A 72,089-nucleotide genomic window follows, 5' to 3' on the forward strand; every position below is an offset into this window, starting at 1 on the left:
TTCCAGTATGACCTTCATAAAGGAGTCTTCTAAAAGGTTGTCCTATTAACAGGTCGAAGTCCCATGTATCTAAGATATAGAAGTTCAAATAAACCATGGAGCCTTCTACCGTAAGAGGTAGGACATTAATAATTCCAAGACTGGGGACTAATCGTCCTGAAGATTCCTTTATGACCTTTGTTGTGGGGGTTAAGACAAGATTTTTAAATAGTTTAAGTGCAAAAGATTTAGACATGATGTTGATCCCCACAACAGGATTATAGAGAGCATTAAATCGATCAGAATTATAAGCACAGCGTATAGTTATAGAGGGTGTGTCCAAACGGATCACATCAGAGGAAAGCTCTGATTCCTCCAACCATTCGCTACTCATTACTGAGATAAGCTCTCTCAATTGATATTCACTTGGTAAATAAATGCTAAACTGGCTGTTTTGGGGTTTGTCAATAGAATGGTAGTTTGAAATATTTCCAAAATCGGCAAAAAGATCGGATTCTATATCCAGCATGAAGTCCGGTGGTGGAATTTCTTCCTCTTGTGGCTCAGAACTTGGGATAGCTAAAGTAGATGAAGAATTTGGCAAAGTGTCTACTTCGGCTTCGTAAGTTTCATCATGAAGGGTATTATCCATCTCAGCTTCTAGGATTCTATCTAGGATCACTCTAGCTTTATCGGCAGGGATGCGAAAGAAAGAACCTCTAGACATTGTGTGTAGCATTTGCTTGTGATTTTTATGAAGACCTCGAAAAAAGTGAAATAAAAGAACAGGGTCTTCAAGATTAAGGTTTGGACCAGATTCTAAAAGATCAGAAAAACGTTTCTAGGATTTTCCCAAAGTTTCATTATCTTTTTGTTTAAAAGATAGGACTTCGAGTCTAAGGTCGGCTATACGGTCAAGGGAATAGAAATCTAGACAAAAGTTAGCTCGTAAAACTCCCCATTCACCTTGTTGTTGACTTACCTTCTGACTGTACCATTGTCTAGCTTTTCCCTTTAAGGAAAAAGGAAAAAGCTTCCAACGTAAAGTTTTATCAGAAATGCCTTCAATGCGAAGACAATCACATGTTTGCTCAAAGTCTCTAATATGAAGGTAAGGTTTTTCGTCTTCCTTTCCCGAAAAAGATAGGTTTTGAATCATGGCAATCAACCTAGAACTTAACTTATACTGGTATGTTTGGATAGGCTGTGATGATTCCCATGGTAAAAGGTCAGTTGCTAAGGGGATTGCAGATTCATGGATCGATTTAGAATTTTGGTTTTCCATAAGGTATGAGTAAAGAAAATAAATAAAGAATATAAAAGATAAGAAAAGATAAAAGTATAGATACAAGCTAGTAGTAAGACTCAGGTTATCTCAGCAACCGTCTTTCTCTCCGGCAACGGCGCCAGAAATGCTTGTTGATATTTGGGAACGCAATAAGGAATTGATCCGCAAGCGCACGGATATCGGTGAGCACTTCACCCGGGAAATTATCCAGAGTATCGTATTTATTTTTTTACCACTAGGAGAAAGAGTGCATCTGACTAACCGGTCTATTACTACTAACCTTTAGGCACAAAGAATGTCTTTCGATGTGAGTGATAAATAGAGAAGACTGCAACCGTAGTCTCCTTCTAACCTTGGTAAGGATGATCTACTATTCTAATGGGGAGGCTAACGGAATCTAGACAACACAAAGGATGTTCGACCCGCACCTATAAACCCTATCCTTCCTGCTAACGAGATGTGATCTACAAAGGTAACTCAGAATTGTCACGTTCCTCACTACTACCACGGTCCAGCTAGTCAGGGAATATCTATGAGTACCCCAGCCTAAACACCACGTTTACGCCAGCAATGATTACTCTAAACTCTACGCGAAGAGATTAAAGTAAACTCATAAACCATAAGAACAATAAAACAAGAACTTACTAGAATTTAGAAGTCGAAATACTGAAGAATCCTAGGAGCAAGCTTCGGGTTAGGAGAACTTGATCCCGCAGGTACAAGCTTGGAGTAGACACCGACAGGCCGGGCTTCCTCCAATCTACACCTCCACTCTATCTCTCTCAATCTAGTAGAAATTAGAAGATCTATTTCTACCTTACATTGGTTGCTAAGCCTAAAAAGAAATATTAAATAGAGAAGAGGTTTTCCTTCGAAGGCACCCCTCAGTCTCTATGATAATTTCTTCATGTCTTCTCCAGGGGCCAGGGGGATCTCCTTATATAGTCCTCCCCTTCTATGCGTTTTTGGGTCGATAGGCGAGGTGGTACTATGTTTTTCTTGATCCAATAGGTCGGTGGAATATCTCGAGCGAAGAGAGTCCTGATTGGCATCCAGAGGGGGGCGGGCGCCCTGGGTCTGGCCCCTTTCGGCCTCCGTCTTCTTCCCGTGGCTTCTGGAGTCTTCTAGATGGTGGAAAATCGCGCGGTGCGTTGATATCTCTATGTAATCCCGACATGTGGGCCTTTCTTCCTTATTTCCTGATAACCCCCTGCAGAAACAGATAAACAACAAAACTCGTGGAATTCTGTCAGATCAAACCCTAATTCTAGGTGTTGGTTGCATATTGGTCCTTTCTCTTGTTTCTTTGATAATTAAAATTGATACTTAAGAACCGTCAACATCTAGTCATCACCCATAGCTGGGTACAGGCAGAGGATGCAATAACCATAGTACATTTGACCATCTGCAAGACAACATGGGAGTAGAACCCTAAGTACGAGAATGTACTCAGCTAGACTTACCCGTCATAAACTCAAAAATAAAGACTCTTCAAGGATCATGAAGGCTATATAGTGGGGGTAGCTGACGACTTTTGCATAAAAGCACTATTCTATTAACATATCCTAAAGGAATCCTTCTTCTTTTAATTAGCTCAATGTTGAAAGTATCATTACCTATTATCTAGGTTTGCACCTGCACTATGGCAATCAAATGTAATAATATGCTGGTACCTCATCATAGCATTCATGCAATTATTCATCATATAACCCAAGTGTTCCATAGTCCTTACTACGAGGACGAAGCTCATGTCAAGTGCTCACTGTCCAGGAGCGATGGTGATTCGAATCGATTTCTAACCAGCTGGCGAGTTATTCCCCACACAAACCACAATCACTGATCAAGTGAGCTACAGATCACCGTATTGCACTATCCAGGACCAATTCGCGGGTTCGACAGGCACCGCCCGTACCCGAGGACCGTTCCGGCGACCGAGGTATCCAAGGTATACCAAGGTTGCGCGTCGCGCCCTCGTCGTTCTCCTCAACCATCACCAATACAGCGCATACATCGGGCCGATTCCCGGCCCGGATAGTGCTCAGGCTTCACGGTCGGAACGACTTATCCTTCCAGCTAAATGTGGGGCATGCGTTCAACATGACAAGAGGGCCGTCAACGATCGGTCCTTAATCGACACAGGCAGGGGCACTATAGTCAACCCACCATAAGACCTTGCCCGGTCTCAAATTCCATTCCACACTTGGTCATTCTCTACCAAAGCAATCACTGCTTAATCAAACCGGTATCCACCTATATCTCGCAGGTGACAGGAAATCACCCGACTTCTACCGGACTAAGCAGGCTAAGCATAGACTCCGTGCCTATCTACATAGGACAAGGTAGATAAACGAGTAGGGATAACAAGGAGTACATATGCATCAACGGTATCAAGCAATTCCTATCACTTAAATGCAACATAGTAGAACAAGCATAATATATTATTTAAGTTAGCGAGAATAGGGCGGCTTAGAATGCTCCGGGGCTTGCCTTTCTCGAATGTGCTCGGCTTATGATCCGGGCACTCCTGTAGCTCCTCTCCGGGTTCTGACACTCCCAGAGGTTCCTGCTCTTGTGCTTCCTCCTGCTCCTCGGGTCCCACCTCGTTCTCCTACGAGGCTGTATGATGCATGTGTGCTCATGAGTGGAGTGCGAGATGCCCGGGGTGCAATGCTCATGCGAGATAAAACCAGATGACTATGACATGGTGCATAGATGGTTTAGATGGTCATCTACAAGGTAGTCAACATCATCCAAGAGCATGTAAACTCACTAAGCATCTAATTCACTCTTTTCTTCAAACTATCCCCAAGTATAACCAGCAACTCTCAAGATGCTTTAAAGATACACCAAACCCCTTTCCTTCGATGTAACCCATATATAATAATTCATAGTTTCTTTATTTATTTTTAGACCCCTTAAATATAGTATGCATTTCTGTTCATCAATAAATTCCACAAAAATTACAGGAGACTACCAGTCAAGCATAAAGTCCACCATAAATTTTTCATAATTTTTGTACACTTATTTTGAGCTACAAAAATCACAAGATTAATTAATAAAGGCAAGTACAATTACTCTACTGTGGTACAAGTGTCAAATAGCAGATTTCATATTTTTATAATTTTCTTAATATCATAAGAAACACCCACAAAAATTTCCAGATTAAATGCATGATCCAAATATTTATTAAAAATCATAAACCTCTGCCATGCAAGCTTTTAAATCACCACAAATTCATTCATATACCAAATAATGTGTAGCAAAATTTTCCCACTGACTAAACATACATGCAGAGCCAGCAAAACAAGTTTCACATTTTTCTGAGTCATATTTTAATTACTATGCATTTTCCAAATCCAGCAAAAATATGGATTAATTATTTCTGTCCAGAAAAAGTGTTCAAACATGACATGCAATTACATCAAACTGTAGATCTGAGAACAGAGAGCACACCAAAATTTGTTTCACCAATTTTGGAACCATACAACTCAAGATATAGATTTTTCAAGATTTAAATCGATTTCTGGAAAATCTTTATTTAAGAAAACTGATGAAAAACGCTAGACTCACCCAGATCCACACCCGAAGAGGCACTGACAGGTGGGATCCAGGGGCCGTGACCCCATAGGTCAGCCATGCAGAGCTCTGGCCAACTCCGGCCGGCTGGCTCTCGCCGACGGCGAGGTTTCCGGTGGCACAGAGGGCACCTACGGCTTCGTCTCATCAAGGCGAACACGTTGAGCTAGATCTCCTCGACGGAGGAGGTCACTAGCGGCAGCTATGGCGCACGGCGGAGCTCGGTGGCGCTGCTCACCGGCGTCCGGCCGTCTCCGGCCGATAGAGCGCGAACGGAGGGGCGCTTAGGGTTCGCGGGAGCACGGCGACCACGACACGCGAACAAACGAAGAGAAAAGAGGTCGGGAAGGGGGAGATTTGCGAGGACCGAGAGCTCGGCGGAGCTCCGGCCATGTCGCGGCAGTGAAATGTCACCTAATTCCTGGATGCGGTCGGTCGGGAGTGTGCTCACGAGGTTGCGCTCGTCGGGGCGGAGCTAGGGGTGGGTTTATCGGGCGCGGATGAACGGAGTGGAGCGCTGGACTTCGGCGCCAATGGCGCACGGCGGAGCGCCGCCGCGGCTGCTGCTGCGCAGGGAGGAAGAAGAGAGAGGGGGAGAGGCAGGCGACAGAATGGAGTGGAGGGTCTGGGGACGCGGGGCGGCGTCCCGACCAGGGGGAGGGGGTGGTCGGCCGCGGCGCGTCCAACGCCGGCGTACGGCCGCCACGTGGCCGTCACGGGATGGGGCGAGGCGGGCGCCGCGCGCGGGAGAGAGGGGAGGGGGAGGCAGGCCGGGCTGCTGGCTGGGCCGAAAGGGAGGCGGGTCGGCCCAGCAGCGCCTGTCCCCTTCTCCTTTTTTTTGAAATTATTTTCTCAAATTCTTTCTAAATTCATTTGGACCATTTAAAAGTCACTTTCACCCTTTTCTCCGAAAAGCAAAGTTGTTCCAAAACAAAAACCCTACAACTTTGTTTTAATAAGCAAGACCAAATTCCAAATAGAATTTGAATTACAGATTAAAACTAGTTCTAGGTTTTCAAATAAATTCATTTTGGGATTTTTGTATAAATTCCATTTCTCAAATTCTATGGCTCCAAAATTGCACAAAAATACTCTTAAATCTTTTTGCACACAAGTCAACCTAATTTGAATATTTCACAATTTTAGAAGCAAGCATCATATTTTAACACATTTAAATCACATAGAATAAAGCACATAAAATCACATTTTGGATGGATGACATACTCATGTGATGCTATGCTTGATGAGAATGCTTATGAATGTTTTGATAAGACTAAGTGCATGCTTAACACCTAGGGTGTTACAATGCCTAAGGCCTAGTATAATGGTGTTGTGGTTAGAGAGCTGTCTAGTGAGAGAATTAATCGAGGACTGGAGGTCTATGATAACTCTGTCTACCCTACGAATGTCCTCATCAATATCCATTATAGTCTTGCGACGCTTGGGAGGTGTCTCAAAAGCATTCAGAGCATGCTTCGGGGCTGCCTTTGGAGGGATGAAACGGACTTTGGCTGCCCTAACCCCTTCAAAGTAAGGCCTCTCCTCCTCCGTAGTGTAGCGAATACTGCTGATCTTGCCGCTCCGGTTGGTCTTGACTCCAACGACCCTCTCATTGGGTCTAGGTGGAAGGATCCTCGTGTCGGTTGGCACCTTGATGGTGGTCTTCGTCTTGGATGATGATCCCTTGAGGAGTAGGGGTTGTGGTGGTGCGGTGAGAACTGGTTGAGCATGATAGGATTGGGCGGAGCTGCGTTGGCGTAATGGCATGGCTTCTAGCTGTCGCTCTGTGTTGGCCGGGACGAGAGCACGGGCGTCGGGGTCTTCCTCAGACTTCATGTTGAGGTTGAAGGGGATGACTTCCCAATCATCGTGGAACTTCTCGGCCATTGGAGCAGCAAGGGACTAATCAAGCTCTAATTGAAGAAGAAGAGAAGTCTTGGTGGTTTGGTGTTTGAAAACTGATGTCAGGGGTCTGTTTATATAGGGGTAAAAAAGTGCCTCTAGGGGTTTGTTCTGGTTGCTCCCGTCGATGTGCGTACTAAACTTTCCATCTAAGGGATTATTCAGATTACCATAAGTGCATTTTCCATAACAGAGAAAATCGAGACCGAGGGGGAACACGAGCTGGGCGCCCGCCCACCTGATCTGGGTGCCCGCCCTCTCTCTGGCCCCTCTGTGGGCCCGCTTTCTCGAGCGTGTTTCTAGATGCAGAACTATTTAGGAAAATATATGTATGACCCAAAAACATTAGATTAAAAAGGTCGGGCTCTAATTCTCCATGGGAAGGTAAAAATGGACTACGTCTATTTCTTCTAATTCTTTGTTGGGCTCTAAAAATAATTTAAGACGTTGACCATTTACCTTGAATAACGTACCCTCATCATTTTGAAGTGTGATAGCTCCGTGAGATGATGAATTGATTACCTTGAATGGTCCTTCCCATTTGCTCTGGAGTTTTCCATGCCCGAAAAGCTTCACCCTGGAATTAAAAAGTAATACCTTATCTCCGGGTGTGAACTCCTTCTTCTTGATCCTCTTGTCATGCCACCTTTTGACTCTTTCTTTGTAGATCTTCGAATTGTGATATGCTTTCTCTCGCCATTCTTCCAATTCTGATAGTTCCATTCTTCTATGATCTCCAGCAACATCTAGGTCCATATTCCATCTCTTTATGGCCCAGTGTGCTTTGAACTCTAGTTCAACAGGTAGGTGGCAAGTCTTCACGTACACCAATTGGTATGGAGACATTCCAATTGGGGTCTTGTATGCTGTCCGGTATGCCCAGAGTGCATCGGGTAACTTGTCTTTCCACGCCGTTCCCATTTCATTTACTGTCTTCTGAAGAATATTCTTGATTTGCTTGTTGGAAGTCTCTGCTTGGCCACTTGTCTGAGGATGATAGGGGGTAGCGACGTTGTGACGGATTCCATGTTTTGATAAATATTGCTTGAAGCGTTTATCGATGAAGTGTGCTCCTCCATCACTTATCACTACTCTGGGAACTCCAAATCTTGGAAATATAATTTCTTCAAACATCCTCTTTGAACTGATATTGTCGGCATGCTTGCAAGGTAATGCCTCTACCCACTTGGAGACGTAGTCAACTGCCACCAAGATGTACTCACACTTCTCTAATGGAGGAAATGGACCCATGTAGTCTATCCCCCAGACATCAAAGAGCTCAATCTGAAGGTTGGTGGTGAGTGGCATTGCATCCCTTGTATTTATGTTTCCGTGCCTTTAACATGGCCCACATCTTCTGATATATTGCTTCGTGTCTTCATACATTGTAGGCCAGTAGAATCCACACTGCCAGATCTTTGAATGTGTACGGAATGCTCCATAATGACCTCCATATGGTGATGAATGACATCTGTCGATGATCTTCCATCCTTCCTCAGTGGTCACACATCTCCTAAGTAAGCCATCAGAGCATACTCGGAAGAGGTATGGCTCATCCCATATATGTGAACGACTTTCTTGAATAAGCTTCTTCTTGTTTGCTCCTGGCGGTACATACCCTGAAACCATAAAATTAACAATATCTGCATGCCAGGGGTCAGACCTGTTAATCCCGTAGAGCATGTCGTCCCGGAGTGAATCATTGATGGGGGTTTCCTGTGGACTCTTAAAATACATTCTAGACAAGTGATCAGCAACAGAATTTTCTACTCCCTTTTTATCTTTTATTTCTAAGTCAAATTTTTGGAGTAATAAGATCCATCTAATCAGGCGAGGTTTAGCATCTTTTTTAGTGAGCAAATATTTTAGTGCAGCATGATCAGTGTAAACAATTATTTTAGCTCTAACTAAATAAGATCTAAATTTATCAATGGCAAAGACAACAGCCAGAAGCTCTTTTTCAGTGGTTGCATAATTAAGTTGAGCTCCTGTCAAAGTTTTACTAGCATAAGCAATTGCATGATGCTTCTTATCTTTAGTTTGTCCCAAAACTGCCCCCACAGCATAATCACTAGCATCACACATAATTTCAAAAGGCAACGACCAATCAGGGGGTTGAATGATTGGTGCAGAGATGAGTGCTTTCTTTAATAAATTGAAAGATGTTAGACATGCATCATCAAATTCGGAAGGAACATCCTTGGCTAGCAAAAGAGTAAGTGGTCTAGCAATGAATGAAAAATCTTTTATGAATCTACGATAAAAACCAGCATGGCCAAGAAACCTTCGAATTCCTTTTATGTTCACAGGTGGAGGTAGTTGTTCAATTACTTCAATTTTAGCTCTGTCTACCTCAATACCTCTTTCAGACACTAGGTGTCCCAGCACTATTCCTTCCCTAACCATAAAATGACATTTTTCCCAAATAAGGACTAAGTGCTTTTCTTCACATCTTTGCAAAACCTTGTCTAAGTTTTCAAGACAACTATCAAAAGTTTTTCCATAAACAGAGAAATCATCCATGAAAACTTCCATAATCTCTTCAATCATATCAGAAAATATAGACATCATGCATCTTTGAAAAGAAGTTGGTGCATTACATAACCCAAAAGACATTCTACGGTAAGGATAAGTTCCATATGGGCATGTAAAAGTGGTTTTGCTTTGATCATCGGGATGGATCGGGATCTGATGATACCCTAAATATCCATCTAAGAAACAGAAGAACGAATGGTTCGCTAATCGCTCTAGCATCTCATCTATAAAAGGTAAAGGAAAATGGTCCTTTCTCGTGACTTTGTTTAGTTTTCTATAGTCTATGCACATCCGCCAACCGGTGACGGTGTGTTGCGGAATTAGCTCGTTCTTTTCATTCATAATAACAGTCATGCCTCCCTTTTTAGGCACAACTTGAACTGGGCTCACCCACTCACTATGCGGCACAGGATATATAATCCCTGCATGCAGCAACTTTATAACTTCCTTTTTAACCACCTCTCTCATAGTGTTGTTAAGTCTACGTTGGGGCTCTCGAGAAGGTGAAACAGAAGGATCTATTGGAATACGATGGGTACAAATCATAGGACTGATTCCTGTAAGATCTTGGAGTGAGTAGCTGAAAACTGAGTGATGTTTCTCAAGAATGGTCATTAATCGCAGAGTTTGCTCCTGAGTAAGTTTATCACTAATGATCACAGGAAATTCTGGATGATTGTTTAGGAAAGCATAGGTAAGACCGGGTGGTAAAGTTTTAAGCTCTATGGGAGGTCTAGGTGTTTCTGCAAACTCATCTAAGGGTTCAGGTTCAGAAGGTTCAGCTTCTTCTTCTGTGAAGAAAGGAGTTTCGTCTTCTAAGTCTGGTTCACCTAAAAGCTCAAGAGATGCAGCCTTCACTTCCTCCATAGGATCAGGTAAAAGATATGACTCGGCCTTATTGTTTAAGGAGTGTCAAATTGTTATTGGGAATTTAAAAGTTTTTCCAAAAGAAATATGTAGCTTTCTAGTATGACCTTCATAAAGGAGTCTTCTAAAAGGTTGTCCTATCAACAGGTCGAAGTCCCATGTATCAAAGATATAGAAGTTCAAATGAATCATGGAGCCTTCTACCGTAAGAGGTAGGACATTAATAATTCCAAGACTGGGGACTAATCGTCCCGAAGATTCCTTTATGACCTTTGTTGTGGGGGTTAAGACAAGATTTTTAAATAGTTTAAGTGCAAAAGATTCGGACATTATGTTGATCCCCACAACAGGATTATAGAGAGCATCAAATCAATCAGAATTATAAGCACAGCGTATAGTTATAGAGGGTGTGCCCAAACGGATCACATCAGAGGAAAGCTCTGATTCCTCCAACCACTCGCTACTCATGACTGAGATAAGCTCTCTCAATTGATATTCAGTTGGGAAACAAATGCTAAGATGGCTGTTTTGGGGTCTGTTAATAGAATGGTAGTTTGAAATGTTTCCAAAATCGGCAAAAAGATCAGATTCTATATCCAGCATGAAGTCCGGTGGTGGAATTTCTTCCTTTTGTGGCTCAGAACTTAGGATAGCTAAAGTAGATGAAGAATTTGGCAAAGTGTCTACTTCGGCTTCATGGGTTTCATCATGAAGGGTATTATCCATCTCAGCTTCTATGATTCTATCTAGGATCACTCTGGCTTCATCAGTAGGGATGAAAAAGAAAGAACCTCTAGACATTGTGTGTAGCATTTGTTTATGATTTTTCTGAAGACCTCTAAAAAAGTGAAATAAAAGAACAGGGTCTTCAAGATTAAGGTTTGGACCAGATTCTAAAAGATCAGAAAAACGTTTCCAGGATTTTCCCAAAGTTACATTATCTTTTTGTTTAAAAGATTGGACTTCGAGTCTAAGGTCGCCGATACGGTCGAGAGAATAAAAATCTAGACAAAAGTTGGCTCGTAAAACTCCCCATTCACCTCGTTGTTGACTTACCATCTGACTGTACCATTGTCTAGCTTCTCCCCTTAAAGAAAAAGGAAAAAGCTTCCAACGTAAAGTTTTATCAGAAATGCCTTCAATGCGAAGACAATCACATGTTTGCTCAAAATATCTAATATGAAGGTAAGGGTTTTCGTCTTCCTTTACCGAAAAAGATAGGTTTTGAATCATGGCAATCAACCTAGAACTTAACCTATACTGGGATGTTTGGATAGGCTGTGATGATTCCCATGGTAAAAGGTCAGTTTCTGAAGGTGTTGCAAATTGGTAGATTGATTTAGAATCTTGGTTTTCCATAAGGTAAGAGTAAAGAAAATAAATACAGAATATAAAAGATAAGAAAAGATAAAAGTATAGATACAAGCTAGTAGTAAGACTCAAGGTTATCTCAGCAAACCGTCTTTCTCCCCGGCAACGGCGCCAAAAATGCTTGTTGATATTTGGGAACGCAATAAGGAATTGATCCGCAAGCGCACGGATATCGGTGAGCACTTCACCCGGGAGGTTATCCAGAGTATCGTATTTATTTTTTTACCACTAGGAGAAAGAGTGCATCTGACTAACCTGGTCTATTACTACTAACCCTTTAGGCAACAAAGAATGTTTCTCGATGTGAGTGATAAATAGAGAAGACTACAACCGTAATCTCCTTCTAACCTTGGTAAGGATGATCTACTGTTCTATTGGGGAAGCTAACGGAATCGAGACACCACAGAGGATGTTCGACCCGCACCTATAAACCCTATCCTTCCTCTAACGAGATATGGTCTGCAAAGGTAACTCGGAAATGTCACGTTCCTCGCTACTACCACATGGTCCAGCTAGTCAGGAAATATCTATGAGTACCCTAGCCTAAACACCACGTTTACGCTAGCAATAATTACTCTAAACTCTACGCGAAGAGATTAAAGTGAACTCATAAACCAAAAGAACAATAAAACAAGAACTTACTAGAATTTAGAAGTCGAAATACTGAAGAATCCTAGGAGCAAGCTTCGGGTTAGGAGAACTTGATCCCGCAGGTACAAGCTCGGAGTAGACACCGACAGGCCGGGCTTCCTCCGATCTACACCTCCACTCTATCTCTCTCAATCTAGTAGAAACTAGAAGATCTATTTCTACTCACATTGGATGCTAAGCCTAAAAAGAAATTTTATTTAGAGAAGAGGTTTTTCTTCGAGGGCTCCCCTCAACTCTATGATAAACTTGTCTCCTCCAGGGGCCAGGGGGTCTGGTTTTATAGTCCCCTCAAGTGAACGTGAGCCATTGGATCAAACCAACATTGATTGGACGGTTATCCTTGATCCTTTAGGTCGGTGGAGCGTCGTGTGCGAAAAGAGTCCTGATTGGCATCCAGGAGGGGGCGGGTGCCTAGGTCAACTGGGCGGGCGCCCAGGGCCTGGCTCCTTTCGGCCTCCGCTTCCTTTCCGTGGCTTCTGGAGTCTTCTAGATGGTAGAAAATTGCGCGGTGCGTTGATATCTCTATGTAATCCCGACATGTGGGCCTTTCTTCCTTATTTCCTGATAACCCCCTGCAGAAACAGATAAACAACAAAACTCATGGAATTCTATCAGATCAAACCCTAATTCTAGGTGTTGTTTGCATATTGGTCCTTTCTCTTGTTTATTTGATAATTAAAATTGATAGTTAAGAACCGTCAACACTATTTGTGATTGTATTTGTTGTAGCCATGCTTGCTTGAATTAATAAACTATGTGTGTTAGACATATTGTGCAATAAGATGAGAAACTATATGTGCATGGTTTTCATAATATATATGTTATATTTAATGTAGATGGTAACACGCAATTGGATGTATAATGCTGATCGGCGCTCCGAAGAGTTCATTAATGGCGTGCACTATTTCTTAGGTGTGGCCGAGATAAACAAGAGGGACGGTTTCATGTGCTGTCCATGTGTTGTGTGCAGGAACTTGACGGAATATTCTAACTCAAGAACTCTTCATTCACACTTATTAAAGTCGGGTTTCGTACCAAACTATATTTGTTGGACCAAGCATGGAGAAAGCGAAATTATAATGGATGAAGGTGAAGAAGAAGAAGAAGAAGAAGAAGAAGAAGAAGAATTAGACCATGCCAACATTATTGCTCAGTACGGTGGCTTCAATAATGTTGCAATGGGGAGAGATAATGAAGAAGAGGTAGCGGCAGAAGATGATCGGGGCGATGATGCTTTTGGTGATGCCATTCGTGATGCACAAAGAGAATGTGAAAGTGAGAAAGAGAAAGCCAAGTTCGAGCGCATGCTAGAAGATCACATGAAATCGCTATATCCACTGCTGAAGAGGGGCAAAAAAAGCTGGGTACCATACTGAAATTGCTGCAATGGAAGGCAAAAGAATGGTACATCTGACAAGGCATTTGGGCAGTTATTGAAGATCATAAAAAAGATGCTTTCGAAAGGCAACGAATTGCCCACCACTACGTATGAAGCAAAACAAATGTATCAATAGAGGGCAAGATTTGAACCGGCAGGAGTCTAATGAACCCTCAACATTTACATGAACTCGGCACACAAATGTTTGCAATAAACAAGTGGTGCATGGAGGCGTCTAAAAGGGGAGATAATTGGATTTCTGTTCGTATTCGACAACATCACTACTTCCGTGGAGATGACCTCATATACGTCCAGTTCGAAGAATTGCACCAATTATGTCACCTCGATGCTCTCGACAAATCTCTCGTCAGCTGCTTTTGTCTGTAAGTATTTCTTTTTATTAAACTTCTACCTTCTTTAATTATATGTATATAATCCTTACACATTTATGATTTGTATGTATATATGCAGGCACCAAATGAGAGAGCTCAGAAGCAAAAATGACAATAGTATTGGGTTCGTTGACCCTTATATTGTTTTATCTCATGAGACAGAAGTCTGCACTAATCTTATGACGTTCTTTGTGAACAAAAAAAAACAAAAAATACTCTTCCCCTATGACTTCGAGTGAGTTATATAGTTATTAAGTGCATGCATATTTTATTTTACTTATTATTACTTGATCCGGGTTTTATATAGTTATAGGCCTAACTATATATATGTGTAAACAGTTTTCACTAGATACTCATGGTCATTGAAATTCCCAAGAACCGGTTGATAATCTATGACTCAATGAGAAAACCACAAGAAAATTACCAACAAATGGTAAACATTATTCAAAGGTACGTAAGAATATCATGATATGACTCTGCAATTATTAGTTGACGATCCATATGGTTGTGTGTAGGGTTTGGGAAAGATTTATTGACCGTTAAGATCTCATTGGTTGTAAAGCGCCGCTTAATATAATTCATCCACAAGTAAGTTGTACTAACTAGCAAACTTTCACTTACTTTTAGCTTTCTTATTGTCGTGGTCATGAATCTTTTATATATATATATATATATCGTACAATGGTGTTTAAGACAAGAAGGGGGAACAACCTATGTGCATATTACGTGTGTAAATTCATGATGGTACAAGTCAATCAAACACCCACAGAGACGGTCAGAGTATGCTACATGTCTCTTTTCATTATCTCCTGATTTATATTGAATAACTTAGATAACTAATACCTTTTTTATTTTATTTCAAATTAAAGACAGAATGGTTGAGGGAAAAGGTCATGCAAAAAGACCGCATCAAAGCTATTCAAGAGACGATAGCAGGATTTCTCCGCGAGCAAGTGATCAATCCAAACGGCGAGTTTCACTTCAACGGCAATGAAACTCTTATTCCAAACAACGATGATCATTTGTATCGGTTTTAGAGATTGGGAGAAAAAACTCTATGTATATATGTGTTACGAATTTTGTACTTATAAAACTATATATAAAGCTTTTTATATATCCATCTATTTAATTATTGATGTGGTCTATTCATTTTATTATAGGCAAAGCTTAATTATAAAGCCAAGCCTATAATTTCCATTTATATATGCTTAATATGCGTGTAATATATATATATATAATTATATCAGCATAAAATATGTATTGACAAACCTATTATTATATAAAAACAATAAACAGAACCGAAGAAATGAACCGAAAAAAGAACCCTTTAAAACCGGTTGGTAATACCAACCGGTGTTAAAGGGTCCGGCAACGTGGCAACTCTGTCAGAACCCTTTAACACCGGTTGGTTATACCAACCGGTGTTAAAGGGGGGGCTTTAGCTCCGGTTCCTTGAACTGGGACTAAAGGGTGGGCCTTTAGTCTCGGAAGGGCAGCACCGGCTCGGAAACCGAGGCAACAGACCTTTTACGACCGGTGCTAATGCTCGATCGTGCAGCAGTGGAACCCTCAATGATACACTAAATTTTTTTGTTGGTAAAACTTAGTAGTGTTATGTGGAAGTCTAGAATCGAGCTTAGGTTGCCGCCGACTTCAACACGCAAGGATGGTGCAGCTCAACGCGTTGAGACGTAGGAACACACGAGCTTGGCTAGTGGCCACACCTTGAGGATGGTCGACCCTATGGCTGCAATGGAGGTGGAGAGGCGAGAGTAGGACATTGGATAAAAACGGTACGGATATTTTTCGACCGTATCCGAGACCGAATTTGTTTAGAGGGGTTCAGATTATTTGAGTCCGAATATTCAACATCCGATACCGTATCCGTATTCGAATACTTAAATCGTATATTTATAATGTCGACATCCAATCATATCTTATCCGACATGATTGACATTATCCGTATTCGAATCCAAATCCGACCAGAAATATGAAAACAAATATAATATCGGTGATATCCGTCCGTATCCGATCCGTTTTCATCCCTAGCAGTTGTGGTCGATCTCAATTTATTGGAGGAGGTATAAACTCTCCCTTTATTTGAGAGGAGAATAGGAGTTTTTACGGTGACCACTACAAGTAGGGGAATTTAATAGGGAGTTGCTAAAAAAAGATCCATCTCTCACTACATGACAGTTTTACTGAGTTTTTTTTATCTCTCTTAGGCCTTGTTTAGTTCACTCCAAAACTAAAAACTTTTCAAGATTTATCGTCACATCAAATCTTGCGGCACATGCATGAATTATTAAATATAGATAAAAACAAAAACTAATTGCACAATTTATATGTAAATTACGAGATAAATCTTTTGAACCTAGATAGTTTATGATTAAATAATAATTGTCAAATAAAAACGAAAATACTACAGTACCTAAAATCAAAAGATTTCTAAAACTAAACAAGTACCTAAAATCAAAAGATTTTTAGAACTAAACAAGGCCTTAGATAAGCATTCAAACACATACGAGAAATCTTTCGTTCCCACTTCCAAACGAGCCAACGGTATAGCGCTATGCCCTAAAGCCCTCAAAGGAACCATGGGTGCAGCCGTACAGGACTGGAGGTAGTTCGCAAATGTCTCGCCTCCTTCCTCGCCGCCGCCACCTCTCCTCCTCCGCCTCTACTGCCTCTCTCAGTGAACTCGCCTCCCTCCTCGCCGCCGGCCGCTTCCACCGCGCCGTCGACCTCGCCAAATACCTCCTCTCCTCCCATCCCCCCGCCGTCAGCGTCCCCGACCTCTACCACGCCCTCGCCGCCACAGCCGACACCCAGGACGACCTGCGGGCGCCCCCCCATTCCTTCCTCTGCGACGCGGCCTCCGCCCTCGTTGTCGCCTCCGCGCGTCTGTGCCAACCCGACGGCGCGCTCCGCCTGCTCTCCCTCCTCGCCAGCGCGGGCGACGGCGCCTGTGCCGGTTCGGTGCGCTCGCCGCTGCCGTCCCTATCGTCCTGCAACCTCCTCCTCGAGTCCCTCCTATCCGTAGGCCGCCACGCCGATGTGCGCGCCGCGTTCGGCCTCCTCGTGGCGGCCGGGGCGCGCCCGGACACCTTCGCGTGGAACAAGGCCGTCCAGGCCTGCGTTGCGGCGGGCGACCTCGATGAGGCACTCGCCATGCTGCGGCGGATGGGCCGTAGCGAAGGCGCCCCTCCTCCCGACGCGTTCTCGTACAACGTGGTCATTGCAGGGTTGTGGAGGTCAGGGAAGGGCAGCGACGCCCTCAAGGTGTTCGATGAAATGGTGGACAGGGGAGTCGCGCCTAACCAGATCACCTACAACACGATGATTGATGGGCATGTCAAGGGTGGGGACCTGGAGGCTGGTTTCAGACTGCGGGATCAAATGCTACAAGATGGCCGGAAGCCAAATGTTGTCACTTACAATGTGCTGCTATCAGGGCTGTGCCGTGCTGGCAGGATGGATGAGACGAGAGCCCTGATGGATGAGATGACATCATATAGCATGTTGCCAGATGGTTTCACATATAGCATATTGTTTGATGGCCTCACACGAACTGGAGATTCACGGACCATGCTTTCTTTGTTTGGAGAGTCTTTGAAGAAGGGTGTTATCATTGGAGCATACACTTGCAGTATCTTGCTCAATGGCCTATGCAAGGATGGGAAGGTCGCAAAGGCAGAACAGGTGTTGGAGATGTTGGTACACACAGGATTGGTCCCAACAACAGCAATCTACAACACTCTAATAAATGGCTATTGTCAGGTTCGTGACCTCCAAGGGGCCTTCTCCATCTTTGAGCAGATGAAATCACGTCATATTAGGCCAGATCACATCACCTACAATGCACTCATAAATGGTTTGTGTAAGATGGAAATGATCACCGAAGCAGAGGATTTGGTGATGGAGATGGAGAAGAGCGGAGTGGATCCAAGTGTGGAGACTTTCAATACACTGATTGACGCTTATGGGAGGGCTGGGCAACTTGAAAAGTGTTTCACTGTTCTGTCTGATATGCAAGACAAGGGGATAAAGTCAAATGTTATCTCTTTTGGTTCGGTTGTCAAGGCTTTTTGCAAGAACGGAAAAATCCCAGAAGCTGTAGCTATCTTGGATGATATGATACACAAAGATGTTGTACCAAATGCACAGGTGTACAACTCAATCATCGATGCTTATATAGAGTCAGGTGGCACTGAGCAGGCTTTCCTTCTGGTTGAGAAGATGAAAAGTAGTGGAGTATCTGCAAGTATATTTACCTATAATTTGCTGCTAAAAGGTCTTTGCAAAAATTCGCAAATAGATGAAGCTGAAGAATTGATTTACAACTTAACAAATCAAGGGCTGAGACCTGACGTTGTTAGCTACAATACTATAATATCAGCATGCTGCAACAAGGGCGATACTGATAGAGCATTGGAGCTTCTCCAAGAAATGCACAAGTATGATATCAGACCTACACTGAGAACATACCATCCACTTCTTAGTGCATTAGGTAGTGCAGGGAGAGTTCATGATATGGAATGCCTGTATCAGCATATGGTGCACAAGAATGTTGAACCTAGCAGTAGCATATATGGCACGAGATGTGAAAATGAATCAAAGGTAGCATCTCTGAAGAAGGAAATGTCAGAGAAAGGAATAGCCTTTGATGACACGGAAAGAACTAACCTTGAGCTAGATAGGATAATAGCAAGTCCAATTTGATTGCATTGTCTTGAAATGAAAAAGGCTGGAAGGTTGCCTGTTATGTTAATATCAAAAACAAATTTTCAGATTTGAGTTCAATTGTACAGACATGAAACAGAAATGGCAATATGCGGGTCTAAAGATGCTAGCTGCTAAATGTTAGGTATAATTTGCTTGAACTTTTTACTCCTGCCAAGAACTGTGTCATTGGGTTCTTCTTTAATCTGCCCTAGCAGTGTGGTTGGGTCAAATTTTCTTATTGCTGTGTTTTGAAAAACTTGGGTGCCATGCTCCTTCAGAGGGCATTATTTGAAAAGTTTATTGTTGCACATCAAGGGAATAATTGTATAGTTGACCAATTTTTCTTTACCTCAGTGTGGTTCTCTAATTTACTCCATTGTATGCAATTCATGGTGCTTCATGCTTTTGCCTATATACTTATCAGCACTATCTTTTGTTTGCTATGATCCAACAAAATATGATGTTTCCTTTACTGGTGAAGTGTTCAAACACTTATAGGATTGGCTACTAGTTGGTATCATATTTTGATGAAAGCACTGCTACTATTTTAGGTGAAACTGAATGGTCGAAAAGTGTAAGGTGTTAAAACTGATGCTACTTCAAGTTTACTGGTTTTTCCTTTTCCTGGGAAAACAATTTATATTAGTTTCAATTTAATTTCATATGTCTCCAAGGATGTATGTTCATATCTTTGTTTGACTGATACTTGAAGGTAAAAAATATCCTTTGCTATTATGGCACTTGCTCATTGCTCGACTTATTGGTTTGGATCTCTGAAGTGCTTGAAAATCAGGAGTATCTGCCATGTAGTGTTGCTATGTCATATTTGATTCCTCGTGTGTTTTGTTAATGGCTATATGCTAGTTATTATACTTGGATCCTACTTTTCCTTTTGCATCTCAGTACATGTATCTACATTATTTTTTGTCCAAAGAAAATCATATATTTTTATCCAGAACCTGATAAATATGTGTATTCATTTCACTGAAATTTCTTGAGCACTAATATTGATTCAGGATTCAGGAAAGAAATTTCCTGTCCACAAGTTAAGATGCAGTACATCTCAAGATCAGCTTACCACTATTTCTTGATTGGTCTTGGACCCTTGGAAGATACATTTTCCTAGGAGTTATTGCCTCATTAAATGTGTGCCATTTACTGCCAGAGAACCTTTTTGCCTTTTGTGGAAGCTGGACTATTTATTTGCTCCTTAGACTTAAGGCCCTCTTGCCAGAGAACTTTCTTAGGCCTTGTTTAGTTCCGAAAAGTGAAAACTTTTCGGAACTGTAGCACCTTCGTTTGTTTGTGACAAATATTATCCAATCATGGACTAACTAGGATCAAAATATTTGTCTCGTGATTTCCAGCTAAACTGTGTAATTAGTTTTTGTTTTCGTCTATATTTAATGTTTCATGCATGTGCCACAAGATTCGATGTGACGGGGAATCTTGAAAACTTTTTGGTTTTCAGGGTGAACTAAACAAGGCCTTAATGTTGTGATTTGTGATCCAGTTCTGAAATGAATCTCAACTAAAGATTTATGTTGATCTATAAAAATGTTTATGTGAAGATCTTGCCAACCAGTTTTGACAGATTAGTTCCACAATTTCATGCTCTAAGCTTATATTATCGTTTACCACATCTGTCAATGGTCCAAGCTAACTATGTTCATGTTAGTGCTGACAGTAGTTTACTTGCCTGTATTGATTTTGCACTTGAAACACTTTTATAATGAATTGTAAATATTCTGTCAGGTTAACTAGTTTATCATTCAAGAGCTGTATTTACATGCTCCACATTACCATGTCCAGGTTCACTATCAGGTCAACTAAATTTGTGCACAGCTGTGTAGTGGACTTATTTCCTGTCCAAGGTTTCCAGTCTGCCACATGCAACAATGAGAAAGCTATTACCAAGTTATAGTGTGGATAGTACTTCATGAAACACAAAAGTTACACTACTTGCTGAAGCAGAAGGAAATGGAAGAACCCGTTATGAATCATTCCATGAGTTACTCAAGATCCATGAGCATGCATTGGTTATTACAGGAAAACTTCAGGCATGAGAGAACCCAACAGACTTTGGCTACCTTCTGATTTGATAGTGATTGCAAATGGTGATGTCTTCTGGATTGTAGATCGGACTTAAATGCATCCTGCCATGGTAAAAATTCTGCAACCAATAGAATATGGAGGTTTGGGTGTTCTGTATCTAAAGATAGCTGCCTATAATTATGTGCGCACTCCCTCCAAATTTATTTTGAGTCTCAAGTTCAAGTCATGTTCATGCCTCGACAAGGTTCCACATTGATGATGGTCTTTTTTTTATTTGACAATTGGGTAGAAGTCACCGCTGTCAGAAAAGGGTCCACATGATAGAAAGGGTGAAGTGAACTTCTCTCTTCATGATTTTCAGTCTGGATGGACACTGAAAGAAATGAGAAAGTTATTGCCAAGTTATATGGCTGTGGATAGTACTTCTTGAAACCAAGTTTCTAGGAGCACAAAAGAAAATGGCCCTCAAGAATTAAACTAGGAGCTACTTAAGATCCATGAGCAATCATCGTTACTTAGTGTTGGTTGTCACAGGACAACTTCCAGCAGGAGTGTATGGCTACCTTCTGATTTGATAGTGGATACAAAAGGTGATTTTATCTGGACTCGAGATCAGATGTAACTTACATCATGTATAGGTGTGCAGTGGCGTCTTGTGTGGTAAAAGATTTGGAGCAAGTAGAGTATGGCCTGTGTATTCTGAATCTGACGCTAGATGGCCATGATTTGCAGCTGATATGAATGTGGTTGCAAAAGGTACCATATGCAGCTGAGGTACTGTGCTTATGGTACTCAAGTTATTACTAAAACAAAGATGATGGAGATAGTCAGACAAGCTGTTCACTAGAAACAGTGGATCAACAGATCAAGGGTATTATTAGCTAATTGTGGTGACAATCTCGTGCTCTGGTCCAAGGCTGCCATGATCCATGGTCTCTCTTCTACCACCATGGGGACGCCGACTATGTCGCCGTTCTTCTAGGTGGCCAGGGGCCTCCTCCTAATTCGATTTGACGTGATCCAGGTGATGGAACTCTTCCCATGATCTCATTTAAATCGATCTGTATGCAATCAGTGTGCTGGGTTTTGAATTGTTTTTGGATCTAGGAGGGGACCTGATGTGCAGGGGAAGCACACATGGTGCCACACTGCAGATGGGCGGCCTGGTGCACACCCTTGGGGCTCATGTGTGTTATTTGATAGTTCAAGTTTGAAGCTATGAATAGAGCACATTGCTGATTGGAGTGATTGCTTATCATTCCTCTCTGTTTGGATATTATGAAAGGCGTGAAATCACCTCATATTCAAGGGTTAAGTTGAGTCGGCCCACCACCACTATACAGTCTCACCGAGCGTAGCACAGCTACCAGCGACAACCCTAGCCACCCATGGAAGCTATGAAAGTGGATCATTGGGCTCATATTGGTGAACTAATATGGGCTAGATCCAGGACTGATCTGTGGGCGTGGAGGTGGCGGTCGATGATTCCATTACCACTGAACTAAATTGTGAACTTCAGAGCTGTTAATCCCAAATTTTGGTAAGCCAGGGAACTGTCCATGGGTCTGCTTCGTGAAAGGAGGGACAACCAGATAAGTGGATCGACTAAATAAAAGCATGGATGAAAATAGTCGATCAAAGGAATGTTGAATCAAGGCAAGACGTGGAAGACGTGTTGGGTTTCATTGTGAAAAGAAAAATTAGAGTCCGAATTACCTTTTTTTGGATAGTCGTGTTAGAACATAAGACTAGGTTTCAGGGCTATAAATATTAGGAACTCGATCCTTCTAAGAATATACACAATCATAATACAAACCCCTTCTGGTTTCGGCCAGCAACCTTATGAGTAGGAGTAATAGTAGATCTCGACGAGACTCTCGACAAATCGAGCTACATCGGTTGAATTCGACCTTCGGTTTGCTTGTAAGCATTGTTATGGTTCATGTTTAGTTTGTCATGGCCGCATCGTTTGAATTCATGTCAAACTCGATTTTGAACTATTTATCGACTTGAATCGTATTTGTAAGGCTACATTGCTTCAATCTCTTATGAATATCGATTTGAGTTAGTTATCGGCTTTATTAAATTGACAATTTAATAGATTCATTAAGTTATCAATATTGTTTAGAGATTAATATTTTATTTATTGTAACAATGTGCCCAATCAAGATTCGACGGGTTAGTTCGAACTTCAAGTCTAAATGCTCGCTACAAAATCCTAAGCAAACAACGACTACTGAGCAAATTTAAGATAACTAACTTGATCTTGATTGTTATGTGTTGTGTGTTTGAGATATTTACTTTATTATGATTAATTTGGTAATTAAAACTAAATCTAGTTATAATAAAGTAGATAGATCGTGTTCATGCTTCATGGATCTTGTATCGGCTAAATAACCAATCCAGTTAAGCTTAACGAATAGTACACGTGCGTGGACCTGATTATGGTATTAAATAAATTAGTAACTCATGTTGAATTTATTGAAGCCCGTTGTCCATTAGACCAGGTGAATATAAAATTAACATAATTACGAAAGTAATTTATTAGAACCGAAAGCCTTTAGACTAGTTTTAATGAATTATTGTTTATCTAATGGATAAGAGGATAAATACACGTAAGCTATCTCTTGCATACATATAGCGCATCGGCTAAATAGCAGATCCGATTACTTTTACCCGTAGATGTGATCTTTTGATGAAATATCAAAAAGCTTAATAACAAATGTCATAATGTATATTGTTCAAAAAAAATGTCATAATGTATTATCTTTAGGAGTTGATTTTTTAGTCATTATCCTTTAATTAACGGCTTCTTAGAGCCATATATTTTGGAACTGTCTAGCAACAACCGGCATGTTCCATAATTTGACATTTGTATCTCTTCCTTATCAATTTCAGGTCAAATTGACTGGCACGCCCCAAATTCGAGTCACCAAGCTCGTGCGTTGAGGCTTAGGAGGTCTAGAATTTCAGCTTCTGCACTTCCTCTGAGAGCCACCGAGATCTGTTGATGTGAGAATCCAATTTTTGCACCAACAAGAGCTTTTTGGTAAGTTGGACTAGCTTCTTGAAACTTGTAGAATGTATTTAGTGTATGAGAAATTTTAATTGTAATTTGATTGTTTACTCCTGTAAGGTCTATGCACTATCGCGGAAAGTTAATTAGCTAGGATTCCATGTTTGCTATTTTTGTTTTAGTTTTGAATGAGAAGTTATCAAATCAGAAGAATCATCTCCACTCTTAGTTATATTCATTCATTCTACCTGGCCAATGAATGCACTGTGTTGTCTTGATTTTTTTGGTCTCGATAATTTTTTAGTACACATGCAAAATTAAATTACCCTGATCTTATTTTAGCTTGCTATGAAATATATCATGCAAATTTTTGTTGCTCCTGTTGCAAGGCACGGCTTATCAGCTATTGTATAGTGTTTTTCTCTCACAATAAATCAGCGAATATTACTTTTTTCAGCATCAATATAAGCCAAATTTCAGCCAAATGAAAAGTGTGAACGAACAGTGTTTTCTACAACAAATCAGCATAAGCAGCAGCATAAGCCAAATTTGACTAGATGTTGTTGCCTCCTAAATTTGGCTAGATCATTGGTTTGCAACAATTGATTTTTGATAGTGTTTATAGATGCATCCACATTTATAGATCAAGCCAGCAATTGATTTTGTGTTTGTGGTTTAGAATAATTGATTATATGTACCCATGTTTGCATCAATTAATTATGCCTTTCAGAGTCTCATGAATTGCAGAAACACCAGCTTCCAAACCCTCATGTCTTTTTGTTTGTCTTAATTATTTGCCCATTAGCCAGGCCGATTGGATGCAATCCCACACTGTCTAAATTTAGCTAGGCAGCATGTGATACCCGATGCAGAGTGGTGAAACTTTAGGATATGTCAATGCAATTAAGCGCTCCACTCCATAGATGTTCTGAAGCTTATCTCTGATTTCCTATAACTCTTTCAGCATTGATTTGCATGCAGTTTGTCCATATAACACCAGTGCGTAGAATGGAAGTATCATATCTGCAATATAGAGAAAACCACTTTCTGTTATGTTTCGGTATAGACATGGTATCTTAGATGTTTTTCATTTAGAACTGTTTATTACTAATCACTGATAATGTTCATTCCAATGCAGTATGTAATCATAACCAAAGGGAGCTATTTGAACCAGGAGTAAAGACTACCAAAGTGTATTTTTAACCATGGCGTAGTATTGAAAGCTTTTTTTTGATGTACTGATAGATATTGTGATGTGCTGGCTGTTTGTCACAGCTAATGCTTCTCAATGATGCATTATTTAGGGAAAAATAAAAATCTTCCATAGTAAAATTGCGATATTGCTTTTTCTATGCATTTAGCTATATGTTATTGTTTGACTATATACTTAGATATACATTATATCTAAATGCTATACATGAATCTAGAATAGCCAAAATATCTCTAATTTAGAATGGAGTATAAGACAGCAGGGACCATGCATTCAACGAGGGTTATCCGTGCTTCCTGGGACAAACGAGTTTACCAGCGTCCGTCATGTGAAGGAGAGAACAATGCAGCAGCATAATAAATAAATAAATAAACATTACTAAAGTCTCGTTGGAAAAGCGTGTGAAGTCATGACTGTTGAATTCAGAAAGGGAGTAAAATTAAAACAAACCAAGTAAAACTTAAAAAAAGATGCACCAGCCGGGAATCGAACCCGGGTCTGTACCGTGGCAGGGTACTATTCTACCACTAGACCACTGGTGCTATTTGGCTAATTACCGAAATTGGCCTTTCATATTGTCTAATTTTGAAATTAAGGCATATTCATGTACATCGATGTACGTGTGGGCAAGGCAAAACAGAAGCTCTATTTTTTCAACATCGGGTTTGTTGGCCTTGTTTACTTCCCAAAAATTTTGCAAAATTTTTCAAAAAATTTCCATCACATCGAATCTCGCGGCATATGCATAGAGCATTAGATATAGATAAAAATAATAACTAATTATACAGTTTGCCTGTAATTTATGAGACAAATCTTTTGAACTTAGTTAATCCATGATTAGACAATATTTGTCAAATACAAACGAAAATGCTACAGTGTTCATTTTGCAAAAATTTTTGCAACTAAACAAGGCCATAAACTTAACTGTGCGTTAACATATGTTCAGTTTTATCACAAAAATTGAAGTCAATAATTCGTGCCTTGCTTTCTGTATGAGTAGGACCAAATGACCTCTTTGAGTGCCAAGGAAACTTCATCCAAAAAGAGCTAACTAGCATGGCTGTGGCAGGTTAGAGAATCACCCAAAACCCACCTTTAATTGGTCATGGCCAGCAGAGCATGACATCCGATAGCGACGGCTACATGCCCTACAAAACTAACATCCTCTCGAGTCCGATCGAATCAGTTGGCTTCCACCGGCAGGCCGGCGATGCTCCAAAATCTCAAATTGCTCTCCAAAAGAGTGGCTCTATTTTCATGCTTCAAGGATCGTCGCTTCTTAAAGCTTTGCTATAGCGAAGGCTCCTGTTTCCCAGCATGCATCATGCGTCGCCATCGGCCGAAATTATTATATGCTAGCTATGCAGTAATAATCTTGACCAAATGATGGCCACATATTCAAACCAATCAAGGGATGCGCAATCTCTGGCCTTTCTAGGGGTATCGAAAACATGGCCAAGAAAAACGTGTAGGCAGTAGTGTGTGAGAGCCTGATTCTTGCTGGAGCCATACGATGTGTTTGTTTTGGGTGCACTCCTTTCATAAAGAAATTGTTTCTAATATCTGAGTGATCAGGTATGTAGATTAGCCAGTCTTAAACTTGGATGGTAGTCTTATCTTCTAGCTTAAACTATGAGACCGGTAACAGACACCCTCCAATTATCAAAACCGGCGGATAATTTGGTCGTCATGTTTGTTTTAAAGATGGTTTCTATTTTGTAAAAATAAAAAATATAATTTAATATAGAATAATTCATAAATAATTTATTTTAAATATGTAACTAGTACCCACTTTTTTTCAAAAATATTGTCCATTTGTTTATGATAAACAAGTATTTAAAATTGATGGTTCCTATTGTTGTATTGCTCATAGTTGCATTCATTATTTATATTTAAAAGAAATAAGACTTAAATAACTCTAAAGGTAGCACTAATGATAGATCATATTTTTAAAATAAAACTTGAACTAGTTCATAATTTTATGATTTTAAATAAATTAATTATTAATGGGTTTAGGGTTTTAGGGTTTAGGGTTTAGGGTTTAGGTTTTTAGGGTTAGGGTTTAGGGTTTATATTTGTAGATACAAAACTATATTTTTATTATTAGAAAAATAAAAATACTTTTAAAGCTAGCTAGAGAATAAATTTAGTTTGCTTTCGACAGTTGGAGGGTGTGTTATATCTGGTTTCACAATTCAAGGGTAAAAATTGAACTACACTATAAGTTCGAGGTTGAAATATATATACTTTACCCTAGTAATAATAAAGGCATAACATCTGAAACTGGGTTGTTAGATCGAGGTGCATCAGAAACCACTTAGAATATTTTTACAATGGTTGAAGAGGCGATGAGAAGCGATTGCTATGTCCATGGTCGGTGGATCCAAAATATAAGAAAACGATAGGAGACAATGGGAGCAAGACGATGGAAGACGATAGGTGTGTCTATGGTCGGTGGGCCATAGACATCACATCGCCTCCGAAATTATGGGGATTAGGACCCTAAATAGAGGAGTGGTAATTCTTTTTTTTCGCATTTCTTTTTTTAATAAAAGGTAAAAGAGTAATTTCATAATTGTAAAAATAATATTTCGATTAGCATAGTTAGGGTGTATGATTCAAGTACTATAGTTAGTTAGATAAAAATATTCTTCTTAAGTTTTTTAAAATCTTTTTAGGGCTCCACCCGCCGGCGTCCACCATTGTGTTACAGGGACCCGTCGCCGCCGATGATAAGGGTTGGGGTTTAAGAGAACCTTGTACAATAACGTTATTACCCTTCCACAAATTAAATCAAGAAAAAAGGTTTTTTAGTGAAGGCGATAGGAGGCGATTGGAAGCGATTCCAACCATTATAAAAGATCTCACCTAACACCTAGGCAACAATAGAAATGTTAGATCACAATCACACATCTAAAGGGTTCTAGACAAAGGCATTCCTTAGCAAACATGACAACGTGTTCCGCCAATAATTGCAAGGTATATGTTCCATTTTGGGTAGAAGGTCACTGTTTCTAGCTCAGTCCCACAGTCTACACACTCACCAAAGTTCTCATATTCCATCACCTTTCATCCTTTCTGGCTCAGCCAGCTATGCATGCAAAGGCCACGAGACTATCTGTTCATATAATGCGTGTTGAAGCAATGATAAGTCCTTAAATTTGTCCAATGCTTGTCTGATTATTTGTGGTTCTCATATGCTGAGGAATTGGCTAACAGGCATATATAGGGAAGGAGGAGAGAAAACCTATAGCTACTTTTGTAGTGGTTGCAGTTCTTATTTGGGAAATTTGGGAGTCGGGAAAATTAATCAGTCCTTTGATCCATTATATTATTATGTAGCGGGTGTGGTACTGTTTCCTACCCTCTCCACTCCAAATTATAAAATATTTTGGTTTTCTAGCTAGATACGTTGTTTTATTATGCATCTAGATATAGTGTATATCTACGTACTCCCTCCGTCCCAAAAAGAGTGACATTTTTGACTTTCGGACATCGTGTTTGACCGTTCGTCTTATTCAAAAATTTTATGTAAATTATAAAATAAATTAATCATAGGTAAAGTATCTCTAATGATAAAATAAGTCTTAACAAAATATATAATATTTATGTAAAAATTTTGAATAAGACGAATGGTCAAATAAGATGTCTGAAATTCTAAAACGACACTCTTTTTACGACGGAGGAAGTATAAAATTCCTGTGATACTCAGTGGAACTCGATCATGTATGTGTTTCTAGTTGACTTAAATTATGCGTGCTTTGCCAACTCTTTTTGAGAAATGTGTTAAATATGTTTCAAGTTCAGTTGCATATTATAAAGACCAATTTTTGATGGAGCGAAGTGGAGGTCCGTCACCGGAGGCTTGGGCCAGAGCACGGTTAAGGGTACGGTAATGATCTTGTAAATTAGGATTCCACCGAATATATGATCTTGTAAGCCGCCGCACGGCGTTGTAACCCAACTCTTGATAATAGTGAGGAATGTTTGCTGGCTGGTGCTCGCGGTTTTTCCCCTTCACATTGGAGGAGTTTTTCATGTTAAATCTTGTGTCTCCGCTGTGTGTTTGATCTTGTGTTTTTCATTGTTTATCCGCCGTCATTCACAACAAAATATGTGCTTTGCGAACTTTCACTTCCACATACAGTTTATGGCCGTCCGTTTTTATTGACTCACTTAGACCAGTCTCAATGCATATTTCATGAGAGTGTCATGCACATTAAATAGGGTGCCACATAAGTAAAATTGCTGACTTGGTAAGGTCATTAAATGAAAGAGTTTCATCAGATGAGAGAGGAGTTTCATCCCCATAAAACTCATGTGGCTCGGTTACCTAGTTTAGAGTCTTGGTAACTGTATCATGAAACTATGCATTGAGACTGGCCTTAAAGGTACATGTATCTAGAGTCCTAGGTATAAGATCAGTTAATTACAATATACTCTTTCAGTGAAAAAAGATACACCAACGATTTGCGCTGCTCAGCTGTCTCGTCGATCTGATTGCTGTTACAATCTTTTACTATAGTTGAGAAGAATCTCTTACTGACTTTTTTTAACGAGAACTGGCATGCATAAGTGAATGAGTCTGAGTCGAAAGCAAAGTCAAAAGCTATTTACTGAGATGATAGCCGAAGATTAGTCATAGGGAGGCAAAAGATCTGAATCTCTTACTAACTTTAATTCGATCAATTGTGTGTGCACCTTTAACTCGACGGTTAAACTCAGCCAAGCACACACTTTTCACGTGAAAGAGTGGCAGGGCCAATGAGTAATTCGCTTGTGTTTTTTAAAAGCAAAAAAATAATGGAAGGCATCCCAAGAATTCCTATAAAGTCAAACTTTTTAACGGAAGATAAGCTCATCCGAAAAAAAAAAAGTAAAGGTCACTCTCTATCGATCTTCCAAACCATGGAAATTGAAGAAAAACCATGGAAATCGAAGAGTATATATAAGTCTTTGTTCCTAAAAGAAAATTGTCAATAATCAGCTAGCTACATGAATTTGGATCATTTCCTAATACCAAATGGAGGGAGCAGAGAATTTTTGCAGTTTTTCTTGCCAATGAGGAGTTTGACATATATCTCAAATCCAAGACAGTGGATAGTTCCATCGGTTGGCATTTAAAGATGAACATTGCTTAGTTCACTAGGCCGGGCCACCACGGATCTAGATAGACCCGAGATTCTCACATCCTGCATTTTCTCTACTTTGGTCACACACTGATAAGATCGCATTGCTCTTGCAATCTTAATAAGACTAAATAAACTAAAACTAAATCTGAAGATCTTAGACCCGAGGTCAATGATACTTTGTGATTTTTTTGCTGTAATACATTAACCTAGCATAAATAATTAAATTAATATAATGAAAAATTCATGGTTCCTAGCTAAGATCGTTGGTATGTTAGATGATCAATCCTTTTCTTTTTTTCACGGTATTAGGTTTGCAGAAACGAATATAATGCATACATATGGCTTCCTTCATGCTACTAGAGAAAAGTTATTCTTTCAGAAACGTAGGTACATGTAGTCAATATAACTCATCTTTATAGATAATATAAGCAGAGAAAAATGTAGACTGATGCCTTTGAACAGGTTAGCGAGAGAATACATGATAGATCGGTATGTAGCTAGCATCCTTTATTGAAATGGTCGGTCATATGCGCCTTTATTTGGGACGAGAGCACTTAGGGATCCACATCTCCTTTCAAAAGCGAAAAAGTCCACTGCATATTAGAACGAACAATCTTGTCCGGTTTATGAGATCAATACGTACTGTAGCAGCAACCAAGGTAGGAGGAATAACTCATCTCGATCGGCATCTTGTGATGGAAATAAATAAAGCCACCTTCTCATGGACAAAGCTAGCTCATAGGCAGGCCGCAGGCATGCACATGCCTGGCTACACATATATAAACCCTGCAATTGCCTAACTCCTAATTAAGCCTTGGACGGAGCTGGCCGGCCAGCGCACACTCCATTAATTAGCAAGGAAGTCTTGCAAGATCAAGTGAGTTAACCAGTGATTCGTAACTAGGTTATCATTAGTAGAATAGAAAGCTGCAGTGGCGGCAGCCGGCCGGCAAAGCAAGAGCGATCGAGCGCAATGGGAGGCGTGGCATCGGAGCTGGTGGGAGCCAGCAGGGAGAGGCAGAGTAGGAAGAGGAAGCAGTTCCACACGGTGGAGCTCAAGGTGAGGATGGACTGTGATGGCTGCGAGCTCAAGGTCAGGAACACCCTTGCCCGCATGAGAGGTACGTATCCATTTCTTGTTTTGCCTGAATCTTAATCTGTTGCCCTTCTTCAATTAATATTGTAACCATGTACTATATACCATGCATGTAGTAGACTAAAATACTAGCACGCACAAAACTAAAAGTTTTCTCTCTACTCTTTGTATATATCATGCTTAGCATTCGGTTGAACTCCATCACTTGGTCAACCCACATACATTTGGTGTGTCTCTCTAAGTTAATGTCCTCGTCACCATAAGATGCATACATGTTCAAACATCAGAAGTCATGCCAGTCACCTTTGCATGACTTTAGAGTCACTCACACTAGCTAAGTAGCTAGCATGCTCCATTCTCCCTCCCTCTCCTCTATCCAGGCCGACAAAAAGCCTAATCAAATAATATAAATGTACTTATAGTTGGCATGTGAGAGGATGAAATAAAAGAGAACATGGACATTATTCACTTGTACTAGCTAGCGTCATGCCAAGCATTTTGGTACATGACCTAGTGTAGGGAATTTACTGGTTACAACGTTCGCGTAAGTACTGGGGTTTAATAATCAATCAGACACGTATCAATGTGTCTGGCTCGATCGGTTAACACTTAATTAGAAAAAAAGAACGGCAAGAGATGGCTTCCATTGATTATAAGGCCTCTTTGGTAGAGCTCCTGCCTCCTTCGGCTCCTGCACTGTAGCAGCAATGTAACGGGAGTAAAAAAGACTTGCTTTATTTATAGAAGCGGTCAAGAAATATCCGTCTTATTCGAAAATATATTTTCGGAGACGACGGTCGTCTTAAGACAACTACCTCCAAAAATGATATATTTTTGGAGGCGGTCGTCTTAAGGCATCTGCCTCCACAAATCTAATTTTAGAGGCGAGCATACAATAAATCCAAAAATAGTGGCCAGGCCTCCTAGTCCAGGCCCGGTAACGGTTCGTAGTATATATACACGAAACCCTAGCTCCCTTCCACTCCATCTCCCTCAGTCGCGCCCCCATCTCTCCCACTCTCTTCGTCTCTCTCAGCCGAACACATCGTGGCTCCATCCCTCCCCCTCAGCGGACACGATGGCCATGGAACGAGACCCTCCTGGCAGCGCGCCCCTCTCCTCCCTCTGAGCCCAGCCTCCTCCCTCTCCTCCGAGTCCCTCCCTCTCCCCGCGCCACCCCACCCTCTCCCCACATGGCAACGCACGATGGGACACCCTCTAGTAGCGGCTTAGGCCTGTAGGATCCGATGGTGAGGCGCACGAAGGAGCCAGATCTGGCTACCGTGGCACTCAGGGAGGCCTCTCTCGGCGGCAATGGCGCTCGGAGGAGCCGGATCTGGCTACAACAATGCTTGAAGAAGCTGGATCCAGCTACGGCGTGCACAACAGGTGGCCGATGGTGGTGGGGCCCATGTGGATCAAGCGGGCTTGATGGTGGGCTCTGAAATGGGCTCATAGTCAGGTTTTTGTTTTTAATTGATTTACCATGGTGGGCACTCTGACCGCCTCAAAAAATAATTTATAATGACCTTTGGCCCGCCTTGGTAAACTGAAAACGCCCGCCTCCAATAACACTACAGCACAACATTAAAACAACAACTGATTTGGAGTTGCTGAAAGAGGTGTACAATAATGGACAATCTTGCTAAAGGTTATAGCGATGTACCCTGCAGTTGCTAACAAAGGTGTCGCTAGAGTTGGACGACTCTGTGTATCTTATTTTGGGCTGACTTAGGGTTTACTTGTGATTTTTGGCTCATAATTTCGCGGTTGTGGGCTGAAAACAGCAAGCCAATGGACGATTCTATTTAGCAACCAATAGGACTAGTTCTGATATATAGCAACTCATGATTCAATGCAAAAGCAAAATATTTATTTATAGAAACGGATCATCCATCACAATATTTATAGAAACGGACCATCCATCATAATATTTGATATTACCGACTAACGGTATGAGAAAAACCTTAGCAACTCACCATTCAAAACAATAATTGTCAACTTTTAGCAATTGTTAGATGCTACTTTAGTGTTGTGGCGTAATGTAAAAAAACTGTACTAGTGTTACTTAGTAGTCCCTTCAGTTGTTCCCAACCCCCTTGATCTTTTAGCTAAAAAAGTATGTTTTGGCAAGACAATATACTTCCTCTTTTGGTCATCATTTTGGCAAAAAAAATTTAGAGCCTTCAACACCCATCTTGCAATTACAAAAAAGAATATAATGTACATACAAAGGTAGACTACTAAACATTTAGGCTAGCAAAAGTGATCGATTTTGTCGGTGATCGATTCTGGACGAATCTGTCTCGTCGTCTATCGTGTTCTGCATCAGATCATCAAAAAGTTCATGCATGTATTCAAATTAACATAGCATCTATACATCCTCCACCGCAAAATTTGCTTAATTTCGTTGCTGTCACGAATATAATTATTACCCCATGCTTGCATGCATCGACCGGCTGGCGGCTAACCTTCACTTTTTGTTGCAATTTTGCATGGGGTGGTGCAGGGGTGGAGTCGGTGGAGATCAACCGGAAGCAGCAGAAGGTGACGGTAAAGGGGTTCGTGGAGGCGCAGCGGGTGCTGAGGCGCGCCCAGTCCACGGGGAAGCGTGTCGAGCTGTGGCCCTACGTGCCCTACACCAACCTCTACGTCGCGCCGCCGCCGGTGTACGACAAGAGAGCGCCGCCGGGACACATCCGCAGGGTGGACGCACTCATCGCGCCCGCCGCCGGCCAGGAGGAGCACCTCGCCACGCTCTTCAGCGACGATAACCCCAACGCCTGCTCCCTTATGTGATTGATATATATATATAGCCTGCTGCTTGATGCATCATGCTAGATCGAGCCTGCTCCGCCCTTAATTATGTGATGCTGCTGCTTCATTCACGCTGTACTACTAGCTAAGGCGATGTCTTGGTTTGCATGAACAAACTGCTCCGTAGTTTACGCACTAGTAATAATTTGTACTATCTCTTAATTACTTTGAGCCGTTCCGTAGTTACGTAATTTTCCATCATAATATAGAAGTATTCTCCAGTTTTGTATACGACCGCTCCTCAAAAAGAAATCCGACCAAATTGCTCTTAAATTGCTTTAAGCCGTTCCGTTGGTAGGAACTATGTATTCCTTCTTCCACTCAAGCTTCGAATGGAAGGAAAAATATGGAAATATGAATAGTGTGTACATATATCAACACAATAGTAATAAATATATAGTTTATATGTATATGGTTTACATATACTTTAAGTCACTCTAGAGTATTTCTTTTGAAACCAGACACATCCAGTGGATGTGATCGCAAATGTAGGATCCACGTAAATTGTTCCCCTGGTGTGCCTCAGACACTTAACGAGAAAACAGTTCATCAGATAATCAAGCATGGTAGTAATGAAACAAATGAAATAAAGATGCGTGGACCTAGTACTTACCAGGAAGTCGTAGTTTATACGCACTGGAGCCTTCCATTCTCATAGTTTTTCAAAATTTACCTTACCAAAGCACTACCCAAGAAAATAAATAAATAAAGTTATTTCCTTGATATAAAAAAAATAACGATAGAGGTAATATAGTGTGATGACCGAAATTATTTCTGAAGAATATCTATCATATCTTGGTACTCCTCTTTCTCTTTCCTCCAAGAGTCAAACACAGAGTAAGGGTGGATCACCAACAATATATCTAGTTGTTTATACATAGACGACATAAATAATTTATTAATTACACTCAATATGGAGTAAGCAAAATAAAATGTGTACAAGATAGTAACAAAACCTAAAGTTGTAAGTGAGAAGAGTATTATTATCCTGTCATGTTGTTTGTTCAATCTCTGTTTCTTGTTAAACCCGTAGACTATTTCTTCTTGTATGATATATGGGTCAATGAAACCAACATCAAAGATCATGTTTCTTCTTTGGTTGAGAATCTGTATTCTGCATATACTACAAAAGAATATAGTGAGCATAATTATCGACAATGAACAAGAGATGTTAATTATAGAAATAGATCATTTACAAACCCCAACAGCTAATAAGAGATTTGTCAAGGTATTTTAGGTGGTATAATAATTGGTATATTTTCTCGAACTCAATGTTTATCTTGTCCTCGCCATGGGAGTAATGCTGGTGTCTAATTATTGCAATGAGCACGCTCTGACCTTGTTTCGTTTGTTCCATATGTACCATTTGTTTAATCGGTGTTGTTGGTGTAAATAGTAGTTTGTAAGAGGGCTTTTATATAAGAATGAGAATATAAGAATAGAGTCTATGTTGGGAAGATAGCCAGAAACTTTCCCAAATTACAATATGGTATCTAGAGCCAGGGTTACCTCCGATAGTGGTGGCGGCGGCGTGTCCGCGTAAGCACCGGAGAAGGTGAGCAGGCCGTGTAAGTAGGCATCGCGTGCGGAGACACACGTGCAGGCAGAAGCACATGAGCAGCGCAGTGCAGGCACGACAGCAAAGGCCACATGCGGGCAGTTTTTGTGGGTCCTGCGGGCGGACGACCAAGCAGTGGCACAGGGGCCAGGGGGTGCTGTGAGCGGTGGCGGATCTAGAGAACTTTGGAGGAGGGTGCGATCATAAATAATGCACCTAGCCATCGATCACATGTTTATTTTTCCATGGCGTGGTGTGTTGACACTTGTCACCGATCACACGTTTTTTTAGACCATAATAGGAGTTTGCTAAAAAACCTTTTTTCTTTTGTACAGTGATCCGATACATTAGAATGAATGCCTCATAATATATAAAGGAGATGTGAAGTTACGGTCATGCTTGTAGTTTTTCTTCCTGGTCTTTTAGGGATGGTGCTTGTACCAATTTTGGTGCCTCGTCCAAACTAATATATGCATTACTTTTTATTTATTAATTCTACATCATTTTCTAGCTTTATCAGTTTTCCCATATTAAAGTCACAAAATGGATGTCTTTGGATGGAAAGTGGGCTGAGCAAACAAGCAACCAAAACCAATTTATTTGCTTCATCATTTTCATAAATGTCAATTATCAAACATCGGAGAAAGAAAAAAGTCTAATCCTAGAATCTGGACAAACTAGGAAGAAGGAAAGAACCACAAAATTGAAGACAACTTGGATGCTCATACTAACCGAAATTGGAAGAATAGAGAACTTTGGAAGTTGCTTATTTTGACTTTTGAAGGATGAACATAATAGAGAAGATCACAGCCAGGGCAATGGGGTGGACTATGATGTGCTCTTGGTGCCCTTGACCCTAATTAAGGCTACATGCTTAGCCCGCGCACAACAATGCCCATGGCCGATCGGCCATGGTTGACGACCAGTGGCAGTAGGTCACCATCCACCGGAGTTTGCGCTGTCGCTAAGGGGAGGCGATGCGCCGACAGTTTTGTGTGAGTTGAAGTGATAGCCGAGTTGTCGATGATTCCATGCGGACGGGAGTCTGGCTGATATTGGGCTATGTGTTGGGGAGTTGTGGGCTGTTGTGGTCTCTTTCGGTCGACTCAACAGAGTTGTGGGTGCAGACATTTGAATTCAGGGGGTGCGAATACCGTAGAAACATACATACTATAGCGTATTTCGTATTTTGGTCTGGGTGCGGCCGCACCCAGCGGCTTCTACATGGATCCGCCCATGGCTGTGAGGGGGCAGCACACCGAGGCTGAGGTAGGCCTAAGCGGGCGAGTGCGGACCTAGGTGCACGGCACAGAGAGCTGCACGGGTGAGCACATGTTGGTGTGCTGCGTGTGTGAACGGAGTAGAGGAGGTACACGAGCAGAGGAGATGCGAGCTGGCTGCTGCTCGCCGGTTGCTATGAAGTAAGTTGTTGTGACTGGAAAAAGGCAGGGAGAGAAGAGAGGTGCTATTATTGTGTGCTGCTCTGTAAGAAAAGAGGTGATGTTCCTGTGTACTGCTCTGTGTGATTGTTTTGTGCTGTTGTGTGGTGCTGCTATTGAGGTGCTAGGATTTGGTGATTTGGTAAAGGTGGAAGCTTTGCTTGTGAGTGTTTTGTGGTGATTTGGTTGGTTCTGCTTTAGTGCTTAGAGAGATGCCTGATCCAAAGAGAAGATGGACCGGAGAAGGAAGCAAAGAGGAAAGGGGAAGAGGAGGCAAACAGTGGTGGTTGTGGTGGAGGTGATCCAGTAATTACCAAGAGTGAGATGAGAAATGAGATGAGGTCCATGATTTAGGAGCTTTTGGAGATGGGTATGATTGGTTCTAGGATGCTAGAATTGAAGCTCCAACTTATACCAAATGATATGAAGCTAGAGGGAAGTAAGAATTATTTGAGTTGATCTAGAAGAGTGCAAGTGATCCTAGGAGGAAAAGGGGTACAACACTATCTGGCGGAGAATTGTTTTGAGCCGGCTAACAAGCTTAGCCCTAAGTGGAGAGTTTGGCATACAACAAACTCTACCATAGTGGCATGGTTATTGGCATCCATGTCACCATTTGTTAGTAAAATGGTGGAAGCTATGCAAACTGCAGCACAAATATGGAAAGTCCTGAATAACATGTATTCCATGCGAGGAAATATGATGGTGATGATGGAAATTCAAAACAAAGCTAGTGCATGAAACAAGCAGGGCGAGTGGAGCAATATGCTAGTGAGTTGTAATACTTGTGAGGAGAGCTGGACCACTATGCTCCACTTCATATGAGAGATCCACAAGATGCTCAAGATGTTCAGAAGTGGGTAGAAGACAGGAGGGTGACTCATTTCCTGAGGAACTTGGATCCTTAGTTTGAGACCCGAAGAGCTACCTTCTATCACCAGGATAGTCTACCTATCATGGAGGAGGCTATGTTAGCCATGGTTATTGAGGACAATAGACTGCGGATAATAAGCGATAACAATCCTGTAAAGTCAGCCTACACCAGAGTGGCGCAGAGGAAATGCTACAATTGTGGAGAGGAGGGACACTTTAGCTACAATTGTCCTCTTCCTAAAAACTATGATGGTAGGAATGGAACTCATGGAGGTTGTGGTGATGCTCATGGTTATCAAGGAAGAGGCCGTGGATGTCATGGAGGAGGATGTGTAGGTGGACATGGCAGAGGCCATGGTGACCCTAAAGCCAATGCTGCTACCACGGAGAGTACGTGGTCCTCAAGTCAATGCTACTACCATAGAGGAGATTCCATCTCTCACTTTGACTAGGGAACATGTCTAGTAGTGGGAACAATGGTAGAAGATTAAAGCATCTAAAACCTCCAACACTACTCTAGTTGGTTCTTGAAAGCCCTAGTTTTGTTTTAGGTAATTGATGAAACCCAAAGTACTAACCTCTATGCTAAGTGTGTAGATTAGATGAGGTTGGTACATGCCAACTAATAGAGCAAGATATCATCATTTTGATGATGGCGATGACCACAAGATGATCAAGTGCTCAACTTGGAAAAGAATAAAGAGAAAAACAAAACCCTATGAAGATTAAGACAAAGGTAGTACTTAGGGTTTTAGTTTTGGTGATCAAGACACCATAGAGGGTGTGATCATGTTTAGGATAGATAGCCATACTATAAAAAGGGGAATTCTTTAGCTAAGTAGTCTATCGACTGCCACTAGGTGACATTGTTCATGTGCATGTATTTAGAACCTAGTGAGCTAACTTAACTCCTTCAAAGAAAATGTTTGTGAAAATACTAACACACATGGTGGTGTTGGCACAGTTTGAGAAGGAGGTGGAGTTTGAAGGGTAGAGAGGGGTTTAGGATCCTCACTCACTCCGACTGAGCTGGCAAGGCAGGATTCAGTGCTTTTGAGAAAATGGAATGCATATTTTCCATTGCACTAGTGGAAAGTGTGGAAACACTCACCAAACGCTGGTTGCGGAGGCATCAGACGCTGGCCCAGCGTCTGGTGCTTTGTGACTTAGTGTCACTGTTCTGAGCGAAGTGTCAGAGCGTGTCAATGAAATCGGTAGTCTTCCTAGGGGTATGCCCAAGGTAGTAGATTGTTGGTAGACAGGTGCGCAAGCTACGAACTAGATGGTGACGCAAGACATAGATAAGGATTTTATCCAGGTTCGGCCGCCTTGAGAGCGTAATACCTACGTCCTATGTATGATTGTATTGATGATATAAGATGAGTTGAGTTGTGTTCTCTAGGGGACCTCTGCCCCTCCTCATATAGTATGAAGGGACAAAGCTATAAGTAAAGTATCCTATTTGGTATAATATCTTCTTGTAGCCTTACGGGGCACGCCGACCAGCGTCGTGCGCCGCACATCTTTATCTTGTGGGCCGGGCTACCTCCAATGGTGTGGCCCATGTCGAGCCATGAGGGTATAGGGGTTTATACCCCCATAGCTAGTCTTCGAGCTCCATGTATTATGATGTGACACACTATCTTGAGCTTCTTCGACTAGCATGGACGATAGTCGACCACAGTTGAAGCTTAAGAAGCAAGTTGTCTGAAGAATACATCTTTGCTTTATTATTTACTAACTCCTTGCTCTAGTATGTTTGTAGATTTTTAATAATTGCTATTCACCTCCTGTCTAGCCATATTAGGCTTCAAGTGGTATTGGAGTTGTGGTCACTATTTATCAAGGCTTAACAACCTTTGGTGCAAGATATGGCTCAAATAGTGTTCAACCATGTTGGGAGAAAACCACCATTCTTTGATGGCACAAGCTCTTTTGACTATTGGAAGAGAAAGATGAAGATGTACCTTAGATCAATCAATGATAGAGTGTGGGAAGTCACCGAGAATGACAGAGTGTACCCCATCTATTTGTTTATCATCTATTTTGCTTGTTCCTTCTTTCCTAGTCAATCTCCTCTCTGTTAGTTTACTTGTTGATCAGTTCAAATGCATTGTTATATTTGATGAAAATCTTTGTCTTTCAGGAGAAGAGGACATGGAGAGTGATTAGGACTAGAGTCAAGCATAATGCCTTGTGGTTCATTAACCAAGCAGAGTTAGCATTGGCAGCAGATGTTAGAACATGTGCCTTTTGAAAGCTTGAATAAATTGTATCTTGATGTTTTTAGAATATGGATAAAACCAAACTTGTTTGTGATGCCTGTGAACTTGGGAAACATACAAGATCAACATATCCTGGTATTGGTCTTCGTAGTTGTGAACCTTTTATGTTAAAACACTCTAATGTTTGGGGGTCCTTGCTTAGTTACATCTTTGAGTGGATTTAAATGGTTTGTCACCTTTATTGACTGTTATACCCACATGACATGGATTTGCATGCTTAGGGGTAAGCATGAGGTCCTTTGATGTTTTCAAGATTATCATAAGTTGGTTGCAAATCAATTTAATGCCAAGATTTGAATTATCCACACTTATAATGGAAAGGAGTATGTGAACAATGAATTTGTGACATATCTTTCAAATCATGGAATTATACATCAAATTACTTGTCCTAATACCCCACCACCAAATGATGTCTGAAAGGAACAATCAGAGATAGCAAGATCACCGATGTTTCACATAAATGTGCCTAAATATCTTTGGAGAGAGGCAGTGCTAATAGTAGCATATTTAATCAGCCATAAGCCATCCAAGATTTTTGGTATGAAGTCACCTGCTGAGCTTTTGTTGGGACAATGGGAGTTGAAAGTACCACCCAAGCTATTTGGTTGTGCTTGCTTTGTTAGGGACCATCGACCTTCAGTAGGAAAATTCGATCCTTGTTGACAGTAGATAAGTGTCAATTTTAACCGTCAACGAAACATGAAAAAAGACCTATATATATATATATCATCTAGATATAGGGGTTACACTGACAGAATTTCATGAGTTTTGGTGAATATCAATTTTTGCAGTGAGTTATCACAAAATGACCATAGAAGGCCCACATGTAAGGTTTACATTGAGAGAAACACCCACGCATACCCCAGATCAAGATGGCAACGAGGCCGCGATACCCGATCCCCGACGGGGATTTCATCCATTAGGAGATGAAAATAGACTGTTTTCCATCCCCGCGGGGACGCTAACAGGCGAAATTCGTCCCCTGTCGGGTGAACCGGGGAAGGTAGCGTTCGTTAGGTCCCCGTCCCCGTCACCCGTCGGGGCTCTGTTGGGCACCATATGGCTATCACTGCCTCACTGGGTCTAAAGAAGCCCAACAAAAACAAAGTGGCCCAACTAAAAGAAGCCATATAAAAAGGATCTCTAACCCTACCAGAGTAGCACAACGCACACTCCCATCCAGCCGCCGTTGTGCTTTCCTCTCTCTCTGCTCGTGACTTCCTGAGTGCGCCCTTCTGGCCTACTCCTTCTTCGGCTCTCATTGTCCATTCGCAAACGGCAGGTCGCAACTGGTGAGGCGGTGACCCTCTTCCCTCTCCACTCTGTGCTCGTGGCCCTCTTCCTTCTCTGCACGCGACGCGATGCGACGCGCCCCCTCTGCTTGTCTATCACTGCTTGCAAGTTGCAACTTGCAACCCCTGGTGCCAGCGGGTGAGGTGGTGAAGCATCTCTTCCTCTTCCTCTGTGAGTGTAGAAATCAACCTGTCACCCGTCAGCAGATCTATTGAATCCAAATCTAAGGAAGCAGTGAAACAGTGGATCTTCCTGAGAAGAAGGCATTCGAGGGTGGAGTCATTCATGTAGAAGGATTTTTTTATATACAGTTGTTGTTGCTATTATTGATTCATGTCAACTTTTACCCCAAAAGATGTCAAATTCGTGTCGTGTTCTTCCTTTTTCTAATGATGTATTGATATTAATATGTCATGTGATTTCAGAGATGGGAATCCCGTTGGGGATTTGATACTTGTTCGGGGACGGGGATATTTAGTCCCTGCGAGTGGGACGGGGAGAGGTAGCGGCAGATTTTTATCGTAGCGGGGACGAGAACGTTCTAGCCAAATCCGTCGGGGATAGCCCCGATGCCATCTTGAACCCCAGAGAACACTAGAAGATACGAGGAGAGGGGCCACCAGAGGTAGGACCCACCTATCATAGGGATGGGGCGGGCAGCGCCCGTTACATATTATTTATATTTATCTTTTTTATAAATTTAAAGTCCATAATTTATTTTATTGATAACTATGTGTTTACAGCCAAAATTATCTATTTTGTTAAGTTGTCAAAATGTGGAACAGACTCTAGCATTGCGTTCCCCTCGTCGAGACGATCAAAAAACATATATGGGATGTCTAATTCGGAGTCCGGATGAAGAAGTTATGCCCTTGAGAAGATGCTCCGAGTCGGGAGTTCCGACACATGTCGGGAGTTCCAACAAACGTCGGAAGTTCCGACCCGACTTCCGACTTTGACTTCCGGCAGACCTAATAACTGTTCGGATCTGACCTCCGGGATTCCGATCTGAACTATTCTAAACTCGTGGGAAACTTGGATTATAAGACTTGGAGAGGTTTCCTACTAGGATAAGACCACCCCTCTCTATATATATGAGAGGATCATGACCGACTGAGTCCCCATCTATCCAATTGACATACAAACTAATCAATCTACTCCTTTACCCCTTCTTCTCTTCTCCTCCAACCTCCATGTTGTTCGTCTCTTGGTCTGACGACCAAGGATGACGCCCTAGGCTTGCTAGTCGACCTAGGGCAACCGCCGACGTCCTTGACCTGACGAGGTCCCTCCCGGGCGATAGCTTCTGCAGTTTCTTTACTAGTTTGCCTGAAAACTAGCCGGTTCTTCGTCACACAAGTACGTTGGTTATCCTTTGGTGGTTTGCTTGTAAACCTCTCAGTTCTTCACCACGTAAGAGTGAGATTCCCGCTGTGTTCTTCAGTCCGTAGGGACCCGGACGTCCAATGCCCTTTCTGGTGTGTGATTCGGACCACATCCGACGTCAACACTATGACATCTATGGTACTAGCATATACCCGTGCGTTGCTACGGGAATAAAATTTCAATGCACAATAATATAAAAAATTATACCGAGTCAAAATATATAGACTAACATACTATTCCGATCCACTTGCAAATAAAAAAGCACAATTTCTAAAAAAATCATCTCGCCATATGTATTATCAATATGTACTTTTTTATTTTTTCTTGGCCGCCGCCAGCCCTGGCCCACCCCGGTGACTCACTGCGTCTCGCCAACGCCCGCTGCGTCGGAGACGTCGTGCTCGAGTTTGGCCCGGGCACCCGCTTGCTCACCGTCACGCTGCTACAGGCAAACGCTACCATCTCCACTGTCGAGAAGGTCTATAATATTTGCTTTGCGTGTTGTTTCCATAGCTGGGCTGTGTTTTAAGTGCCGGTTGCTGAAACTTATAGAGACCTCCTGAAACGAATTGGAATTGTGTGAAATGGTTCAACGTGTTTGGGTGAAGAAAGTAGGTGATGCAATACTATCATTGATGAGTCAATAACTGCGAGTTCTCCATTGTCAGTTAGTAATGTTGTAACATCGCTAAATAAATTAGAGAACATTATATATATATTACGCGAGCATCACTAAATATATCATAAAACATCATCTGTATATTACACGAACATCGCAAAAAACACCATAAAACATCATCATGTATAGTATATGAACATAGCATCTCATAAAATACAAAAATTTAAAAATAAACATTTAATAAATAAATAATTAAGTAGTATAAAATATAAAATAAAAATAACTATAAAATACATAAAGACAAAGATAAAAAGGGTAAAGAAAGAAAAGGAAAAATAATAAAATATAAAAAATGAAATAAGACAAACAATTAATTAATTATAGTAAAATCAAAAAAGATATATAAAAAATGAAGGGAATAATGTAAAATAAAAAATAAACAAAAAATACAAATACAAATAAATAATTAAAGTACGAGCAAAAATAAAATAAGATAAATAAAGATATAAAAGTTAGAAAGAAAAATAAAAAAAATCACATGAAACAAAAGAAATAAATTAAAATAAATTAACAAAAGGAAATAAAAATTAATAAGAAAAGGAAATGAAAGAAATAAAAGGAAATAAAAGAAATATACAAAATAAAAAAGAATAATAAAAAATCAAATAAAAAAAAGGAAAAAAATGAAGCACGGAAAGAAAAAAGAGATAGGAAAAGAAAGGAAAAGAGAAAGAAAAAAAAAAGAAAGAAATGAGAAAATATGAAAAAAAAAGAATAAAGTTGAAAAAGATAAGAAAACTTACGTACACGAGAAGAATAAGAAAAAAGAAAAAAGAAAGAGAAAAGAAAACAAGAAAAAAGAAAAAAGAAAAAAGAAAGAGAAAAGAAAACTTACCTACACGTAATGCTGCAATTTGCGCTCAGTTCAGTTCAGCTGCAATTCCCGCCCGAGCTTAGTTCCCGCGAGCGTTGCGTGTGAGATGTGAGCGTGTGGAGGCCATCTGTCAGCGCAGTTCGCTGGAGCGGAAGGGGCACGCAGAAGCTAGGAGGCACGTTGAAGGGGTGTTGACGTCTCCTGTTTCATCTTTTTAGGAGTGAGATTAGATAAAAATGTACTAAAATTTGTGATATTTTTTGTTTACTGCATGGATCTACATATGTAGAGTTGAACAAAATTTGTTTTGTAATTTTTAGTTTTTTCTATGAATTACTACGCATTTATCAATTTTCAGCCAATTTAAAGAATAAAAGAAAAGTAAACTAATAGAACAAACAGTTTGCACCTAGGCTCCTATACTTTCTTTATTCTCAACGTGTTTTGATGTGTATAGAAGATTTTGCACCGGAAATCCTAGAAAAGCTTTTATTCTTTAATTTTTTTTCTCTTCCATACAGCGTAGCCACGGGCCGACCGATTCCGGACGCCGACAGATTGGGGATAGGACAAACACTTTGCACCTAGGTTCCTATACTTTCCTTATTCTCAACGTGCTTTGATGTGTATAGGAGATTTTGCATTAGGAACCCTAAAAAAGTTTTTATTTTTTTTTCCTATTCCACTGGTCGACCGATTCTGGAAGGGACAGATTGGCGGACAGAAACAAATTGGCAGACTGAGATTTTCATGATTAAGTATTAGAAAAAAGATACATCTGTGCATATAATGTGCAGAAAAAGGCATGTTACGAATTATAGAAAGCATATTATAGGAAAAAATAAATGACACATGTAATGGTCAACCTTATCTTGGGGAGATATTGTGAATAATTGTGATTACCAAATTTTTAGTAGGCGAGAGACATTGATGGTATGAAGCCATGTGAATGTTGTCTTTTTATACTGAGTTGGTTATTTAACCTAAAATCTTTTATAGTTTAAGATAAATTTTGAATGGTTGAACACCTTAATTATATTCGAGCATGGAAGGGAATACAGTTCAATGGTTGCTAAACAATAAACAAAGGCTACAACAAGTACACAATAATTCAATCTTCAAATCAGTGAAATACATAAAAGCCCTGTAAATCAAACAACTCACAAAAATAGTAAAAGAAATCCTACTAATTAGTACTTTTTAGGAATTGCAGATATCAAGGCGGCTGGATTTGCAAAGATGATCGCGATGATGATGCTGGCAACACTGCCAGCGATCCTGATGAATTGGTCCAACCCGCCGCTGGTCTGGCTGTTCTTGCAGATCTGCAGCAGGCCGTCGATGTCGGTGAGACCGACGTGAAGGTTCTGGGCGCCGCCGCTATGGTACTGGTTCTCGTAAGCCGTTTCCCAGATCTGGTAAGCCGTCTTCTTCAAGCACGCCACGTGCATGTCATCTACGCCATCCTCGCCTTCGAAGCGGTACGCCCAGTACCGGCCGTCGTCGCGGTGGCCGCAGATGCAGCACCGCCGTGACGTGCTCGGGCGGAGCACCAAGGCGTGGCCGTCCTTGCAGATGCGCTCCGGCAGGGTCGCGCAGCACGGGTGGAGGTCTAGGCCTCCGCCGCCCTTGTTCTTCTCGGAGCAATGGTAGACGAACCCGTGCGCGGGCTCGCCGCAGGCGTCGCAGATCGTTCCATTGACGGGCGGCGGAGGCTGCTGCCGGAACTTGAAGACGCGGTTGCGGAACAGTGGGTGCTCGATGGTGTCCTTCCGCGACTCCGCAAGGGCGCAGCGTGTGTGGAGGTCGAATCTTCGGCTGTGGCTGCTGCCGCAGTCGTCGCAGGTGTACCTTGGCCCGTTGCCGGGCTCGTTGCAGCCGTCGCACTTGAAGGGCGCCGCGTGCGCGTCGTCGCTTGTGACCAGCTTGAGCTTGTGCGCCGGGTGAGCGGTGTGGGCAATCTCCGGCGGGGGATCCTCGAACAGCTTCGTCATGTCTCTGGGCCCTGCAGATGGACGAGTATAAAGCCGTGGTAATAAGTGACAAACGAGCTATATATATATATATATGTTGACATATGTGGCAAGCATGCATGGTGCATGCAAAATGGAGTATAATCTTGGAGACGTACGTGGAGTAGCTAGCAAATTACTACTGCTCGGTGGTCAGCCAAAGTCCCAAACCAAGGAGGAGGCAGAAGAAGGCGCAAACTTAATTAAGAGAGCAACTTCGTCTCAGCAAAGTTAGCTACTGGCTTGTACCTAAGAAGAAGAGGAGATGGGGCCGTACTTATAATCCGCTGAATAAGCAGGATCGTCTTAAGCTAAGTTCTTCGGTCAAGACGCGTTCGTATATGCAATTTCGTTGCACTTGTGCATGTGCATGCATATGCATGCGTACGTAATATCTTCGTCCTTACTCACTATAAGGTATACTACACAGGTAGCGGACTAATTCAGTTTACTTGATGATATGATATGATAAGTCCGCATGTACTGTACTGCATATCCATGGCTCCATGCGCATATTGCATATATGAGCTTAATCGCCACATGCACTTAACGAAGAAGTAACGCTTACTCCTAATTGACTTCGTGGTACGTCCAAGTCACAGGAATGGGTAACTGCTGTGTGGATGCCGCGTATGGCCCAATCTTCTCCGGCCGGCTAGCTCGAACAAGTCAAACATAACATTAATAATATGACCGACTGATTCCCAGGAGCTGCAGGATTGATTAGACATGAGAGTATAAACAGTCATATTCTTCTGGAGTGTTTGAAGACAATTATTAGATGTCGTCGTCTGTACACATGTTGCTACTATCATCCGCGGTGACCGACCGGCCTAAATTGACCTGTCATGTCCAGCTAGTCCACGGCTACCAGTACTACGTACTACGTATTAACCCCCACAAAGATGGACGGCTCCCTCGAAGGAAGCATTGTCCACGTCGCTGAAAAATCCCATGAATGTTGGATTCTGTGTTCAACTGTCTAGATTTTTTAAAGCAGATTCTCACTTATGACGGCTTCTTCTGCTTCTCATTAGCTTCCCCTGCTTCTTCTCTGCTCCCCATACTTCTCTTTAGAATCCGGCAAACCAAATATATAAGGTCGCTCAAGCCTCTTCTTCCAGATTCTTTCCCCTTCTGTCTCTCACACGTCGTTCTCTCTCCCTCATCCTCCCGATGCTACGAGCGACGGCGCTGGGGTCAAGCGGGGCGGCAGTGGCGAGCGCCGCCCTCCTCCTCCTCCTCCCCTTCCTCTCCTTCTCTCCCCTTCAATACCGAGGCAGTCACAGGCAGGGTGAGGCAACGGCGCCCCATCCCCTCATGGGCTGCAGCAGCGGCGTGCACTAGTACAGAGAAGCTCTATACTGGCGGTGGAATTTTATTTTTACAGGCGGTTTCAATTATAGAACGCTTGTAAAAATAAATTGGCGGACCCAACTCAAAAACCGCTTGTGAAAATCAATTTTCACAGGCGGTTTTCCTAATAAAATCGTCTATAGAAATTATGTATTTCCACAGGCGGTTCTCCTAAGAAACCGCCTGTAAAAATCATATTTCTACAGGCGGTTTCTTAAGAAATCCGCTTTTAGAAATAATTTGAAATTGATTTTTTTGAGTTTTTCAAATAACCTCGTTTGAAAAAACCATCAAAATGAAAGTTGTAGATCTCGAAAAGTTATGAAACTTTGTAGTTGATAATTTTTTCATTTGAAATCATCTTGTCGTCGAAAACTACGTTTGAATTTCTCAGATTTGAAACATAAATTTTGTAAATGACATCGGATGGAGAAACTAACAATATAAAAGTTGTAGATCTTGAAAAGTTATGAAACTTTGTAGTTGACAACTTTTCCATTGGAATCCGTTTAGGGCCTCAAATAATCAATATATGATCAGTTTAGGATAATATGTGGGGAACTAAACTCTAATATAGACACAACTGAGTGATAGGTGGAGTGCTAGAGGAGGCTACGCGCAAGGGCAAGGTCTCAGGTTCGAATCCCACCGGCCGCGAAGCGGGCGATTTTACGTAAAAAAAAGCGCGACTTCCGACTTCGATGGAGACAGGCGGGCGATTAGCCAGTGGGTCTTCTCTATAATTTTGTATTTTCTATAAAAGATTTCTACAAGCGCACCTGTATAAATGGACTTCTACAGGCGGTTCTCAGTTACCCGCCACAGGCCAACAGCACAGGCGGTTTGTCAATCCGCCTTTAGAAAGGAGTTGTGAACCACCTGTATAGTACTTTTGTATAGTACTTTTGGGTACTAGTGGTGCTAGGGCTAGTGGGGTGCGGCGGCCCCCTCCCTCTCCTCATCCTCCATGCAGTCTCCTTGATGCGTCTTCGGCCGGGTAACGTGCGCTCCTTTGGTCAGCGAAACTTTAGGTATTGGGGAGACCCTAATCTCCGGTGTGTGCTATTTTCCCTTCTCAACTTTCCTAAACTCCCTCTTATTCATGTTCTTTACTGAGGCTTGATTTGCTCTGTTCTGGATTGTTCCAGGAAAGGCATCATGCCATAAATTTTGAAGCAGATATATGACGAATGTAACTAAACTGCTGAACAACCGCTGATTGGAAAAGGGCTTTCCTGGCGAAACTGAGGTACGGCCAGTGGCATATCGGGTGCTGTTTATTTTCATGACCATGCTGCACGACATGGTTCCCTCGAAGGAAGCACCGTCCACGTCGCCGAAAAATCCCATGAATGTTGGATCCGGCGTTCAACAGTCTAGATCTCTCAAGCGGATTCTCATCCGTGACGGCTTCTCCTGCTTTTCATTATAGCCTCTCTCGCTTCTCATCTGCTCCCCATACTTCTCTTTAGAATCCGGCAAACCAAATATATAACGCTGCTCCAGCATCTCCTTCCAGACTCTTTCTCATTCTTTCTCTCACATGTCGCTCTCTCTCCCTCGTCCTCCCGACGCTATCGGTGACGGCACTGGGGTTGAGCGGGCGGTAGCGGCGGGCGCCGCCCTCCTCCTCCTCCTCACTACTGGAACGCGTGCTTTGCCGAGGGCCTGAGGCTTTGTCGAGGGCTAAATCTCGGGCACTCAACAAAGACACTTTTTGCCGAGGGCCAGAAGCCCTTGGCAAAGATAGGCCCTCGGCAAAGAATATCTTTCCCGAGGGTCGCGACCTGTTAGGCTTTGCCGAGGGTCGGCAAAGAAAAATTTGGTCCACTGGGTCACGGCGGCCGAGACCTGTTAGGCTTTGCCGAGGGATAGCTGTTAGGCCCTCGGCAAAGGTCTACTGGGTCACGGCGGCCGAGACCCGTTAGGCTTTGCCGAGGAATATCTGTTAGGTCCTCGGCAATGTTTTTTATCCAGTATTTGAACCAAAAAAATATTTTTTATATACATAGCTTTTGCCGAGGACCCGAGGTCCGGCCCTCGGCAAAGACCCCCTTTACTAAGGGTCAGGTTGGGCCCTAGGCAAAGTTTTTTTTTTGTTCTTTGAGCCCATTTTTTTGGTGCTATAATACATTCTTTTGAAACTAAATTTAAAATTTAGTCCAATTTTGAATTTTTTATATATTTTCTTAATTTAATTTGTTTCTTTGATTTTTTTTCTGGATATTTCAAATTTGAACTGTAGGTGCATGTAATATTGCAGTGTAGTGTTTTGAAAAATATTATTCATGGTATTTGGTGTATGTTGAGTCCCTATCTAGGAACTCGCATCAAATTTCACGCATCTACTTCACGTAACATCACGAGCCACATGATGCTGATTGGTGAGTTCACTTTTCACTCCTGATTTTCATTAACCATTCCTGAATTATGAATTGAGAAGATGTAGTTTGTATTTTTGCTTGCTCAGTTGGTGTGAGTTAGAGCAACTCCAACCATTATGCAAATAGACTTGGCATTTACCAAAATGCATAAAACTCCAAAAAAAACCCCTCCAATCGTTATGCATTTGGACTTTGCATTTTACATAGCTATGCATTTGGAGGGGGAAACTTGGCATATATGCCAAAGGAGTCCGGCTATGCAAATAAAGATCCCGGGATTCTCGGTTCCACCTCGCGGGCTTTTTTCTTCCCTTCGCGCGGTTTCCCTTCGCGCCACCACCACTTCGCGCGATAGGAGAAGCATCGCGCGTCCTCCTTCGCCAGCTTCGCGCGCGCGTTTGGACGAAGCAGCGCACAATAGGACGACGCAGCGCGCGATAGGACGAATCTACGACGCAACGGCTTGACTGATGGCGGCGACCTGCCTTGACGACGAACTGATGGCGGTGACCGGAAACTGATGGGGAACAGGACCTGATGGAGATCGAGCCAAGGGGCGAACCTGTACGACGACGAACTGATGGCCAACAGACGACGAACTGGTACGGTGAACGGGAACTAACGGAACGGGAGATCGGTACTGCGATCGGTACTGCGAACGAGAACGACGAACTGCGCAGCTCACGATCGGTACTGTGCGGCTGTTTGGCGCGGGATCGATTGGCCGCGCGGGAAGGAGTGCCGCGAAACAAAATTTCCTGGAAAAAAATATGATGGACTTGGCATTTTGCATAACGGTTGGAGATCACCCGATTTTAGCCTTGCCATTTTCATTTGGGGGTTTGCAATTTGCCTAAAATGCATAACTTCAAATGCATAATGGTTGGAGATGCTCTTAGCCATACCCTTGCAAAAATACATTTGTTGTGTTGTCTTTGTACCTCACCAATGAATATTAGCATGACTTTTATGTTCTTTTTTTGGCATCTCTCTAGATTGCATGGTTCAACTAGGGCTGGTATGGCCATGCTCTGTCCATGCCTTCATGCTGTGGTGATGTATGCCGGATTGAAGTTTGAGTGCACACAACTACTGTTAGTTCCATTTGTTGTTCCTTTGTAATCCTACGATTCTCGGATCTTTAGGTTCCAGACAACCACATCAGCTCAACTTAAATTTAAGAGTTATCTATTGCTCCTCTGTTTCAGTTATCTTTTAATGGACATATATTCACATAATTTGCATTGAACGGAGATTATTTTCAACCACTATGATATCTGGTTCCAATGTATAGTTAATTCGTACTCATGCTGCTTTGATTTTGGTCTGAATATTTTTTAACTTTCCTCATGCACAGGTTATCCTTCAGGGTTTGGTATCTCTCAATTTTTGTTCTGTACTTCTACTATTACCATCATTTGAGTCTCCACTCCGTGATAGATTTTTTACATGCATGTTCACTGCGCCACCTTGTGCATAATCTAGGCATTCTCTCTTTCTCTTGATCTTTTCTATGTTTCCATCTCTTTTTGCCGGTTGCTTGCTAAATTTGGTGCTGTGAAATTTTTACCCCCCACAAATATCTTTAATTAATACTACGTTTTTTTCTTTTCCTTAATGATTTTAGGGACCAGGTACATACTTCTACATCCATCCATGCTTTTTGGGACCAGGTACACACTGCCACATCCATGTGGTCAACATTTATTTAGTTCATATGCACTCGGCTAATATTACCTCTTTGCTCAGGTTTTTGTTTCTTTCAACAGTCTACGGTGGCCAACACGGTATTCACCTTAACATCTTGCGAGTTAGGAGGATGCGTGTTCAAATCTCCAGAATCATCAAGTATTGATATCAGAAATTACAAAAATAGATGTCCTCTCTTTTGGCCTATACTATCAGCCCAACACAAAAACCAAACATGGACTATTGTGTTCCATACTTATTCTCCATGACAACAATGCTATCACACCATGAACCAAGCTAAGGTCATCTGTCGTTTCACGCCAGGGCGCGCGCCCTCAACTAGTGTACAAGATGGTGGCAGCTAGCCCTGAGTAGTCTCATCCTGGTGGCTGGTGCATCTGGTCCTCTACATGCGTACACGTCCTAGGCGATGTACTCCACAAGCAATTTCTCAAGTACTCCATCTAGAAACAATAAAACTTTAATTTTATTCTAAGTCAAACCATTTTAAGACTCACCAAGTTTATAGAAAAACTGTAATATTTATTCATGACACCACAGTATTATACAAAAAAAAAACAAATTTAATAGACAACTCTAGGGACAGAGACTTCGAATCAGGTTAAGTCTTCGCATCCAAAGCTCAAACTCGAACTCAAACCCGCATCCGTCCAGAACATCAATTTAGATGGAAATTCCTCCCAGAAAGGCAGAAACCGAACCTGGTGGACTCCCTAGACCCGATGGATCCTCCGAAACACGAAATTACAACAAACGTGCCTGCGCCCTGTGCTCTTGCGGGCTGAGGCTGGGTGCGTTGCGCTGCCGCCTACGGCCTGACTCGGCCCATAGCTGGATTCACTGATCAGTGGTGAACCAGTAACTTTGATTAAGAAGATCGAACAAATATGATGATATACATAAGTGTATATTTTAATAACTTTTAAGTATTTTTACATGTGCTGTTAAATATGAGGCCGATATAAGTAGTCTATAGTTATTATTATTTGATTATAATGTTCAGTCAACAAAGTAGACCATAAAATGGATTCCACTAAAAAATTATTCTTTCCAACTATCTCATATATCATGACAAAAGAGAGAGCATTGAGAGAGAAAATAACATTTCTTTATTGCTCAATCCGTAGAGCTATGGGTACGTTTTGTTATAGACTGTTGAATAGACTACATCCACAATGAACACTACATCCACAATGTTTCAGCTAATAGAGAGTATTTTATTCTCTATGGACTGTTTTGCTGCCACATTGTGGTTGCTCTTAGTATTCATAATAAAAAATAGATAAATTGTCATGTTTTCAAAATATTATGATTAAAATAGATAAATTGCGTATAATGTGCTGTAAATTAACAAACTTTATAGGGATATTGAGCAAAGTTTCGTTGTGTTGGGGGAGGTTCACGGCCCCAATTGCCCCCCTAGTTCCTCTGTCGCCGGGGAAGGGCCATGGCCTGTTGGCCCCCTGGTTCCGCCTCTCACTAGTATAGGAAAACTTTGTATAGACGGTTCATAACTCATTTGTACAGGCGTTTTTCAGAACCGTTAGTGCTAGGGGTCAGTGGAAATGGATCTTTCCACTAGCGGCTAACTGAGAATCGCCTGTAAAAAATGATTTCCACTAGCGGTTCAATTAAGATAACCGCATGTGGAAACCGATTTCCACAGGCGGTTCACTTAAGCCAACCGCCACTGGCCGCAAACGTTTATCCAGAAAATATAAAATCATGTTTTAAAAATAGGAAAAAATGATTTTAATCCTAAGAAAGGCCCATTAGCTAACCGCCCATTCGTCTGTGTCGAAGTCGTAAGTCACATATTTTTTTCATAAAATCACGTGATATGCCAACAGGATTTAAACTCGCGACCTCTCCCTCACATGTAGCCTCCCCCACCACTCCACCCATCACTCACTTTCCATATGTTGATAGCATTTCCAAATTAGCTTTTATGAAATAGAAAATGCCTCTATGACATAGCAAACATTATCACCAGATACAATTGGACTAGTTATATGATTTTTTTGTGACATACAACTTTTTATTGTCACAAAGTCGAAATGCCTTAAACAGAATGTGATAAACCGGATGATATAATGACATTATGAACTATTGACATACTAAATACGTCCAAAAACCATACAATTCTTGTAGTGATTGATTGTTTCAAACTCTAAACAAATTCAAATAAAAAAGTTATCAACTATAAAGTTTCAAATTTTTTCAAGATCTACAACTTTTATATTGGTAGTTTCTCCATCCGAGGTCATTTACAAAATTTGAATTTTAAAATTGACAAACTCAAACGTAGTTTCTAATGACAACATGATTTCAAATAAAAAAGTTATCAACTACAATGTTTCATAACTTTTTGAGATTAACTTTCATTTTGGTGGTTTTCTCATACAAAGTCATTTGAAAAACTAAAAAAAACAATTTCAAATTGTTTCTAAGTCAGTTTTCTTAAGAAACCGCCACTAGAAATCTAATTTTTAGTGACGGTTTCTTAAGAAAACCGCCTGTAGAAATACATAATTTCTAGTGGCGGTTTTGTTAGAAAAACCGCATGTGCAAATCCATTTTCACTAGTGGTTCACTTAAGAAAACTACCACTAGAAATGCACCATTTGCACTGGCGTGAAAATGTGTTTCCACTAGTGGTTCTTGAGTTAGGCCCTCCGATTTCTTTTCATAGGCATTTTTTAATTGAAACTGCCTATAAAAAATCTCCACCACTAGCGTAGAGCATTTATGTACTAGTATCTATCGCCGATGAAAGCCCAAGTTTGGTTTTGGATAATTGATGAAACCTGAGTACTAACCTTCATGCTAGGTATGTGAATTAGATAAGGTTGGTACATGACAAGTGATGGAGCAAGAAGTGATCATGGTGATGACCACAAGATGATCAAGTGCTCAACTTGGCAAAGAAGAAAGAGAAAAATAAAACCCTATGGAGATCAAGCCAAAGGTATTGTTTAGGGTCTTGGTTTTGGTGATTAAGACACCATAGAGAGTATGATCATGTTTAGGATAGATAGCCTTACTATAAAAAGGAGAATTCTTCAGCTAAGCGGTTATCAAGTGCCACTAGGTGTCATTGATCATGTGCATGCATTTACAACCTAGTGAGCTAAACCCTTGAACATGTTTGTCAAATATATGCTAACACACATGAACAAGGTGAACTCTTGGTGGTTAGCATGTTCAAGCAAGGGTTGAAGTGCTTAACACGTTCAAGCAAGGGGTTGCAAGCTCGGTGGGATTTAGTGCTTTTCAGAAAATAAAATACATATTTTCTATTGCGCCTGTAGAAAGTTTGGGAAGTCACGGTAGTATTTTCTACTGGAAAAACACTCATCGGACGCTGACCCCGCAAGCGTCAGACGTTGGGCCAGCGTTTGACGTGTGTTGGCTTTTTTTTGCATGTTTCCAGTGGGTCATAGACGTGTCTGACACTCTGGCACCAGACGCGGTCGGAACATTGTTCGAGCGTCTATTGTAGCATGATGTCAACAGGGTCATGTGCAAGGTTTCAGCCTGTGTTCATCCGACGCTGAGGTGCATATGATGCAACACCGTTAGGCGCGTCCAACGCCTCCCCGAGCAGTTTATGAACTCTCTGAGTAGTGTTCGATGTGAGAGTCACGTGTCCGTTGCATAGCATCTGACGTGTCCAACGCTTACTGACTGTGAACTTTAACATTTAAGTGACCGTTGGAGATCGACGGGTTAGATTCAACTAAGGACACATTGCAACCATCTGTGAGCCTATCAGGGGACCATCAGATGCTGAGGCCGCGTCCGACGCCCTGCACGGAGCATCCGACGCCCCCGACATGGCAAGCCCTAGGAGCCTAACAACTCTATTTGTTGAGGGGTTTATAAATAGTTGTTGGTTGGCTCAAGGACGATACTCTTGGTGTTCTAACTTACTTGACATCCTTGTGAGTCTAAGCAAACACCTCTCCTCATCTCCTTTATAGATTAACCATCTTTGTGAGATTAGGAGTGATTACAAGTGCATTTGCTTGAGTGATTGCATCTAGTAGCACTTGAGGATCGTTGTGGCTGTGGTTTTCTTGTTACTCTTTGTAGTTGCCGCCACCAAGATGACTTGGAGCAGCGAAGGAGCATTGGCATTAGTTGGTGATTGTTCATGGCCATCTTCTGATGATTGTGAGGGGTTCTTATGCCTTCCCCGGTGGAGCGCCAAAGGCAACTCTAGTGGATTGCACGTGTCATTGAGCTACCTCACTTGTGGGTAGGTTCTTGTAGTGTCCTAGTAAAGACGAGGTTCATGCTACACCTCTTAGCCGCTAAACCACCAAGTGTTAGTCGACACAACGGGTACTAGCGTACCGGCAAGAACGTGAACCTTGAGAGAAAAATCGGTGTCTCTATTGTGATTGATTGGTATTCTCCTGGGATTGATTGTTCCTATATTGGTAATTGATTCATCCCCTAACAGCTATATAAAGATCATACTCTCTTTATTTACATTCCCACAAAGTAGTGTAATTAGTTTACTTGCTTACCTTGCCTTGTGTAGTTTGTTCATTAGTGTAGCTTGTAGTGATCTAGCTTTGTGTGCTTAGTGATCTTAGCAACTATAATTGTTGGGTAGGTGGCTTGCAACCCCTTATAGAGCTAGAGCAAATTTGCATTATGTCATTTGTTATACTAATCATTTGCTCTAGTGACTCATAGATTTTTAAATAGGTTATTCACCCCCCTCTAGCCATATTAGGACCTTTCAGCCGACCACTGGGGCTAGTCTCTGTTGACGATCACTATCGCCCAACTTTTACCATCAACCTTCTACACAATAAACAAGAATATCAGATAGAATAAGGTTATTACTAATAATTTCCATGAGTTTTAGTGAATTGTCTGTTTTCCAGGGGATTATCCAGAAGAGCATTTAATGGAGGATAATAGTGCTTAAAAGTCACGAAACTTGGCCGCCAAGGAGGCAGTCGTCATTAGGACGTGGGAAGGATCTAGAAGACACCCAAAGCAACCGGGGCCTGCACCGCTGACAACTTGGGTCGATTGGCCATAGAGGGGTGTCGGGCGGCACCCCCTAGCGTTTCTGCATGCCACCTTCTGGAGTCTTCTTCCACCGCCACTAAGGATTCTTCTTAGCCCTATGTCAAGTCGGTTTGATCCAATGCCGCATATCCATCCCACCAAGCTATAAATATGGAGCCAGACCCCCCTTGGAGGAGAGCCAGATCCAGATAGAGCTGAAGAGCCTAAAGCCCTAATTTAGATATCAAGTAGATCTAGGCTAGCAATTGTTGACACCGTTTTTGGACATGTGCACGGAGACCAGAAGAGTACAGATCGGCAGGTGGAGCAACGGTAACTAGACTACAGAAGGGTTGCCGATGAGGAGAGTTGTCGATGAAGAGACGATTGAGTATGACTAAGTCCAGAGATGGTGACGTGTTCTTTCTGGTGATCAATATTAGTGCTTGCCGATGGCCATAATAGGAAGATTGCCGATGACTCTGAAAGGGAGCGCGGGAGTTGCCGATTGACCCGTAGTGGTGTCCTGGTCGGTTACAAGGGGATAGTTTTATATTTTCCTTAGTTATCTAAATTCGTTTTGTATACGGATTTTGTTTAATTTGGAATTCAAGCCCTGGTCGTGTCTGATTGTGGCTCTTTGAGCAGGGTATAAATGTAGACCCTAGGGCCTTGTAATGAGATCTATCTATCAATCAATCAAACACAAGTTTTTACTCATATTCCAGCATCTACTTTTTCGACGACTTCGTCATACCTTTTTCCTTTTTACTATGAGTTCTTAGGAATTCGTCGACTTAAGCTCGACGTATTCTCGAGTTCCGCGTGAATATCTCTTGGCCGTGACATCCGGGCGCATCGCTGTTGTCAGGACTAAAGTATTTGAGTTATCACATTTGCCGATAGTAAGGTCAAATCGGCTGGCACGCCTTAACGTTTGAATCAGGTATTAGCCCTTTGTGTTTGTAGATCCACTTTTGCATCAACACATCTTTTGGCACGCCCGGTGGGACTCTTTCAAGATCAAGATCGACATGTCGACTACCGAATTCGACTTGGAGAATGTCATCCCCGTGACAGAAGCCAATCTCAGAGATGAGCAGAAGCAAGCTATTGCAAAAGCCATGGAGGATTACAAGCAGCAATGTTTGAAGTCCTTCAGCATCAACAGGAGTGGTGAGGTGATCCAGAAGGAAGCGCTGCCGGCACCTCGGTAGGTTACTTTTGAAGCCAATCTTGGTAAAATCCAAGACATGGTTGATAGTGCTATTAACCGTGCCTTGATCAATCAAGCTGGTGTGCTGTCCAATACGGTTTTCAATGCCGTGGCTAGAACTTTCAAAGAGGGACAGTTGCCACCAAATTATGTGGGCCCTTCTCATCATCAGCCAGGATCACCGTTGGTCACAGCTCCATCGGTTGCTGCAGCCGCTATGGGCACAGAAACTGCTGTTCCTCCAAGCACGTTGGGAGTTACTAATGCACAATCTGCACCGATGCTAACGAATCCAGCAACTTTAGATGAGCAAATCAAGCTTGCTACAGATCTATTTGCATCGGCGATGTCAGGATCGGTCCCTCCTCCTAACTGGTGGGGTTATGGTATGCCCCCAGAGTTGACGTTGAAGACACCTAGCACATCTCAGACGGCTGATATGATAGGCAAGGCTCCTATGGCATCGGCAGCTCCAAATTTGCCAATGAATCAGAGTCCCTAGTATACTACAACTACTACTGCAAGACCTTACACTGGGAATTCTCAAGCTCCAACTTTCCAGATGCCTAACGCATCGGCAAATTCAATGTCGACGCAACAGAGGTTTATGACTCAGTCAGGGTACGCCAATTCAATGATGATGCCCAATTACCAGTCATCGGCAGGGTCTATGCCGATGAATGTTAATGGTGGATGGCCTGGGCAATTTGTGTTTCCACAGCAGAATCATCAGGCTACAGGGTTTCAGCAGGGCCAAATCCAACCTGGGTTCCAGAATCAAGGGTTGGTCAACCAGCCGATGAATCTTGGCCAGCAGATTGGTGGTCAACAGATCGGTGGTCAGCAGTTTGGTGGTCAACAGATCGGCGGTCAGCAGATTGGTGGTCAGATGATTAACCCAATGTTCCATGCAGATCGCACACCGCATAGACACGTGGAAGCTTATCAGCAGGCGCCAGATCCGCAACCGCCTCATCGGCAAGATGCCGATGCTTATTAGGCCGATAAGATTGCTGAAGTAATGAGAGACCAATTTGGGATAAAACCCAATGTCAATACTTACTCTTATCGGACACCGTATCCTCCTGCATATGATTTAATTCCACTTCCAAATCGGTACAAGGTACCAGATTTTACTAAGTTTTCTGGACAGGATGATACATCAACTATGGAGCATGTCAACAGGTTTATCATCCAGTGTGGAGAAGCTGCCAACAGAGATGAGTTAAGGGTTCGCTTGTTCTCATCATCCTTATTTGGATCGGCTTTCACTTGGTTTATATCGTTACCTCCTAACTCAGTGATTACTTGGGCCGATCTAGAGAAACAATTCCACAAATACTTCTTTTCTGGAGTTCATGAAAAGAAGATCACCGATTTGGTCAAATTGAAGCAACGCAATGATGAATTGGTTGAAAGTTTTGTACAGAGAATACGGGAGGTCCAAAACAAATGTTATAGTCTGGTTTTGGACGATCGGCAGCTAGCCGATTTGGCTTTCCAGGGTTTGTTGCCGCACATCAGGGACAAATATGCTTCTCAAGAGTTCGAAAGTTTAAGTCACCTGATGCAGAGAATTTCTGATCAAGATATCATACCTTTTGAGCCTAAGAGAGCATGGAATAAAATGGTGTCCTTTGTCGATGAAGCAGCAAGCTCGGATTCTGATGAAGAACCAGTCATCATCAGCTTGGCAGAGTGGGTGAAAAACAAAAAGCCGATGTCTTGCCCTTTTGGACATAAAGAGCCAGAGAAGTTCGCATTCGATATCACTAAAGCCGATAGAATATTTGACTTTCTACTTCAGGAAGGCCAGATCAAGTTGTCACCCAATCACGTGATTCCATCGGCTGAAGAATTAAAGAAAATGATTGCAAAGTTTTCAGGCAACAATTGCAATCGGCTATAGAATCTGGGAGAATAAAGTTTGATAGTTCTAAAGCTCAGAAGCCGATGAAAATTGATCAACATCCTTTCCCAACAAATATGTTGGATGCTAAGGGAAAGACCAAGGGTTTGACATCGGAAGCAGCTAAAAAAAGTGCATCGGTGGATCCTCAGCGTCAAATTACTGCTGCCGATGCCAAAGGGAAAGGTTTGATCCAAGAAGGAACTAACTCAGGAAGGCCTCCCCGATCCGGTATTGTGATAACTCATAGAAGACCTCGGGAGACTTGGCAGCAACGTGAAGATCGGTATCGACGCCAGCAAGAAGATTATCATCGGGAAGAAGAAAGACGCCGATGGGAGTGGAATCGGCACAAGGATCACTAGAACTGCCCGTTCTTTATCCATTCCTGGGAGCAGAACATTAAACTGCCCACTGTTAGGGATTGCCCTGAATGTAATGGCTATGATCGGTATGACAGGTCTGATCGGCGCTATCACGACGATGATCAGCGGTTTAATGGGCCGATTAGGGGGAGAGCGTCAGTTCATGATCGGCTTGGGCGCAGACTCAGTGTACACGATAGGCTTGGTGATCGTGTTCAATATTTTCCCAGGAACCAAGAAGAACTTGAAGAGATGGCAAATGCTCGGGTTCCCGATATATTCTACAGGGATGCTAATACCTATCGTGTCGAATCAAGGGAACATTATCGTCCATCGGCAAGGCAGTCACCACTTCCTCCATGGTGTGTGGAGGGGTTGACTAAGACACAAAAAAGGAGACTGCAGCACGAAAGACGAGAAGAGCTGAGCAAGGGCGAAAATTCTGGACAGTCTGATCAGCAGCAGCCAGATCCAAAGGGAAAAGGACCATCGGCAGATGTCAACATGGTATTCATGTTGCCGATGGAGTTCCTTGCGCCATCCAGTGATGACGAAGAGTTGGATTTTTCCGACCAAATAGCTCAGTTGGCTCTGGATCCAATGAAAGCTATCTTTGAAAAGCCTGCCGATAATGAAAGGCAGCATCTTAAAGCTCTGTTTGTCAAGGAGAGAGTTGATGGTCAGCCGATGACCAAAATATTAATTGATGGTGGAGCTGCTATCAACATCATGCCATATACAGTCTATCGGAAGCTTGGAAAAGGAGATCAAGATCTGACCAAGACCGATATGATGCTAAAAGACTTTGAGGGAAATGTATCTCCGGTTAAGGGAGCAATCTGTGTTGAGTTGACTATCGGCAGCAAAACCTTGCCGACAACTTTCTTTGTGATCAGAGGAAAAGGTGCTTATAATCTGCTACTAGGGAGAGACTAGATTCATGCCAATTGTTGCATTCCATCGACAATGCACCAATGCTTGGTCCAGTGGGTAGGTGACAAGATTGAAATTGTCCCGGGAGATTCTTCCTATGTTATTGCATCGGCAGAGGCGGACACTTATGAAAGAACTAGGTGCATCTCGGGAGAAATTTGGGAGAAGGATTTCCTCAAAGTTGCTGATTATGAAATTCCACCGATCCAAGCAGTCGGTTCTGATGAGGAGTTTTAATGGACAGGTTCGCCGATGATGGAAAATTAGGCCAAGGATTTACATCGGCCGATGATTTGGTAGAGGTAGATATAGGTAGTGGTGATAAACCTAGACCTACTTTTATTAGTGCCAAGTTAAATTCTAAGTGTAAGCAGCAGTTAACCAATTTGTTAAAAGAATACAAAGATTGCTTTGCTTGGGATTATACCGAGATGTCTGGTTTAGACCGATCAATTCTTGAACATCGGTTACCCATCAAATCTGGATTTCAGCCACATCAACAGCCAGCTCGCCGATGTAATCCTAATATCCTTCCTGATATTAAGGCCGAAATAACCAAACTTATCGAAGATAAATTTATTCGGCAGTGTCGGTATGCCGAGTGGATTTCCAATGTTGTTCCGGTTTACAAGAAAAATAGGAAGCTTCGAGTTTGTATTGATTTCAGGAATCTTAATAAAGCTACGCCGATGGATGGTTATCCAATGCCAGTTGCCGATCTACTAGTTGATGCTGCGGCTGGGCATCAGATTATCAGCTTTATGGATGGCAATGCAGGATACAATCAAATATTCATGGCTGAGGAAGATATTCCGAAGACTGCATTTAGATGTCCTGGTCATGTTGGGCTGTTTGAATGGATAGTCATGACCTTTGGCTTGAAAAATGCTGGTGCCACTTATCAAAGGGCCATGAATTTTATCTTCTATGAATTCATCGGTAAGCTGGTGGAGATTTATATTGATGATGTGGTGGTTAAATCTGAGGATTTCACGAAGCATCTTGCCAATTTGCGAAAGGTGTTGGAATGCACAAGAAAACATGGTTTAAAGATGAATCCCAATAAGTGTGCATTTGGTGTATCGGCAGGACAGTTTCTTGGTTTCATGGTGCATCAAAGAGGGATTGAAATCAGCAGGCGATCTATTGATGCTATCAACAAAATTGTTGCCCCTACTAACAAAACTGAGCTTCAATCCTTGATCGGCAAGGTAAATTTTATTAGACGATTTATATCTAATTTGTCTGGTAAAATTCGTGCTTTCAGCCCTCTGCTTAAATTAAAAGCCGATCAAGAGTTCACGTGGGGAAGAGAGCAACAGTTGGCCTTAGATGAAATCAAGAATTATTTGATAAATCCTCCGGTTCTGATTCCACCTCAGCAATGAAAGCCCTTCAGATTATATCTATCTACCGATGGGATGGTCATCGGTTCGGCTTTAATTCAGGAATTCGAAGGGAAAGAACGTGTGATTTATTATTTAAGCAGAAGGTTGATTGATGTTGAGACCAGGTATTCGGCCATTGAAAAGTTATGTTTGTGTCTATACTTCTCATGTATTAAGTTGATGCACTATTTACTATCGGCCGAATGCACCGTTATATGTAAAGATGATGTGGTCTGGTACATGTTGTCTATGCCGATCATGAGTGGTAGGAACGGTAAGTGGATTTTGGCACTGTCGGAATTCAATCTGCGTTACGAATCAGCTAAAGCGGTCAAAGGACAGGGTATGGCTGATTTTGTGACTCAACATTGTGGTACAGTAGAGACTTTGGAAATTGTACCTTGGACGCTCTTCTTTGATGGATCCACGTGTGACCGGGGGGCAGGAATCGGCATAGTGTTAATTTCCCCTCGGGGAAGGAAATATGAATTCTCCCTGCCGATTGTTGCCACGTCGACGAATAATCAAGCCGAGTATCAAGCTTTAATTAAGGGGTTAGAGTTGTTAAAAGAGGTTTGTGCTGACGCTGTTGAAATCTTCGTGGATTCTATGTTAGTTATAAATCAGTTAGCCGGAAGTTATGAATGCCGATGTGAGGTTTTAATAACGTATTACGAAAGGAGTATGCAACTATTGAAGGAACTCAAGGATTTCCGATTAGAGCATGTTCCTCGATTGCATAATGAAGAGGCCAACCGCTTGGCTCAGCATGCCTCGAGATATCAGCCCATGTTAAACACCATATCGGCAATCAGTGCCGATGATTGGAGAAAAGAAATCGTTGATTATTTGAAGGATCCATCCAAGAAAGTTGAGAGACGTGTTCGGTTTCAAGCCACCAAGTATGTGCTCCTTGAAGATGAATTATATTATCGAACGATTGATGGGGTTCTTCTCAAGTGCTTAGGTGAGGATGAAGCTAAAAGTTTAATGGGAGAAATCCATGAAGGAGTATGTGGAGCGCATCAATCCGCATTTAAGATGAAGTGGATGATCAGGAGAAATGGGTATTATTGGCTGACCATACTTGAAGATTGCTTTAAATATTTCAAGGGATGTCAAGGATGTCAAAAATTTGTTAATATTCAAAGGGCACCCGCATCGGCCATGAATCCCATTATTAAACCTTGGCCGTTCTGGGGATGGGCTATTGACTTAATTGGCCAGATCTATCCACCATCTAGCAAAGGGCATAAGTTTATCTTGGTTGCCACCAATTATTTCACCAAGTGGGTTGAAGCTATTCCTTTGAAGAAAGTCACATCGGCCAACATGATTGATTTTGTGAAAGAGCATATTATTTACCGATTTGGTATTCCTCAAACAATTACTACCGATCAGGGTACTATGTTCACATCGGGGGAGTTTGATGAGTTTGCAATCGGTATGGGGATTAAAGTGTTAAAATCTTTTCCTTATTATGCTCAAGCTAATGGGCAGGCCGAGGCATCTAACAAAGGAATTATCAAGCTTATTAAACGGAAGATTGAAGAAAATTCTAAGAGGTGGCATACATTGTTGAATGAAGCTTTGTGGTCATATCGAATGGCTTGTCATGGATCGACCAAAGTTTCACCTTATTAGTTGGTGTATGGCCACGATGCAGTGCTACCTTGGGAGGTTAAGGCTGGATCTAGGCGATTGTCTTTTTAGGATCAGTTGACTGCCGATGAATATGCTACATTGATGACAGACGAATTGGATGATTTGGCAGGGCATCAGTTGAGGGCTTTGATAAGCATAGAGGAAAATAAGAAAAGAGTTGCTAGATGACATGATAAGAAAGTTAAGGCTAAGGAGTTTGCCGATGGAGACTTAGTATGGAAACTAGTCTTGCCGATCGGGACTAAAAGTTCAAAGTTTAGGAAGTGGTCTCCCAATTCGGAGGGTCCTTATCGGATAAATCGATCTGCTCCTGGTAATGCTTATATTTTAGAAACTCTCAAAGGAGTTGAATTTCCCAGAGCATTGAATGACAAATATTTAAATAGATATTACTCCAGCATATGGCTTGATGCATGAAAGTTTAAGTGCCGATAACATTCCTGTCAGCTGAATTAAAAGTGTATCTGGGGCCGGGCTTAATGTTTTAAAAGGGTGCCGATAACAGTCCTATCGGCTGGACCAAAATAATTAGAAGAAAGAAGCAAAGAACGCCGCCGATGAAGAGCTCACATGTTCAGCAGCGCCTGGATCGTCGATATGGCGCGCAGACGGATCTGGTTGGCTTCTTCTATCTCCTTCATCTCATCATCGGTAGAACCTTCCACCGGCTTCAGTTTCTTCTTCATCTGCAATGCTTTACGGGCCTGGATGTTTCACTCTTGTTCGAGAGTCTAGATTGCTTCAGGCAGTTGGCTTTCTTCCTGTTGAGCTTGGGACAGAGCTTCTTCCACTTGTTTGAGTTCAGCCAATAGAGCTTCCCTTCTCGCCGATAGATCAGAGATCTTTTGCTTCAGTTCGTCTCCTGAAGACTTCAGAATGCCGATGCTCTTATGCTTCTCATCGGCAAGGAGCTTCACTTTCATCATCTCCTCAGAGAGCTGAGCATGAGCAGCTCTATCGGCAAGACGCTGGGTAGCCTTTTGATACTGCAGCTGACGACTCTCTAAGTGTGCAGCCTAAAAAAGAACTTCCTCAGCATCGGCAGGGATTTGACCTCTGAGAGCCCTAAACAGAACTTTGGCCGGATCAGAGTCATCGACCAATTGCGCTATGTCTTGATGGAGAAGGGCTAACAGATCCACCAGTTTTGTTCTGATCTCTGCCGATATGATTCCAACTGCTCGAGAGGAACTTGCTTCCTCGCCTTCGTCCTCAGAGATTTCAATGGCGAAGGAGAACAAGCTATCAGGAGAGTCCTGTTCCTATAAAAGAAAATAAACTAAGTTATTTTGGAGGTCAAGTACTGATAACAATAAAAATGAAGATCGGGTGACTTACTTGCTTCAGAGCTATCTCTCGCCTCTGACTAGTTGAGGCCGATGGAGCTGCAGGCTGATCGGCTGTAATTGCCGATGAAGCTATGCCGGCTGCAAGATTAGCAGAGGTAAATACGAAATGAAAAAGTGAGTTCACCGACAATGATTGTATAAGAGTATGTTACCTTGAGGGGGTGCAGTGCTTGTCTGGATTGAGGAAACTACCGATGCTATGATTGAGCTTGTTGGATCGGCGGTTTGCTCATGTACATCAGCTGATGCTTCCTCTAGCTGAGGTTCTTCTGGCTGAAGTTCTTCTGTTTGGGGTTCTTCCTGTGGTTGAGGAGGAGATGGTGCTTGTTGTATCTGGACTTCTGGAGAAGAGGGAGAAGATTCCACCGGGATCGGTGACCTCGAAGGAGGGGAAGGTGTTGCTGTTTTCTGGCACTTCGCTTGGGTTCTGGTACTCTTAGAGCCTTTTCTCTTTGGTTGGCTGGACTGGGGGGCATCGGCAGTCGTACTTCTGGTCTTTGCCGATGTGCCAGCATGCTAATACAATAGTAAGAAGTTTTGTGAGTACAATTGCAACAGGGTGTAAGAATGGAATCGGTATAAGTTGGAAAATTAAAAACTTTACCTTGAAGGCTTGTGCTAAGGCAGTGGCGGCTACCGATGGGGATGTCTTCATTCTCCTGGTGGTGACCTTTTTGAGACGCACACCTCGATGCATTATAGCAGCCAGGGTTGGAGCGTTGTTGCCGATCGAGGAGATCGGGCCCGATGGAAGAAGCTCAATCGGCTTGCCACTCCTGCTGACCGATGGTGGTGTGTCGTCAACCTGTATGTGACAAAGAAAGGGGGTTACCGATTGAAAAAGACAGTGAAGAAATTGAAACATCGGTATTGAGATATTTACAATATTATCAGGGACTTTGTACTGGGGATCGATCATGCCGCGGTATGTGAGAGCCGATCTGCAGGACAAATGTTCTTTCCATTCTTCCCACCACTGTTTGTATGCCTGAGTAATGAAGAGGGTCAGAATCCAATCTGAGAGATCGGCGTCTGTATCGGCGGTTGATGGCAGTTGAGCTATTCTGGTCCACTCGAGAAGATTAGTGATGGTTTCCCTTGGTTTTATCACATCGGCACAACAAAGTGCAATCGACAGTTGACCGAAAGCTAATTGACGAGCCAGTGCCGATGGGTTGTAGAATTCATAGGTCTGGATAGAAGCTTTTCCACCACCAAAGAAGTTCACCGGTATGGCTCTTGGGGTGATGATTGCCATCATCACGTCGTGATCCTTGTTGAGAGCATCATTGAAAGGATGGAAGACCAAAGGAAATCTGGTGTCTGGATCTTCATAAGGCATCCATGCTCGTTGTTCTCTCGTCAGGCCCTTGTACAGAGTCTGAAAGAATCGGCTAACCTGGTCTGCGTTACCACCTGTGCCAGGCAAAACTATGGCGGCTTCACCAAAGTTCAGAGGAGAACGAGTTGCCGATTCTTCTTCATCCAGTTCATGATCCTCGGCTATATCCCTTGGGAAGCACTGTGCGAAGAGGTCGAACTCAAGGCGCTTATGCATGTGGAGGCTAAGCCACATATTGATGAACCACCAGGGACCCCCTAAGTTGCTGATGGGTTGGCTGAGCAAGAGTTTCCGGGCTACTTGGTGGAGGAGGTGGTAAGCCGAGCTGAGCAAGTATCGGCCAAGGGGAAATCGGCCACCATTAGCCAATCTTTCTGCTGCTGCTAGGTAGACAGAAGTTGGTCTTGCCGATCGACCACATAATACAAATTTGTCCAACCACATGTTCAGGAAGGTGGTTTGTTCCTTTATGTTGACAGAGCCTGTTCGTCGGTATTTTTGGATGTACCCTGACCAACCGCCGATGGAACGAGTTTCTACCTTAGCACTGGGTCTGGTGTCAAACAGGTGGGTGCTATCGGCAGTAGATACATCTAAGCCGGTGAGCATAAGCACATCGGCAAGTGTGGGGGAAGCAGGACCATGGCCAAACATAAAAGCATTGAGTGTGTCTGGCCAAAAATACGATGCAGCAATCAACAGTGATTCGTTCCTATCCATATCGGCAAGGGACAACCTAATACATTGGTCCAGTTTTCGCTCGCTCCATTGAACCTCATTTGAATGGCTGACTCTCAAGAACCAATCCTTCCATCCCTTGGTAGGACTGGGCCAGGAACGGAAGGCATCTTTCCACAGATCTAGAGAAAAATTCTCGGCTCTGAACGGGATTCTGTTTGTCTCTGCATTTATCAGATCGGTAGGATCTGGGTTCCCTAGTGGACCGAGACATTGGAATTGTGGTTGATCGGTAGGGATGACGATCCTATTGGACAGATCCTAGAAGTTTTTGGGGATAAAAAGAAGAACAAAAGAAAGAAAAAGGGTATGCAGTAAGATGAACTGCGGATGAACAGGAGTGCAGTAAAAATACAGGAGAGAGGTGGTGAACTGACCTCAGGCACGATGAAGTTGATGGCCATTTCCTCGCAGGGAAGAAGATCGAAAACTTGAGGGTTGTTGGAGGAAGTTCTTGCTAGAGTTCTTGGAGTCCTCGAACGGTGCCGCCGCCAAGGAAGTGGATTTTGGGTTGTAGAATGATAGGATGAAGGAGTACCCGAGAAGGAAGTATTTATAGGACAAAACGGGTAGGGGCAAATCTGACTTATCTCTTTGCCGCATCCGTGAAATCCGAGGGTGCTCAGGAGGATATGGTAACTGTTCGCACAGTAATCAAGGGATTGTGCAGGTGATTTGACAGCAAGCGGTCATGATCTTGGAGATATTTCACTATGCAAGATCTCCTGGTCGGTCCATCGGCAGCTCCTTCTAACGGTTATATTGCCGATGGACGAATAAAGTGGGGTGTCCAGTTTGGGAGGTTGAGAAATTCGAGGAATCTGCAGAAGAATCGGGCCGGGGTTGTTCGGCTTTAACGGTCGGTTGCCAAATTGAGAGAATTAACTACGGAAAGGTGTCATTAATGCAGAGAATTTCGGAGCATTAAGGATTTCATACTCCGAAACTGGGGGCATGTGTTGACACCGTTTTTGGACACGTGCACGGAGACCAGTAGAGTACAGATCGGCAGGTGGAGCAACGGTAACTAGACTGCAGAAGGGTTGCCGATGAGGAGAGTTGCCGATGAAGAGACGATTGAGTATGACTAAGTCCAGAGATGGTGACGTGTTCTTTTCGATGATCAATATTAGTGCTTGCCGATGGCCATAACAGGAAGATTGCCGATGACTCTGAAAGGGAGCGCGGGAGTTGCCGATTGACCCGTAGTGGTGTCCTGGTCGGTTACAAGGGGATAGTTTTATGTTTTCCTTAGTTATCTAAATTCGTTTTGTATACAGATTCTGTTTAATTTGGAATTCAAGTCCTGGTCGTGTCTGATTGTGGCTCTTTGAGCAGGGTATAAATGTAGACCCTAGGGCCTTGTAATGAGATCTATCTATCAATCAATCAAACACAAGTTTTTACTCATATTCCAGCATCTACTTTTTCGACGACTTCGTCATACCTTTTTCCTTTTTACTACGAGTTCTTAGGAATTCGTCGACTTAAGCTCGGCATATTCTCGAGTTCCGCGTGAATACCTCTTGGCCGTCACATCCAGACGCATCACTGTTGTCAGGACTAAAGTATTCGAGTTATCACTTTTGCCGATAGTAAGGTCAAATCGGCTGGCACGCCTTAACGTTTGAATCGGGTATTAGCCCTTTGTGTTTGCAGATCCACTTTTGCATCAACAACAATCAATAGAGTTTAGAGAGATAGAGTTGGAGAGTAGAGTTCTGGAGGAGTTCCGGGCTATCGGTGCTTCTTCGTCGTTGTATTCTCTGGGGTGCAGTTCTCTAGCCCAAAGCTGTTGTAACACCCAAAATTTTTCTTCTTTTAAATAGATGAAATTGTTTTAATTAAATAATTTTTGTGAAACATTACAATATAGGAAAATAATAAATTTTGGGGAAAATAAAATTTAGTATAAGTTTAGCAAATATTTTTGATGCATGCATGCTGGTGCATTTTTTTATTGTGATGATTGATTCAAAAACCAAATGTCAAATTTGTTTAAAAATTCAATATGAAAAGGTGTGTGAAAATTTGGTTTGAAAAAATAAGAGAAATTTGTTTAAAATGTCATTTTTTTGCGAAGGATTTTATGTATTCATTCATCTGAAGATTGATTTATTAATTCAAGTATATTTTGTTATAGCCTCTGTACTTACTTGTTACACAAGTATATGCAGTTGTGTTCTAAATGGCGGGCAAAGACAGGATAATATATATCGGACTTATTTAAATTTGTTATTTATTAACTATATATTGTACTTCTTCTGTGAATATTGGATTTGTGTAGAGATTATTGTGGTGTTAATGTAACTTATCCTAAACATGAAGAGTAGTCAAGTCATCTAAAAAAACAGTTAATCATAATATCTATTGGTTGTACTCAATTTCAATAGTTTCATAGCACAGTAATCCCTCTTCGAAAAAGAGGAGTGCAATTCTAGGTTTGATTAAGTTTTTATAAAACTGACATTTTAGAATTACAAATTATATAAAAAATTTAATATTTTAGCTTAAAACACTATTTTGGGTCCCACTACACCGCAACACTAATATAGTGTCACATGTGTGTCGTTATAAATCTACTAATACCGTTAAACCATCGGTCGGTATAAATGGCCCACGGATCATGTGTCGCTAAAGTATTGTTTGTGTCAAACGATTGGTCGGTATAAATATTTGGCTGTGCAAGCTGACAAATAGTCAGGATAGATCCATAAAAAGGACAAACCATCAGTCGGCATAGGGTTGTGGCTCTTGCGCGCCCTCAATGAAAAAGTAAAAGGCCACCACGCGCGGGAGCTGAGAAGATAAAAAAGTTCCATAGTGGGAAACTGAAAATGAAAACAGGCCTCTTCGCGGTGAAACTTTGACCCAGAATGAACCAACCCTACGACCTTTTTCATTGAGTCTTCAGCTCTACTCCTATCGACGCCGCCGCCCACCCAATCTGCAGCGCCCGCTCCTGCTCTGCTCCCACCCTATCTCCTCCGCCATTCCCAACATGGGCCTACACAGTCCACCACCCAACACCACCGCCGTTGCCCAGCACCGCCGCTGCTCAGTTGGCGATCCAGCCCTTGCCGTGCAGGCGCTCAGTTGGTGCGAGGGAGTTGTGCGTGACCCCTCCCCTCATCCTCGTCGATTCCATCAGACCAACAATTTGATCTGGTTCTTGACACTTCTTTACCGCAGTTGCTGGGATCCACGATGACTGGGCTGGAGTGGCTGCAAGGGAGAGGTGTCCTGTGACAACATTGACGCCTGCTGCCACGACGACGACCGCTGCGTCCAGAAGAAATGTAACATTTGCTTGCTTCCCTGCCTACCTTGTTGTGTCGTTAGAGAGATGGCTAGATGGATGAAGCCATGTCAGTGTTGTGAGGTAGGCAATAAATCTGACCTGGACAGAGATTCAGGGGAAAGGGCACAACAGCTAGTGGAAAGTCATTTCACGTGATGCTTTCAATGCAATAGCTCTGAAGAACCAGAGCCAGCTCTCGAAAGCCTAGTGTATATTTGAGGAAGCCTGACAAAGTTCAATAATGATGCTCTAATTAAGCACTACGGTTCTTAGATGAGCTGAACTATTTCTAGTTGTTTGCTCCCCTTCATCTGAGATGTATAGATGAGCTGAGTTTCTCTTCACATCTACTGCTTGACATATCTGCTCATCACTACTTCTATTGAATCTCACCATTCGTGCTTTCTACTACATAACTCTTATTTGTCAAGGAAATTGAGACCTCACATCTTGTCAGCATGGTACTACATACTAATCCTAATACTGATCCGTCGTTGTATTCTATCAACATCTCTCGACCTATCACTCCATTTACCTTGCTGCATCTACTGTAGTCTATCACCTCACCTTTCTAATTGCAGCATAACACCTCTGCTTTCTAAATTTGATTCAGACTCTGCTTGCCTCTCGCAATGCACAAGCTTATCAACAAATCAGACCCATACTACTCCATCACTGCTTTGATTACTTGCTGCATTCTTGAGGCCTTCTCCTATACGAATTTCAATATTTCTCTTCTTTCTAACTGCATCACAACACGTCACTTTCCACTAGCTGTTCCTAGAAAGTCTATCCACTAGATGTTCTTCATCTTTCCTTTTGTTTCAGTGCAGTTAAGGAAAGCAAGGACTAGAGATTGCTCTATATACTGCATCAGCTAATTAAATAGAAAACATTTTCTTTCATATTTTCTGTAATAATCAAAAAGAAGTGAAAGTGTATATAGCTAAAATCTGGTAGCATATTGCATCTTTAATATGGAATAGGTGGTGATGCTTTTTCTGTTACTCTAGCTTGTCACTATATATATCTTGTTTTCTGCTTTTTACCTTTCATGCTATGAGTTGCTGTAC

At 42.1% G+C, this 72,089-nt stretch overlaps 3 protein-coding genes and 1 non-coding gene across 5 annotated transcripts; 2 read left to right on the forward strand and 2 right to left on the reverse strand.

The window, feature by feature from the left end:
* On the forward strand, window positions 16,507-22,719 carry LOC8070061 (pentatricopeptide repeat-containing protein At5g12100, mitochondrial). 2 transcript variants are annotated; one of them, XM_021464483.1, is made up of 3 exons: window positions 16,507-18,806; window positions 20,477-21,743; window positions 21,827-22,719. In XM_021464483.1, the coding sequence occupies exon 1, from the start codon at window positions 16,574-16,576 to the stop codon at window positions 18,659-18,661; it is 2,088 nt and encodes a 695-aa protein (XP_021320158.1). In that variant the 5' UTR covers window positions 16,507-16,573; the 3' UTR covers window positions 18,662-18,806; window positions 20,477-21,743; window positions 21,827-22,719. The 2 variants fall into 2 exon arrangements, with proteins under 2 accessions (XP_021320158.1, XP_002444312.1); XM_002444267.2 differs by having other exon boundaries at window positions 20,477-22,719.
* Window positions 25,417-25,487, reverse strand: TRNAG-GCC. The gene has a single exon. It is a non-coding gene; the product is annotated as a tRNA-Gly (tRNA).
* Window positions 30,797-34,219, forward strand: LOC8070062 (heavy metal-associated isoprenylated plant protein 23). Its single transcript, XM_002444268.2, has 2 exons — window positions 30,797-31,198; window positions 33,683-34,219. The coding sequence occupies exons 1-2, from the start codon at window positions 31,051-31,053 to the stop codon at window positions 33,970-33,972; spliced, it is 438 nt and encodes a 145-aa protein (XP_002444313.1). The 5' UTR covers window positions 30,797-31,050; the 3' UTR covers window positions 33,973-34,219.
* Window positions 45,366-46,564, reverse strand: LOC8070063. The gene is made up of 2 exons (XM_002445427.2): window positions 46,449-46,564; window positions 45,366-46,322 (listed from the first exon to the last, which is right to left on the reverse strand). Exon 2 carries the CDS (start codon window positions 46,309-46,311, stop codon window positions 45,508-45,510), a length of 804 nt encoding a protein of 267 aa, XP_002445472.1. The 5' UTR covers window positions 46,312-46,322; window positions 46,449-46,564; the 3' UTR covers window positions 45,366-45,507.

Source organism: Sorghum bicolor, chromosome 7 (assembly GCF_000003195.3).
Source record: "Sorghum bicolor cultivar BTx623 chromosome 7, Sorghum_bicolor_NCBIv3, whole genome shotgun sequence".
Taxonomy (NCBI): Eukaryota; Viridiplantae; Streptophyta; class Magnoliopsida; order Poales; family Poaceae; genus Sorghum; species Sorghum bicolor.

What these genes read in the sequence shown, in the direction of transcription:
- LOC8070062 (XM_002444268.2), top strand. Translation starts at nt 31,051, where the DNA reads ATGGGAGGCGTGGCATCGGAGCTGGTGGGAGCCAGCAGGGAGAGGCAG. An exon ending in CACCCTTGCCCGCATGAGAG is followed by an intron (nt 31,199 to 33,682) that starts GTACGTATCCAT and finishes GGGGTGGTGCAG; the next exon opens with GGGTGGAGTCGGTGGAGATC.
- LOC8070061 (XM_002444267.2), top strand. Translation starts at nt 16,574, where the DNA reads ATGTCTCGCCTCCTTCCTCGCCGCCGCCACCTCTCCTCCTCCGCCTCT.
- LOC8070063 (XM_002445427.2), bottom strand. Translation starts at nt 46,311, where the DNA reads ATGACGAAGCTGTTCGAGGATCCCCCGCCGGAGATTGCCCACACCGCT.